The sequence below is a fragment of the Rhinatrema bivittatum genome, chromosome 19 (assembly GCF_901001135.1).
Source record: "Rhinatrema bivittatum chromosome 19, aRhiBiv1.1, whole genome shotgun sequence".
Classification (NCBI taxonomy): Eukaryota; Metazoa; Chordata; class Amphibia; order Gymnophiona; family Rhinatrematidae; genus Rhinatrema; species Rhinatrema bivittatum.
Window position 1 is genome coordinate 8,254,813 of NC_042633.1, and position 72,089 is coordinate 8,326,901.

The 72,089-nt window shown below is 45.4% G+C and overlaps 1 protein-coding gene across 1 annotated transcript; it reads left to right on the top strand.

Annotated features, from left to right (window-relative positions):
• Positions 1-12,926: 12,926 nt before the first annotated feature.
• LOC115081115 (extracellular calcium-sensing receptor-like) lies at positions 12,927-59,924 on the top strand. The gene is made up of 5 exons (XM_029585627.1): positions 12,927-13,070; positions 13,394-14,233; positions 37,940-38,167; positions 42,122-42,245; positions 59,002-59,924. The coding sequence occupies exons 1-5, from the start codon at positions 12,927-12,929 to the stop codon at positions 59,922-59,924; spliced, it is 2,259 nt and encodes a 752-aa protein (XP_029441487.1).
• Positions 59,925-72,089: the final 12,165 nt, after the last annotated feature.

Below are 72,089 nucleotides of genomic sequence, written 5' to 3' on the forward strand. Positions count from 1 at the left end.
TCTCAAGGTTTCTCTCCTCAGTACTAAACTGTTACACTTCTTTTGTGATTTTTGAGATCATTGCTCCACTGATATCAGGAGAGGAAATAGTACCAAAATTGGATAGGAAACCAATGAAACTCATTGGTGCCAGTTATTTCTCTCCCTGCTTCAGGTGTACTTGATGAAAGAATATTTTTTGAGAATTTTAGAAGTTCTCTAAATGAATTTAGGGATTTAAAAGGAGCTAGGAGTAATTTGGTCTGCGTGTTCTTCCATTCAACCTCATCACCAGGTTGCTTAGAAGCCATCTCCCCATCTCCAAGGAGACAGCTTCAGAATGGAGCCTGCACTGAGGAGTATGGAACTTATTTTACTGAGGAAAACGGAACAGGAGTCAGTTCGACAACATACTTTACTTTTGGAATCCAAAAAGTTCCCATTTTGCTCCCAGTACATCAAAAGGTTGCCCATTACCATTCACCACAAGTCTGAAGTAATACCAACTCCCCCACAACCCAAAAACGTGTTCGTTGGCATTGATGCGGATGCCCAAATTTAAAAATCCTCAATATTTTCATTCCAAATAAAAATGTAGTATTTATTTATTTAATAGCTTTTTTAAACCGGTGTTCGTGGGTACATCATCTCGGTTTACATATAAATGAGTGAAATACAAAAAACAGGGGTGAGGAGAGGAGAGCAGTGGGTGAAACCAAGTGAGAATACAAAGGGGGAAAGAGACGAAAAAAAAAGGACAGGAAATTAACTGTTGGAGGAACCGTACTTTGCAGGAAAAACAATGTAACTTGGAACAGAACTTACTAATGTACAATATAAGATGCAATAACATATTTAAGAGCTTAAATTGGGTACTGGAGAGAGCCTATTAAATGGGTACTAATGGCGAGGCGCCTTGTACAATTGAGCATAGTAAATGGCATAATTAAGGGGATAAAAAAGGGGTTACTAAGGCTCTAATATGAGAGAGGCAAAAGTTACAAAAGAGCAGGGTAAAAGCACAATTAAGAGGGATACCCAGCCCCTCCTCTGGTGTCCCCATGGTTTATTCAGTTTAATTTTACCCATTTTATGAGGTTTTTACCCCAAAAGCAAGCCAGGAAAATGCAGTGATTTTATAAGTATTTTATAGCACATTCTCCATGAAGTAGGGGCTTGCCCAGTGCCCTTAACTACTGTAAGGGATATTGCAGAATCAGCTGCAGCACTGACATTCGGCCTGGAATGGAGATGACCTATCCTTGAACTGCAAGAACAGATAGTGAGCAATCCTGTCCTGGCATAAATAAGTTTGCACCTGCCATACAGTAGGCTATAAATAAGTTTGCACTTCGCATGAACCCTTCGGCACCTGGCATACAGTAGGCTATAAATAAGCTTGCACCTGGCATAAAGATAAGATTACTTCGCACGCACATAAGCTTGCACCTGGCATACAGTAGACTATAAAAGAAAGGTAACTTTGGACGACAAAGAGAGAGAGAATTCCTTTGCAGAAGAGCAAAGTGATGTTTTGTCCTTTGTAGACGTACAAAGTGAAGACCCCTTCTTTTTTCGCCTGTGATGTGCTCTCTCCTTGCCAGGCTGATGATGAAAAGGGTGTAGTGAGTATTGGCCGAAATATTGTGCACGGATACAGATGTATATGCTTAAGCTTAGAACTGTATATGCTTAGAACTGTATATGCTTAGATACTTAGAATTGTTAAGATTGTATACCAATAAACATTATTTTACTTTTACCTTATCCTCGCCTAACTGATTCCTTACAACTACTATATACTTGTCCCTCGTGGTTGTTTTTATTTAATTTTACTTTCTTTCATTTTATTTATATTCCTTTATGTTCCAGTCCAGAGCCGCAGTAGCCTTCTGATGCCATTGATGATAGCAATCTATAGCTGTAATATATCTGTTGGAATTCTGCTAGGGAGTAGCAATCTGATGTAAATCTGTTAAGAAAGCTGGGAGTTAGATGGGAGAAGCAATCAGAATGAATGGCTCCTAAGGAGGAGGAGTCAGCTATCTCGTAGTGTCTCAGATTCTGTATATTCCGCTATGCTGGGAGTAGCAATCTGTTAGGGTTCTCCGTGAGGAGTTAGCAGTCTGTTATGAATCTGAGATAGTAGTGGTGAATACCTGGCCAGTGGCAGGTGAACACGCCTCCGGGAGGATATTCCGAGAGGGACCACTGGCTAGGCTTAAGTATGGAGACAGACACACATTAGTTCTTTTATTAAACAGGTTTTGGAAACCACCAGAGGTGGCAGTAGTTAGCTAATATGCCCGGCAGGGCTGTAGGCCCTCAGGCACTGGAACTGCGATCCAGGATGGCTGAGCTGTTGAGAAACTGAAGAAAGTGAGTAGGTAGAGTAGACAAGGTTCATGAACAGAACTAGATGATAAAACTCACATAAGGTCTCAATGAAGCTCAGGAGCTGGAAAGGTTTAGGCCCTCGAGGAGCGAGTACCTGGTTCCAGGGAAAGCTCTGAGAGAGCGATGATAACTCACAGTTGTTTGTAACAGCGATAGCTTCCAGGCAGTAGAGACTCTTCAGAGTGTCCAGGAACCTGGGCCCTCGAGGAGCGAGTACCGGTTCCTATCTGTAATCTGAAAGTAAAGAAAAGAGCGAGGCCCCCGAGGAGCGGATACCTCTGGTAAGTCCAAGGAGGCAGAGTAGCTTGGGAGTAAAGCTGAAGCAATCCCCTTGCTAACTCAGTTAGATAATGAATTAGAGACCTTTAAATATTGGAAGCAGATGACGTCATCTCAGGAGAACGCCCCTGAGGTTCACGCCCTTGCTGGTACTTCAATCAGAGCGCGCACGCACGCGCCCTAGCTCATCAGGCAACATGGCGGATCTGCAAAGTCGAGCTGATCCGGGGACGCCGGAGGGAGATGGGATGGAGACACCGCAGTAGCCATCCCTCCAGTTCCATCAGACCCGTAGGCATTCACCACAGAGGTAAAGAGGGCAGAGTGAGGGTGTCGAGCAGCGATGGACACAACAGTACCGCCCTTCAAAGGGCGATCTCCTCTTCGGGTACCACGCTTAGGTTTAGAAGAATGCGCGAGGTGGAACTGATGAAGCATCTCTTTATCCAAGATATTGGTCTGAGGCTCCCAAGAGATTAAATCGGGGCCGAAGCCGTCTGAAATCAGAAGGAATTCAAAAGTCTTGCCTCTGTTACGAACATCCAGAATCTCTTTGATATTAATTTCTAATTCATCTTCTGCAATGATGACAGATGGATCTTGAGATTTGGAAGAATCTTGCAGAGTGTTATTGATGATATCAGCAGCATGAAGTGGTGATGTTAGGGTACGTCCAAAATCCACTTCTTTTTTTTTTTTTTTAATTATTTATTTATTCAGTTTTAAACAATACAATCAAGAATAACTTGATATAAGAAATGCATGCTTATGAGTATGACCATTAATTAATTAATAACCAATGATTCATTCATCAAACCACATGAGTTTCCTAGTCCTCAACTAGAGGGATACCACATTGAAATAACAAAGGCAATTAAAAAGGGAAAACTTTTGGTAATAGAGACAATCTAATTAGGGATTATTAAGCACTCATATAGAGCGAGTACCAGTTCCTATCTGTAATCTGAAAGTAAAGAAAAGAGCGAGGCCCCCGAGGAGCGGGTACCTCTGGTAAGTCCGAGGAGGCAGATTAGCTTGGGAGTAAAGCTGAAGCAATCCCCTTTCTAACTCACTTAGATAATGAATTAGAGACCTTTAAATATTGGAAGCAGATGATGTCATCTCAGGGGGACGCCCCTGAGGTTCGCGCCCTTGCTGGTACTTCAATCAGAGCACGAGTGTGTTCGCGCCCTAGGTCATCAGGCAACATGGCGGATCTGCAACGTTGAGCCGGTCCGGGGACGCCAGAGGGAGACGGCATGGAGACGCCGTGGTAGCTAACCGTCCATCAGACCCTGAGGAAGTCACCACAGAGGTAAAGAAGGTGGAGTGAGGGCGTCGAGCAGCGACGGACCCATCAATAGCCTTCATCTCTACATCATGCAAGGGGCTTCTTAGTGTCACCAGGCATTTGAGAGAGCCTTGTTCCTCAAAACCATGGCCATGAAAGCTAATTTTCTTCACTGCCATGGCCGCTATCATCAAATGAAACGAATGCAGCAGACTGATGCAGTGCTGCCCACTCCAGCCCATCCCCCATATCACCTAATAATGGATTCCTTAGTACCATGGGAGCCTTTCCCTAGATCATGTGGCACTTTCTTCAATACATCTTTCAGGCCACTCAAGGCAGCATCTCCACCCAGGGCTCTCCTGCCTTTGGCTGCTTCCACCAACTTCAAGCAGCTCCTGGGAGTGGCTTTACAGACCTTGCTCCTGCAGCCTGGACCTACACCGAGGCCTTAAATCCAGCTCCAGCCAGCACAGTGCCATGCAGCCATCAACCCCTGAACTCTTCATTAGACCCCAGAACCAGCCCTTGACAATGCAGCATTCTGGTGCTGGAGCAACCTTATGCTACCTCCAGCCATGATATCCAACACTGGTCCAAAATTGCTCTTAGTTGTCTACCTGAACCACTAAACCCTCACGCTGGTCACCAAGTACAGTCACTGACTCTGCAGTTCTAGCTCGCAAGACCTCTGCCAAGCCCAGTACCCCTACCCCTCCCCCCATCCCCTCCCCCTGAATCCTACCTTCCAAAAAACTTCAACCATGGTGCTTTAGGGTGCCCCTCCCCCCCTCCACACACACATATATACACACACACACACTCACACTCCTAAAGAAGACTCGTTGGTGGTATGGAGCAGCCCCGAGCACCCCATAGCTCTGGGATGGTTGATACCTTTTTCAAAATGTTGCCATCAGGTCTTTGCTCTTATCATGTGCTGGGCCTTATGATGGCAACACCCATGGCCTGTTCCCTCAGTAACATTCAGGGCAGGGTGCAGTCAGCTTCCTTTTGCAGGGTATGTAGGGTAAGCAGAGTTTGACCTTTATGGGGATGAGGTAGAATGAATCATAAGGATGACATCACAATAATGGTGTTGATGACATCACAGTGACACAATAAGATGTCTGCAGATAACTTACTCCTTATCCTAGCCTACGGCATCACCTTAGACCTGGCCTTTAACATGAAATACTGAATAATAACTGGAGACAAAGACATTTCTCACACTGATCTGTTACTGCTGATATGAGCTTTACATTTCATTCCACAGTGAGGAAAATGGCAGATATCTTTTAACGTTTTATGCATAATTGCAGCCTGGTTAAAAAACAGCTCTTTTTTAGCATCTGTCCTATATAGCAGAGTAGTAAAGAGTAATTTCCCTTAAATATGCTTATTTCAAAGTCCATGGCTTTGTTTATCAATCGCATCCTCCTCCGTGGCTTGTGAAAACCACAGAACAATTAGCAATTATTCCATCATGGAAATTGGTCCTTGCAATGGGGGAATACCTGAAAAGTTATAAACCAGGAATCAACAGCACCAGCATCAGACCCCACGAGAGAGCTCCAGCTTCACTTCAAAGGAGGACGAGCAGAAGTGCGTAAGCTTTTCAAATCTTATTTATTGAAGAGGCATTAGAAACGCAGTCACAAATCTAAACAGACAGATTTGGGCAAAAAAGGTCCAAGAAAAAGGCCTCAATTCATTTGGTTTTCCACAAGTTTGAAACAGGGCAACGTCTTGAAGGGGAAAAAGATCCACCCAAGCACAGTGACCAGCGAACACGTGTGCAGATAGCAAAGGGGGGACTATTGTCCCTCGCATGGCTGGAATGTAAAAACCAGGCAAATGTCCCTGGGAGTCTCACACCTTTCTCCTGGCTCCATTTTACTGTGCATTTTATTTAGCACTTCCTAGATGATGCAGGACATTAACAGTGGCGGTAAAACCTGTGTCACATAAAACTGAATTTCATAAAAAATAAACATTAAAACATAATAGAAATAATAATTTATTTGAAAATAAATGATAAACAATAGCTGTACCTTTACCAAAAGTCGGTAATCTGCATCCATGGAGGTTGGAGACTAGAGTGGAGGGCAAAGTCCATGGCCACATTTTACCTGTGAACTTGACATTGGTTCTCAATGAGGAAGGACATTCATGTTCTTTCACACTGGAAAAAAGGACCTGGGGACATCTGCACTGGCGTTTTATGACTTATTTTCTGATCCTGCCCAAAACAAACCCCAAGGAACACCTCCCTTAAATGTAGCTTGCTGAAGAACACGTGCACGTGTAGATGGGTTGAGGGAGGGCAGTTTCAGAGAGGCAGTTTAACTGAGTAAGTTATCTTTCACCCATGTAAAGGGCTTTGAACCTTGTCCCTGCAATATTTACAGTTTTTTGATGCATGTTTTCTAAAAAGCAGTCTTAGGAATAGAGTTACTCATTTATTAGACTTTGTAAGTCATTTTTAAGAAATTTCACTCCTCTTTTTTAATCTTAGCCAAAAAAAACTTTATAAATCAGGCCTTCAGTGATGGAATCCTTCACAGAACCTATGACCACCCCTAACCCTAATCCTAGCCCTATCACAAAACCTAACCCTAACCCTTACACTGAGCCTTCACTTAACCCTGACTTTGATCCTAACCTTCACTCTAACCCTAATCATATCTATAATCCTCTTTCTAACTTTATCTCAAAATCTAACCTTAGCTCTAATCCTGACTATGACCCTGAACTTCACTCTAACCCTAACAATAGACATAACCATAAACCTGATGCTAACTCTAACCCTAGCCATACCCTTTCACATTCACATGGGATAACAAAGTTCTTTTTTTCCATTCCACCCAAGGCAAAATCTGCAAGAAAGACAGGTAGAGATCGGCACAGCTCGATGCAGGAAATTATGTTGACGGCACTGACTTATTTCCTGATACTGTCCATCTCTGTTTATAATGCCGCTAAAGTCAACTCTCAGCCAAGCACTGCAAAGGTAACAGGATACATAAAGCAGGGGGACATCATTATAGGGGCGGTCTTCTCTGTTCACAGCGCTAAAACCTACCTCCCCCCGATTCCCTTCACTGAGACTCCCAGCATCCAGCATTGCAGCACGTAAGTGACAGATTATTTTCCCCATGCTTCTTTTTCCACGCCATTATAATTTATTTCATGACAGCACCATCATACAATTGTTAATTGTGCATTAACTAAAAAAAAAAACTTTCAAAATGTAATTTAAATCTGCTACTTCTTAGTTTTAAGAAATATCCTCTAGAACAGACCTGGGCAAGGGGCAGCCCGCGGGCTGAATCCGGCCCGCCTACGGTCTGTGACCGGCCCACCCACTGCTGAGAGCAGACGGGGAATGAGGCACGCTGTCTTCCCTTGCAGAGGGAAGGCAGCAGTTCATTCTCCGCTCCCTCGCTCCCCAATTGGCCGGCCAATCGGGGAGCGAGGGAGCGGAGAATGAACTGGTTTTTTTTACAGCGTCCGGTGGGGGGGAGGGAGTGACTCAAGCGAAGGCACGCTGCCCGATTGGCCGGTGCTGGGCAAGGCTTGCCCAGCACCGGCCAATCAGACAGCGTGCCTTCGCTCGAGTTTCTTTCCTACATATGTCACAGTTCCGCCTTTCATGGTCTTTTTTCAGGGGTCCCCAACCACCGGTCCCCGGCTCGCGCTCCCTGTCTCTCCCGCTGCCGTTGCCGCTGGGCTGTCAGCACGTTCAAGCCCAGTGGTAACGGCAGCGGTGTTAGAAGTCAGTGGCGTAGCCACGGGTGGGCAGGTGCCCACCCAACTTAGACCCAGGCCCACCCAACTGGCACCGGAACTGCAAGGCTGTGGCGGGATCCCATCCCCGCGACAGCGAACAAAGAACCCACGCCTCGCGCGCCATCACACATGGGGAAGCGCTGCTGCGGCTGTATGGCCAACTGGTCTTCCTGTTGAGGGGGGGGGGAGCGGAAGCGCCGCGCGCAGCTTCCGCTTCCTCCCCCCCAATGCAGGAAGATCAGCTGGCCTCTCCTGCTGCCACCAGCCTCCTGCTATCTTCGGGCGTCAGGCCGTACTGCCCGCCGATCTTCCTGCTTGGGGGGAGGGAGGAAGCGGACGTTGTGCGCTGCGCTTCCGCTCCCCCCCCGACAGGAAGTTTGGCGGGCCATACCGCCTGACGCCCGAAGATAGCAGGAGTCCGGTGGCAGCAGGAGAGGCAGCTGATCTTCCTGCTTTGGGGGGAGGAAGCGGAAGATGTGCACGTGCTTGAATGTGTATGTGTGGATGAGAATGGGAGTGTGTGTTGGTGAAAACTGGAGCCTGGGTGTGTATGTGGGTGAGAATGGAAGCTTGAATATGCGGGTGAATGGGAGCTCGAATGTGTGTATGTGTGGTTGAGAATGGGAGCCTGCGTTTGTGTGTGGGTGAGAATGGGAGCTTGAATGTGTGTATGTGTGGGTGAGAATGGAAGCTTGAATATGTGGGTGAATGGGAGCTTGAATGTGTGTATGTGTGGGTGAGAATGGGAGCCTGGGTTTGTGGGTGGGTGAGAATGGGAGCTTGAATGTGTGTATATATGGGTGAGAATGAGAGCCTGGGTTTGTGTGGGTGGGTGAGAATGGAAGCTTGAATATGTGGATAAGAATGGGTGCTTGAATGTGTGTATGTGTGGGTGAGAATAGGACCTTAAATGTGTATATGTATGGATGAGAATGGGAGCTTGAATATGTGTGGGTGAGACTGGGAGCATGAGTTTGTGGGTGAGAATGGGAGTCTGGGTTTATATGTGTGGGTGAGAATGGGTGCCTGGATGTGCGTCTGTGTGTGCATAAGAATATAAGCCTGGGGAGGGGTGAGAAAGTGAGAACTTGTATGTGTGTCTGCAGAGAATGTGAGCTTGGGGGGGGGGGGGGGAGAGCATATGAGAGTGAGAGCTTGAGTGTGTGAGAGGGAGTCTGTGAGAGAAAGTGTGTGTGTGTGTGTGTGTGTGTGTGTGTGTGTGTGTGTGTGTGTGTAAGGGAAGAAGACAGTAATAGAAGAAAGACACTGAAAGGAATTAGGAAATGAGCTATAAGGGAAAAAATGGGAAAAAGAGACCAGGACCAACTGATTAGAAAAATACAAAGATCAGACAACAAAGGTAAAAATATATATCTACATTTTGAGATGTTAGCAATTTAAATATAAGCAACACAACCGCTCTCTCAAAATTTATGGACAGGTAGGAGCCGTGTATAAAATCGTAATAATAAGAAGGCTAAAGTACCACAAATCACCGTGAATTATGTTTGTATCATTAAGTAAACCTCATACTTAGGCGTAGATGTGAATGCTATGCTGCATAATTTGGCATTATTTATCAGTAAAAAAACAACTAGTAGACCTTCATGCCTACAGCCCACCCATGTTAACCTTGTGCCCACCCAAAAAATCAATTCTGGCTATGCCACTGATGTGAAGAGAGTGAGCATGAGAGTGAGAAACCTGGGTGTGTGTGAGACACAGCATGGGGGGGAGAAGCCTGTATATCTGAAAGAGAACTTGGGAGTGGGAAGCCTGTGTGTGTGTATGCAAGAGTGAGATCAGGTGACTGGTGTGTGTGTGTGTGTGTGTGTGTGTGTGTGTGTGTGAGAGAGAGAAATAAAGTGATTATGGGAATGAGAAGCCTGTGCATGTGAAGAGTGAGCATGGGAGTGAGAAACCTGGGTGTGTGTGAGACACATCATGGGAGGGAGAAGCCTGTATATCTGAAAGAGAACATGGGAGTGAGAGACTGCTGTGTGTGTGTGTGTGTGTGTGTGTGAGAGAGAGAGAAAGAAAGTGATTATGGGAATGAGAAGCCTGTGCATGTGGAGAGAACAAGCATGGGAGTGAGAGACTGGTGAGTGAGTGTGTGTGTGTGTGAGAGAGAGAGACAGAGAAAGTGATTATGAGAGTGAGAAGCCCATATATGTAAGTAGAACACGGGAGTGGGAAGCCTGTGTGTGTGTGTGTATGGCATGAGAGAAACTGTTCAGGAAGGTGACTGCTGTGTGTGTGCCAAAGACTAGGGATGTGAATCGTGTCCTCGATCGTCTTAACGATCGATTTCGGCTGGGAGGGGGAGGGAATCGTATTGTTGCCGTTTGGGGGGGTAAAATATCGTGAAAAATCGTGAAAAATCATGAAAAATCTAAAAATCTAAAAATCGCAAAACCGGCACATTAAAACCCCCTAAAACCCACCCCCGACCCTTTAAATTAAATCCCCCACCCTCCCGAACCCCCCCCAAATGACTTAAATAACCTGCGGGTCCAGCGGCGGTCCGGAACGGCAGCGGTCCGGAACGGGCTCCTGCTCCTGAATCTTGTTGTCTTCAGCCGGCGCCATTTTCCAAAATGGCGCCGAAAAATGGCGGCGGCCATAGACGAACATGATTGGACGGCAGGAGGTCCTTCCGGACCCCCCGCTGGACTTTTGGCAAGTCTCGTGGGGGTCAGGAGGCCCCCCACAAGCTGGCCAAAAGTTCCTGGAGGTCCAGCGGGGGTCAGGGAGCGATTTCCCGCCGCGAATCGTTTTCGTACGGAAAATGGCGCCGGCAGGAGATCGACTGCAGGAGGTCGTTCAGCGAGGGTTCCGGCGCCTCGCTGAACAACCTCCTGCAGTCGATCTCCTGCCGGCGCCATTTTCCGTACGAAAACGATTCGCGGCGGGAAATCGCTCCCTGACCCCCGCTGGACCTCCAGGAACTTTTGGCCAGCTTGTGGGGGGCCTCCTGACCCCCACGAGACTTGCCAAAAGTCCAGCGGGGGTCCGGAAGGACCTCCTGCCGTCCAATCATGTTCGTCTATGGCCGCCGCCATTTTTCGGCGCCATTTTGGAAAATGGCGCCAGCTGAAGACAACAAGATTCAGGAGCAGGAGCCCGTTCCGGACCGCTGCCGTTCCGGACCGCCGCTGGACCCGCAGGTTATTTAAGTCATTTGGGGGGGGTTCGGGAGGGTGGGGGATTTAATTTAAAGGGTCGGGGGTGGGTTTTAGGGGGTTTTAGTGTGCCGGCTCACGATTCTAACGATTTATAACGATAAATCGTTAGAATCTCTATTGTATTGTGTTCCATAACGGTTTAAGACGATATTAAAATTATCGGACGATAATTTTAATCGTCCTAAAACGATTCACATCCCTACCAAAGACTGTTTGGGAGATGATTGGTGTGTGAGAGACAGAAACTGGTCATGGGGGCATGACTGGTATGGTGTGTGTGTGAGAGACATGGGCACTAAGGAAGAGGACCATAAGTATAGAGCTTAGCTTCTACTGCTGCTTCTGGTGTGTGCCACGGCCTGCAGGGAAGGGGAGTGGGAGAGCTGCTGGAGGGGGTAAGTAAAGGTGGCTTTAAGTTTATTTTTCTTGACTGCTATTTTAATTGTGTGATGTCTGCTTTTTTGAAATATTTTATTGGTGTTTGGAGAATGTTTAATAGTTTTTATGAGTTTTTAATTGTTGGATGTTATTCTGTTCATAGCTGTTTTGAAACATTTATTCTGCTTATTAGTATAGTTTTACAATTATTTCTGTGTGGGGATCTATAGTGCTTGCTAGTTCTGTTTTCCTAATAAGAGGTGTATTGGTTTTTAGGACCTGATTTAATATTTGTAGTGTTGCCTTTTAGGGTTGCTCCTGTTTGAGTGTATTCCATAATACAGGTGTAACTGTGTGCGGATTAGTTTATGTGCATTACTACAGATCCTGGGAGTATGTTAGGTCGGTTCTGTGTCTGTTACCAAGATATTTTGCTAGCATGTAAGCGTTTGTATCGGTCTTATTTGTTGTGTTTTCTCAGAGGACATGCATTGGTGGTAAACTGCTGTCTTTTCATAAGTAGGGCTATTGAGAACTGAGTTAATTATATTAGTCCGGCCCTCTAAAACCATCCCAATTTCTCATGCGGCCCCATGGGAAAATTAAATTGCCCACCCCTGCTCTAGAACATAAAAAGTGCCATGCTGGGTCAGACCAAAAACCATCAAGTCCTGCATTGGTCTCCGACAGTGTTCAATCCGGATCGCTAGCAAATACCTGGCAGATCCCACTCCTATTTTATAAAGCGGGTGAATGCATGCACAAGTGCCAATGGGTGCACATCTCGCATCAGAGGGAAAAGGGTGGTGGTATGAGTGGGGCATGGGTGCTCTGGGGCAGGGCCAAGAGATGTGCGCATTTACCTATGTGGCTGGGTATGCCCCCAGGTTCAGTGCCTCCTAACTTTACTTCTGCTATGGAGGAGATGGAAATAAAAAAAAATACAGAATCTGTGAGGGGTTTGTGTGGTTTGGGGTAACTGGGAGGAGTGCATGCTAAAAACCAGGGGGATTGAGAGGAACAAGGAGAAAAATGGGCAAACTGGTGGACAAACTGGTGAGACTGGTCCACAGCTGGAAGTGCCTCTGTTATAAAATACCCTCATTTGCATGATCCAAAACTGACGTACACTGCTGTGAGCTCACAAGCTTCAAATTAGGAGCCCATATACACACACCTAGCCTATTATATAACAGGCGCACATATTATAAAACAGCCACATCTCTGGTCATGCATCAGTGCACGTGCATATGTGCGCCCATTTGAAAGTTAATGTCCCCGTGTATTCATTTAAGTGTATATGCATAATTTTGTCTGCAAAATAAGTTGATATTTCAACTGAATATATATGGGTAGCTTGTTTTTGAAAATCAGCTGAATTTGTGCATGGCCAGATGGGTGCTCTATTAGAAATTCACCATTACATGTACATTTGCCTGTCTTCCATTTATATCACACATTTCTGTTGTTTTTATAGACTACAATTAATTGTTTACCAGCGTATTTTTGCCATGTTATTTGCCTTGGAAGAAATTAACAGAAATGGCACCCTGGTGCCCAACATCACCCTGGGGTTCTGGATATATGACTCCTGTGATACTCCATCCCGGTCTCTGCAAGGCACAATGTGGCAACTCACTGGGTACAAAGATCCCATCCCAAATTACACCTGCAGGGGAACATCGCCATTAGCTGCGGTGCTTGGAGATGGAAAGTCTCGAACGTCCATAACTATGGCTCAGCTACTGGGGGTCTACAAATATGCACAGGTATGGAATATCCTTCTGCTCTGGTTATTTCTAAAGATAATTTCAATTTGATTTTTGGAACCCTTCGAAAGCCAGATTGAAGATGTGGCTGTACAGAAAGTCATTGTGGTTGCTATTAATCATTGTCAAGAAGTAGAATGGAAAGGGAGGTAAATTGCTTGATTACCTTTGGACAAAGGGACACTATTAGGGTGGGAAAACTTTTAGCATGTCTTGAGATAACCTTTAAGAAAAAGAGGGGAAAATGCATATTATTATCATTCTCATAACTGATGATCAAGTGTTAGAAAAACCAATTAATATTGTTGATGAAATTCTTCTAGATCAGCTATGCTGCTTCTGTAGCCACTCTTAGTGATAAAAGTCGATTTCCTTCTTTCCTCCGCACTACTCAAAGTGATGAGTACCAGTCTCTGGGCATTGCCCGGTTGATCACCTTCTTCGGTTGGACCTGGGTTGGAATCCTCGCTGAGGACAGTGACTATGGACAAATAGGGAGTCAGATGCTAAAAGAAGAACTGATCAAGGCTGGGGTCTGTGTAGCCTTCTATGAAAACATCCCCTTATTTTTCTCTCAAGTGAAGATACAGCACATTTTGGAGGTGGTAAAGAAAATGACAGCCAGAGTCATCGTGGTCTTTTCCACTGGCGTCAACCTTTATCCAGTGATGCTGGCAATTGCAAAGAGTGACATATCTGGGAAAGTCTGGATTGCTTCAGATTCCTGGTCTGACTCTCCAGTATATAACGTAAAGGAGTTCTCAAAAACTCTTAAAGGATCCATTGCATTCTCTGTTCCTACAGGCAAAATTCCAAGATTCAAAGACTACCTCTATGATCTTCATCCTTTCAGAACTACAGAAGGCATCTTTGTTAGGGAGTATTGGGAAAATGTTTTTGGCTGCAGGTGGGCTGACCCCAACATGGACCAGGATACTCTTCAAGAACTAAGCAGAAAAGGGAAACTCTGCACAGGGAAGGAAGACCCAAGGACACTTGATATTCCTTTCTTTGATATGACAAACCTAAGGATAACGCATAATGCTTATAACACTGTGTATGTGGTGGCTCATGCCCTGCATGCCATGCATTCCTGTAAACCTGGAGAAGGACCTTTCTTCAATGGATCATGCGGGGACATCAAACACTTTAAGCCTTGGCAGGTAAGTGCCAGTGTTTGTTTGAGATATGTGATTGTAAGTATACTTGACCCATACAGTTCACTCCATGACAATAACACATAGTATGAGATACACATTTTTTTTAATTTTAATTTTCAAACTTTTAACATGTTTATAACAAGCATATATCTTGCTAGGGTAATATAGTACAATCTTAAGCAATGCATAGGAAATAAATTTCAATTTTTCTGTCCTTGTTCCAAAATAGAGGAAATGTGGGAGAGGAGTAGAAATACTGAGCGGATCAGTCAAAAGAAAAAGATAATCATATTAATCAGGTCGCTGAGTATTTAAACATGACCTTTTCTCTATTTGCGAACCACAAGTATGCTATGTCTGGGTATGGGATTCCAAAAAAGTTCTTAAATGTTCTAACTCATAGAAGACTTAGCATTATTATAATTTATAGAACATTTACACGGATAGCGTAATACAAACTGCTCCTAATTTCAATATTTCTGATCTCAACATTAGAAAATCTTTTCTCTTTATTTGTGTAGATCTGGTCAAATCTGGATAAATCCAGATCTTATGGCCATAGAACAATGATTGCCTATTGCGAAAAACATTTTCAAGATATTATTATGTTCAGATATAAACACAAATGTCACTAAAACTGGCCTCCTCTGGGTAACTTCTGTCTTATTAGAAAGTTCCAATATTTCAGAAATATCCAATTGCGCGGGTTGATTTCTCTCTTCCTGATTTCTAGAAGCAAAATGTGGAAGATAATACATTTTTGTAATTCCAGGTAATGCCGGATCTGGAATTCCTAATACCTTTTGCATATATGTCTTAAAGAGTTCCATTGGAGAGATCATATTGTTCACAGGGAAATTTAACAACCTTAGATTGCAAATTCTCGAGGCATTCTCCAGATTTTCCAATCTTCTGTTTACTATCATTTCTGATTTTACCAGGTTCTGAGTTATCTTTTCTGTTTCAATAACCCTTTTATCTACATCTTTTAATTTTTGATTGTATGTTGATAATAAGGTGGTATTTATCATGACTTGATTTTTAGTCTCCCTTGTTATCTGTGATAGCAGAGCCAGAGAGGACTCAATAGATTTCAGTGCACCACACATGCCTTCCATAGTAGTAGGTGATGAATTAAATTTTATACATTCTGGTTCAAGAGCCTTTGGATTCACTTTTCCCCAGCTCATACTTGTGCCTGTTCCCCTACCTTGTTCAGATGTTCTGGGGGTAGCTGCCTCCCTCTCTTCGCAGGGATTTTGATCTTCCTCACTTTCCTTTCTCATTCTCATCTCGCCAGATTTTCGGGGTCGCATCTTCTCTCCTGGGGTCACCCGATACTGCTGCATGCCCAAGTTGATTTAAAACTCCAGGGAGGAAGACTCAGAACCAATGTCAGGAAGTACTTCTTCACGGAGAGGGTGGTGGATGCCTGGAATGCCCTTCCGGAGGAAGTGGTGAAGACCAAAACTGTGAAGGATTTCAAAGGGGTGAGGGATAAACATTGTGGATCCATAAAGTCTAGAGGATGTGAATGAAGAGAAGAGGCAAGGGGTGGCTTGCTTGCGGGAATGACGGCTACTACCTGGAGATTAATATCCTTATTCAATAAACATACACACAGTTAATGCGACTCCAATATTGCTCTATGCTTCAACGGCAAGAGGAAATGTGAAAAAAAGGATTTGCATCCACAAAAAAGCAGGGGAGTAGCTTGCTTGTTACGGCGGTTACTACCCAAATCAAATAAGCCTGATACCTCACTTTCAATGCACATCCAGCATAGTTCTCTCCTTCAACGGCAGGGAAAATGAAGAAAAGATTATTTTTATTCAGCATCAACCAACAAGCAATGAATGGCATAGAGTCCAACAGGATAAACATCCTGCATGAGACTAAATACAAAATTGAATCTTTATGGGTAGAAATCCCTTGTGTGTCAGGGAAGACTACAGTGATAGGGGTATACTACCGTCCACCTGGTCAAGAAGGTGAGATGGACAGTGAAATGCTAAGAGAAATTAGGGAAGCTAACCAAATTGGTAGTGCAGTAATAATGGGAGACTTCAATTACCCCAATATAGACTGGGTAAATGTATTATCGGGTCACGCTAGAGAGATAACGTTCCTGGATGGAATAAATGATAGCTTTATGGAGCAATTGGTTCAGGAACCGACGAGAGAGGGAGCAATTTTAGATCTAATTCTCAGTGGAGCACAAGATTTGGTGAGAGAGGTAATGGTGGTGAGGCCGCTTGGCAATAGTGATCATAATATGATCAAATTTGATTTAATGACTGGAAAAGGAACAGTGTGCAAATCCAAGGCTCTCGTGCTAAACTTTCAAAAGGGAAACTTTGATAAAATGAGAAAATTGTTAGAAAAAAACTGAAAGCAGCTACAAAAGTAGAAAATGTCCAAGAGGCGTGGTCATTGTTAAAAAATACCATTCTAGAAGCACAGTCCAGATGTATTCCACACATTAAGAAAGGTGGAAAGAAGGCAAAACGATTACCGGCATGGTTAAAAGGGGAGGTGAAAGAAGCTATTTTAGCCAAAAGATCTTCATTCAAAAATTGGAAGAAGGATCCAACAGAAGAAAATAGGATAAAGCATAAACATTGGCAAGTTAAATGTAAGACATTGATAAGACAGGCTAAGAGAGAATTTGAAAAGAAGTTGTCTGTAGAGGCAAAAACTCACAGTAAAAACTTTTTAAAATATATCCGAAGCAGAAAGCCTGTGAGGGAGTCAGTTGGACCGTTAGATGATCGAGGGGTTAAAGGGGCACTTAGAGAAGATAAGGCCATCGCGGAAAGATTAAATGATTTCTTTGCTTCGGTATTTACTGAAGAGGATGTTGGGGAGGTACCCGTAATGGAGAAGGTTTTCATGGGTAATGATTCAGATGGACTGAATCAAATCACGGTGAACCTAGAAGATGTGGTAGGCCTGATTGACAAACTGAAGAGTAGTAAATCACCTGGACTGGATGGTATACACCCCAGAGTTCTGAAGGAACTAAAAAAGGAAATTTCAGACCTATAAGTAAAAATTTGTAACTTATCATTAAAATCATCCATTGTACCTGAAGACTGGAGGATAGCAAATGTAACCCCAATATTTAAAAAGGGCTCCAGGGGCGATCCGGGAAACTACAGACCGATTAGCCTGACTTCAGTGCCAGGAAAAATAGTGGAAAGTGTCAGCATGGCTTTACCCAGGGCAAGTCTTGCCTCACAAATCTGCTTCACTTTTTTGAAGGAGTTAATAAACATGTGGATAAAGGTGAACCGGTAGATATTGTATACTTGGATTTTCAGAAGGCGTTTGACAAAGTTCCTCATGAGAGGCTTCTAGAAAAAGTAAAAAGTCATAGGATAGGTGGCGATGTCCTATCGTGGATTGCAAACTGGCTAAAAGACAGGAAACAAAGGGTAGGATTAAATGGGCAATTTTCTCAGTGGAAGGGAGTGGACAGTGGAGTGCCTCAGGGATCTGTATTGGGACCCTTACTGTTCAATATATTTATAAATGATCTGGAAAGAAATACGGCGAGTGAGATAATCAAATTTGCAGATGACACATAATTGTTCAGAGTAGTTAAATCACAAGCAGATTGTGATAAATTGTGAGAAGAACTTTTGAGACTGGAAAATTGGGCATCCAAATGGCAGATGAAATTTAATGTGGATAAGTGCAAGGTGATGCATATAGGGAAAAATAAACCATGCTATAATTACACAATGTTGGGTTCCATATTAGTTGCTACAACCCAAGAAAGAGATTTAGGCGTCATAGTGGATAACACATTGAAATTGTCGGTTCAGTGTGCTGCGGCAGTCAAAAAAGCAAACAGAATGTTGGGAATTATTAGAAAGGGAATGGTGAATAAAACGGAAAATGTTATAATGCCTCTGTATCGCTCCATGGTGAGACCGTACCTTGAATACTGTGTACAATTCTGGTCGCCGCTTCTCAAAAAAGATATAATTGCGATGGAGAAGGTACAGGGAAGGGCTACCAAAATGATAAGGGGAATGGAACAGCTCCCCTATAGGGAAAGACTAAAGAGGTTAGGACTTTTCAGCTTGGAGAAAAGACGGCTGAGGGGGGATATGATAGAGATGTTTAAAATTATGAGAGGTCTAGAATCGGTTATTTACTCTTTCGGATAATAGAAAGACTAGGGGGCACTCCATGAAGTTAGCATGGGGCACATTTAAAACTAATCAGAGAAAGTTCTTTTTTACTTAACGCACAATTAAACTCTGGAATTTGTTGCCAGAGGATGTGGTTAGTGCAGTTAGTGTAGCTGTGTTTAAAAAAGGATTGGATAAGTTCTTGGAGGAGATGTCCGTTACATGCTATTAAGTTCACTTAGGGGCGGATTTTAAGAGCCCTGCTCGCCTAAATCCGCCCAAATCCGGGCGGATTTAGGCGAGCAGGGCCCTGCGCGCCGGTGAGCCTATTTTACATAGGCCTACCGGCGCGCAGAGCCCCGGGACTCGCGTAAGTCCCGGGGTTTTCGGAGGGGGGCGTGTCGGGGGCGGGGCCGAGCGCCGAGCCGTTTTCGGGGCGTGTCGGCAGTGTTTTGGGGCGGGCCCGGGGGCGTGGTTACGGCCCGGGGCAGTCCGGGGGCGTGGCCGCGCCCTCCGTACCCGCCCCCAGGTCGCGTCCCGGCGCGCTAGCGGCCCGCTGGCGCGCAGGGATTTACGCCTCCCTCTGGGAGGCGTAAATCCCCCGACAAAGGTAAGGATGGGGTTTAGACAGGGCCGGGCGGGCGGGTTAGGTAGGGGAAGGGAGGGGAAGTTGAGGGGAGGGCAAAAGAAAGTTCCCTCCGAGGCCGCTCCGATTTCGGAGCGGCCTCGGAGGGAACAGAGGTAAGATGCGCGGCTCGGCGCGCGCTGGCTATACAGAATCCATAGCCTTGCGCGCGCCGATCCCGGATTTTAGCAGATACGCGCGGCTCCGTGCGTATCTACTAAAATCCAGCGTACTTTTGCTTGCGCCTGATGCGCCAGCAAAAGTGGGCCAAATCGCGCGGTTTGAAAATCTACCCCTTAGAGAATAGCCACTGCCATTAGCAATGGTTACATGGAATAGACTTAGTTTTTGGGAACTTGCCAGGTTCTTATGGCCTGGATTGTCCACTGTTGGAAACAGGATGCTGGGCTTGATGGACCCTTGGTCTGACCCAGTATGGCATTTTCTTATGTTATTATGTTCTTATCTACGTGAAAATGCTCCACTGATGGACCATTGGGTCCAGTTTTCACACAGAGGGGCGGATTTTAAGAGCCCTGCTCGCCTAAATCCGCCCAAATCCGGGCGGATTTAGGCGAGCAGGGCCCTGCGCGCCGGTGAGCCTATTTTACATAGGCCTACCGTCGCGCGCAGAGCCCCGGGACTCGCGTAAGTCCCGGGGTTCCCCGAGGGGGGCGGGCCCGGTCGTCGCGCCGTTTAGGGGGCGTGTCGGCAGCGTTTTGGAGCGGGTACGGAGGCGTGGTTACGGCCCGGGGCGGTCCGGGGGCGTGGCCACGCCCTCCGTACCTGCCCCCAGGTCACGTCCCGGCGCGCTAGCGGCCCGCTGGCGCGCGGGGATTTACGCCTCCCTCCGGGAGGCGTAAATCCCCCGACAAAGGTAAGGATGGGGTTTAGACAGGGCCGGGCGGGTGGGTTAGGTAGGGGAAGGGAGGGGAAGGTGAGGGGAGGGCAAAAGAAAGTTCCCTCCGAAGCCGCTCCGATTTCGGAGCGGCCTCGGAGGGAACGGAGGTAGGCTGCGCGGCTCGGCGCACGCCGGCTATACAGAATCCATAGCCTTGCGCGCGCCGATCCCGGATTTTAGCGGATACGCGGCTCCGCGCGTATCTACTAAAATCCAGCGTACTTTTGCTTGCGCCTGATGCGCCAGCAAAAGTAGGCGTATTCGCGCGGTCTGAAAATCTACCCCACTGTGTCTGATTTGTACTTTTTTGTTTTAGAAGTACCTACTTGTCCAAATCATAGAGGTAATTTTTTAGAATTTCTGATTCGCAAAGAACAGAAATGGATAGGGATGTGAATCGTTTTTTGACGATTTAAAATATCGTCCGTTATATTTTAAATCATCAAAAATCGTTAGGGCCACGATACAATACCAATTCCCCCGATTTATCGTTCCGGACCGCCGCTGAACGACCTCCTGCACTCGATCTCCTGCCGGCGCCATTTTCCGTACGAAAACGATTCGCGGCAAGAAATCGCTCCCGGAACCCCGCTGGACTCCCAGGAAACTTTTGGCCAGCTTGGGGGGGCCTCCTGACCCCCACAAGACTTGCCAAAAGTCCAGCGGGGGCCCGGAACGACCTCCTCCGTCGAATCGTTTTTGTCTATGGCCGCCGCCATATTGCGGCGGCCATTTTGAAAAATGGCGCCGGCTGAAGACAACACGATTCTATTGAGGGGGCCGTTCCGGACCGCCGCCGTTCTGGACCACCGCCGGATCCCCAGGTAATTTAAAGCATTGGGGGGGGGGTTCGGGAGGGTGGGGGATTTAATTTAAAGGGTCGGGTGGGTTTTAGGGGGGTTTAGTGTGCCGGCTCACGATTTTAACGATTTTTCACAATAGTTTACACACCCAAACGGCAACAATACGATTTCCTCCCCCTCCCAGCCGAAATCGATCGTTAAGACGATCGAGGACACGATTCACATCTCTAGAAATGGATATACATATTAATCACTGTCACACCACACGGACTCAACAAGCAACTAGAATGGACTTATTTTACCTGATTCTGATTGGCTATACATTGTTTGGATTCTGATTGGATGTTCCCCTGTGTGTGCTGATTGGTCTGTTGTTTTTGGCGCCTTTTTGGTTATTGTTAAAAACCTTTCCGTATAACTGTGCGCGCTCTCTGAAAAACTCCATTAAGTCATATTATGGTATGTAACATGTTTGATTTTGTAACTTTGAAGATATAAGATGTGTCGGTATTGTAGCCCATTCATTAACATAATCCGTTCTCATGTTTTGTTTTTAGACTTGTTTATAAAAATTTTCTGTCACTCCCGACGCAGCCTCGGCGAAACACAGGTCCGTGTCGGGGGTCCCCTTGGAAAAAGATTAATGATAACAGTGGAGTTGCCATATGCATATAAATAAAAGGATTTATTTGAACACTTAAATGGACTATGCAACACCTTTCTGCACGTTTTGTGGTTGAACTATAATCTTTTAGTGCAGTCTTTGCTCTTTGTGCTCTTTAGGTATTCATATTCATAATGGCCATCCCTGGTGTTGAACGCCGTATTCCATTTGTCGCCTTTCTTGATTCTGACGAGATTATATGTTCCTCGAATGTCCAACTTAGAGAAGACCTGGGCCCCCTGTAACTGGTCAAATATTTTGGTTATCAGAGGCAGTGGGTACCGATCCTTGACTGTAATGGCATTTAGGCCCCAGTAATCACTTCACAGCCAGAGAGAGCAGTCTTTTTTCCCCACGAAAAAGAAGCTGACCCCAGCCATAGAGTTGGAATGACAAATGAAGCCTTTCTGTAGGTTTTCCCGGATATAGTCGGACATAGCTTGCGTTTCCGGTGTGGACAGAGGGTACACCCTCCCACACGGAGTGGTAGAACCCGGAGTCAAGTTAATCGCGCAGTCAAATTCCCAGTGAGGTTGCAAGGTATTGGCCGCCTTTTTTGAAAAAACATCGGAGTATTCCACATATTGCGAAGGAAGTCCCTCACGAGCCTCGGAGCAGTTGCTTGTGGGGGTATCTGTGGGCCTTTCGAATGATGTCGAAGGAGATATGTTCTTGATGGCCAGGTTCAATGTGACATTGATCCATGGAGATCTTCCCTGGCAGAGGATCCCCATGGATCAAGGAAAATACAAGCAGGACTGGACAAGGCCTAGTAGGAATTGATAGCTAGTCCGCGATCTCTTGCATGAGGAAATTTCCGCTGGCCCCCGAATCTACCAGCGCTAACATAGGAATGTCACGGACTCGTATAATTAGAGTCACTGGCAAGGTCAGTGGAGGTACTGGTGAGGTCAGGCCTAGGGTCACTCCCCTGGAATTTGATGGCCGCACAGGGCACTGGGCCAGGAGTTGTCCGGAAGTCCCGCAATATAGGCAGAGACCAGCCCGTCGACGTCTTTGGAGTTCTTCGGGAGATAATGGCCTTTAGCCCAACTGCATGGGATCCTCAGTCGGAACCTCCACTGGAGACTGCGGGCGAGAGCCAGGCAAGGAAGGGCATGGCTGACTGGACCCGTTGGAGCGTCGTCTCGTACCAGCTATTTCAAGGGACCTTTCCCGGAGGTGGCAGTCGATCCTGCCTGCTAAATCAATCAGTGCGTCCAGGGACGCGGGCCACTAGCTCATCTTTAATTTTGGGTGAGAGGCCATCCAAAAAGATGGCACAAAGGCATGGTTCCTCCCAATGGAGCTCTGTGGAAAGTGTTCGGAACTCCAGTGTGTAGTACATTAAAGAGCGTCCACTCTGCCGGATATGTAAAAGCTCCGTACTCACTTAAGTCTGCCAACCGGGGGTCTCAAAGACGGCCCGGAAGCATACCAGGAACCCCGGGATGTCCAGCAGAAGTGGGTCCGAATGCTCCCATAGGGGCGATATCCAGGCCAGGGCCTTTCCCTCTAGTAATAACAGGATATAGGTCGTCTTGGTCAGATCATCAGGGAAGAGGGCAGATTGCAGTCAGAACTGCATGTTACATTGGTTGAGAAACCCACAACACTGATGTGGGTCAGCCGCTTAGCGGGGTGGAGCCGGTAGAGGAATTACTGGGCGAGGAACCGGGGCCACTGCCACAGAGCCAGCCGCAGGAGGAACGTGGATGGAAGTGGAGGCCACCGAGTCCAACCTGGCATTGAGGTGCTCCATCGATGATGCTAAGCATTCCAGGACCTTCTGCTGCTCAAGGATTTTTTGTGCGAGTCCCGGGATTGCCTGTAGTGTGGAAGCCTCTGCCAGATCCATGGCCTTGACTAGCTGTTATGGAAGTGGATCCTTGGGCCAACGGCATGGAACAACCAATGGGGAGGGGCCCCACAGGTGCCCACTGTCGGCAGGCAAGGCTGGAGAGACGTGAGACCCAACTAGGGCTTCACTAATACCAGCCCTTGTTCCCCTCAGGTTGAGCCCTTGTGTACCAGGACCGGCTGAACTTACGTGGGGTCTCAGGCAGTTGGCGAATCTCATGGTCAGGCAGGCAAGAGTCTTGGCAGGCAGCTTACCTCATAATTAGGTGGGCAAGGGTCTTGGCAGGCGGCAAGGATCTTCGTCCGAAGCAGGCAGAAAAACAGGAACTTGAAAACAGGCGTACGGAGAGTCAAAAGACTAACAGGAGCCAGGAGTAGCCAAGGCAATGCCTGCTCCTCAGGCCTTGCCTTAAGTAGTTGAAGGCCTGGGAGGAGGAGTCCTGACCCCTCCCGCGGTGACCCCAGTGCACGCCTGGGAGACTGGAGATCAGGAGGAAGCTTGAGCAGGGCCCGACAACATACCGGTCAGCACGTGGCATCGGCATGATGTCCCGGGAGAGAGGCAACGGCGGAGTGCATCGGCCATGGTTCCCGGCTGCAGCAAGACCTCCGGAGCCGACCATGCTGATAAGGGAGGGAGACCAGATGCGGGTCTCTGTGTCCGGCTCCCATAACACAATCTTCCAGTATTGAAAGGTCCTCCTACAATTTATCACAATCCGCATGTGATTTAACTACTCTGAATAATTTTGTATCATCTGCAAATCTGATTATCTCACTCATCATATTCCTTTCCAGATAATTTCAGTATATATTGAAAAGCATTGGTCCAACACTGTTTATCCTTTTCCACTTACAAAATTGTCCATTTAATCCTACTCTCTGTTTCCTGTCTTTTAACCAATTTGTAATCCACGAAAGAATATCACCTCCTATCACATGAACTTTTAATTTTCTTATAAACCTCTCATGAGGGAATTTGTCAAACACCTTCTGAAAATCCAAATACACTACATTTGCCGTTCACCTTTATCCACATGTTTATTAACCCCTTCAAAAAGGGGTTAATAAAGGCTAAAAGTCAGTGCTGACTGCTAACTGGTATTCAAAAAAGTAAAATTAGGTCTCTTACTTGCAATTTTTATTTCCTGAAGTCCATATGCTTGGATTTTTCTCCCCTATCAGCAGATGGAGACAGGGAAAGTTTCACAGAAACTGCCTCATAAGGCAATGTGCTACCTACAGCCTGTCTATTTTCTACCCAAAGCAACTCCTCTCTGGGAGCAGGAGTAAGCTACAAAACTACAAAAACATTGAAACATAGAGCCCCACCAAGGAAGGAGTTCCAAAAATACAGATAGCACTTTATGGAACAATATACTCAGAGGAGCAGAACAACAAGTGGGATGCTGTACTGGTCTGGTAAGACTACAGGAAAAAAACTAGTAGGTAAGAAACCTATTTTTTAGAGATGTGAATCGGAACTGATATCGGATCCGATTCTGGTTCCGATTCACATCTCTACTATTTTTACATTCATTATCATCCCTAACAGGCCAGTCCACACCTGGGATGTACCATAGCCACCCCAAACTTGGAAGGGACCCTGAAAGTCCTATTTTGACAAACAATCCTGTATACTGAGCTTGGACATCTAGATGTAATATCTGGAAAAGGAATGTTCTGAGGATCAATTAGCGACCTTAGAAATCTCTTGTTATGATACAAACTGCGACTCTGCCCATCACATGCCCTTTGGCCCCACCAGACCTCTCCAAAGTATGCCAATGAGTTAATTTCTTTAATCCAGCATGCAATTATAGCTTTATAAGACTTCTAACCTTTCTAATTCCCACTAAACAGCAGAAACAAATGATCTGATTACCTAAAATCGTTGGTTACCTTCAGAAAGCACAACCTTCAGAAGATTGCTCTGCAAAAAGGAGAGAATACTGTAGACTGACACCCTATGTAGCAGAATCTTTTTGTTTTTACACCTAATACTTTCCAAACTTTGACATAGGTCAAGGAAATCAAGTGCTTCCATGCATGAAGTAATATGGAGACTACATCCTCCAAGTTGCTCTTTTTCTGCAAACCTCTCCCCTCAAAAGCCAAGCCCCAAAACAAAATCAAGTCTTCTGGTCAATGATCTTGCCCTGATCAAACCTCAAATGCTTTTGAGCCAAATGAAGTCCTCAAACCACAGTCTACTAGGCCACTCTAGAGCTACAAGATTTACCAGACCCCGATGCCTCTGAATCCTTTGAACCACTCAGCCTATTAATAGCCATGAAGGAAAGACATACAGATGTTGTCCCTGGGGTCACTTTTGAACTAAGGTAGCCATACCTGCTAACTCTCTTTTTCGCTGAAAAAGCATTGACTGCAAATGCCTTCAGGTCCATCTGAGGAACCTCCCACTCAGACAGAATCCAAGCGATTGCCTTTCCCAACAATTCTCACTCTCTGGGATCCAGTGTGTCTACTCAAATAATGCACTTAAATATTTTCCACACCAGCAATGTACACTGCTGATAATGCTAAAAGATAACTATCTGCTCCCTGTAGCAACAGCTTCATGTTTTGTCACAAAACATGGACTCCTGGTTTCTGTCTTGCTGGTCACATAAGCTATTTCTGAAGCAATGTCCAAAAATATTCTCACTGCCTTTCCTTTCAGTAGCAGTAGATAAACTTGAGCAAGGATTTCCTGATTATCCTCATTTCTAAACATCAAGACTTCTCCTCCACACTCCAGAGATCTTGCACCATCCATCCCTGCCAATGTGTTCCCCAACCATTGAGACTTGTATTCATGGTAATCACCATCTACTCCAGAATTTCCAACTCTGTCCCCCTAGATAAGTTGCCTATGGAGAGCTGCCATAACAGACTGCATCTGGCCTCTGGAAAAAGGGGTAAATGGATTCCATACTCTTGAGAAGGAGGATTTCACCAGAGATGAGAGCTTGTTGCAATGGCCACATATGCACCTCTGCCCACCGGATCCAAATCCAGAGTCTCAAGCCCAGGTCTAGGCCCAAAACATTCCTTTCGAATGAATGCAATGAATAAGGTTCTTTTCATTCATGGAGGGGTGAAGGGGGGGCTCTAATTCATTTCAGGGCCCTTCAAATGAAACACATTTATTTTATTCATTGCATTTTTTAAATTCATTTGAAACAAATGCACATCCTTAGTTGTAATGGGTCCACTTCTCATAAAACTGGGACAATCACTCCCCTATTCTCAGAAGTGACGTATGGACACTTGGACCTTAATTGAACAGCATTTTCCTCCCCCTGAGCTCCCTCCAACACCATCATGTGCATCCTTGCAGCTCAAATAAAAGGACTGCAAATTACTGCAATTCTGTTTCTGTGAATAAGCAACAGCAAACGAAGAGACAGTCCCTAAACCTTGGCCAATGATACTTTCTTTCTCTGTCTCCATCTGCTGGTAGATGAGAATATCCTAAGATATCCCAAGTCTGTGGGCTTGTCTGGTAAGGATGATAAGGAATTATTATTATTATTATTATTTTCATTATTGCTTTGTGCAATTTGCAGCATACATAAAATGTTATAACAAATATATAGGGTCATTTGCATATGAAAGGTTTGCTGACCTGTAGGGGAGGAGGGTGATCTCTTGTTATTTTTAAATAATGGAAAGCTTATCTGAACAGTCAAGTCTTATAGTGTTTCTGAATCTCAAGTGGTCCTTGATGACCTCTCATGTCCTATTGGATGGTGTCCCACATTTTGGAGTCCAGCAGGAGAATGCCCTCTTATTAGTTTTGGTTATTTATTTGTTTATTTATTTAATTTAGTAGTTTTTTATATACCGATGAACGTTGGGAACATCTCATCGGTTCACATATAACAAAACTTAGCAACAAGTGCTTTACAGTGAAACAAGGAACTGTGGACTAAAGGATACGCATAACGTTTTCAACAATTACAGATAATAGTAAAGATAATGTGCCATAAGAGGCTTAACAAAGTCATTAATAACGAAAGAGTCATTATTTACAAAAAGTGTCCTTATTGCAACTGGGGAAGGGGTGCGAGAGGGTGTCATGGGAAGGAGGGGTATTTCTCGGAAAATGCTTGAATGAACAAGCAGGTTTTTAGGTCTTTTTAAAATTATTTTGGGCATGCTTCTTGTCATAGTGTAGGGGGGAGATTGTTCCAAATAGCGGGGGCAGCTAGTGATAATGCCCGAGCTTTAGTGGAGCTTAGCTTAGAGCCTTTGGGTGAGGGGATATGCAGTGTTGCTGGGTGTTGCTGTCTAGTAGGTCTGTTAGAGTTGTGGAACTGAAGGTGTTCATTAAACCAGTGCATATTTTGGCTGTAGAGGGCTTTGTGAATTAGTGTGAGCATTTTGTAGGTTATCCTTGCAGAGACTGGAAGCCAGTGCTGGTGTTGGAGTACAGGGGTGATGTGGTCATGTTTGTGGGTGTTGGTTAATATCCGGGCGGCAGCGTTTTGGAGAAGTTGAAGCGGTTGCAGTATGTTTTTGGGTAGTCCAAGGAGGAGGGCATAGCAGTAGTCGATTTTAGATAGTATGAAGGCCTGTAGGATAGTGCAGAAGTCATTGAGGTGTAAGAGGGGTTTCAGTTTTTTAAGTAAATTAAGTTTAAAGTAACAGGATTAGAGTATATTGTTAATGAATTTTTTGAGGGTAAAATAGTTATCAATGATAATGCCAAGGCTACGCACCTGTTGGTTGGAAGCGGTGGTGGAAGGGGGGGTATTTGATAGTGTGGGTGGGGGTATATTTTGAGGAGCAATGTAGAGAAGTTCTGTCTTAGCAGTGTTGAGTGCAAGGAAGTTATTTGTCAAGAGAGAGTTAATGATAGGTAAGGTGGAGTTCCAGGTTTCAATGGCTTTATGCAGAGTGTTATGTACAGGTATGAGAATTTGCACATCATCCGCATAGATGAAGTGCGGGAGGCCGAGTTTGGATAGAAGGTTACAGAGGGGCAGGAGATATATATTAAAGAGAGTGGAAGAGAGAGAGGAGCCTTGAGGGACGCCTTGTGTAAGGGGGATGGGTTTGGAGGTGTGGTTACCTACTTGGACACTGTACTGTCTGTCCTGTAGGTAGGATTGAAGCCATTGGAGAGCTGTATCTGTGATGCCAATGTCGGTAAAGCGTTCTCTTAGTATTTTGTGGTTGACTGTGTCGAAGGCTGAGGAGATATCAAGGAGAATCAGGATATGAGAGAGACCTTTGTCGAGGCTTTTAAGGATGTAGTCAGAAAGGGAGATAAGGTCTCAGTACTGTGATGTCGCCGGAAACCATATTGCAACTGTGACAGAATGTTATTTTTGTCTAAGTATTCAGTAAGTTGACGATTGACTGACTTTTCTAATATTTTGGTTATTAGGGGAAGGTTCGAAATAGGACGATAGTTGGAAAGGTCGGAGGGGTCAAGTGTGGGTTTTTTCAGAGTTGGTTTTAAAATGGCATGTTTGAGATTTTTGGGAGTGATGCCGAGTGTGATAGATCTGTTGATAATATTGGAAATTGGCTTGGCGATAGTGTCGGGGATGGAGAGTAGTGGTTTTGTGAGGAGGGTGTCAAATTGGTGTGAGCATGGTTTCATCTTCTTTATAATCGAGTTAACATCCATTGTGGAGGTGGTATCGAAGGAGGGTAGGCTAGTGTGGGAGTGGTCGAGTATGACATTGGTAGATACCTGAGTGGTGGGGAAACGGGACATAATGGGGCGGATTTTAAAAGCCCTGCTCGCGTAAATCCGCCCAGATTTACGCGAGCAGGGCCTTGCGCGCCAGTGCGCCTATGTTCCATAGGCCTGCCGGTGCGCGCAGAGCTCCGGGACTCGCGTAAGTCCCGGGGTTTTTCGAGGGGGCGTGTCGGGGGCGGTGCCGATCGGCGCGGCATTTTGGGGGCGGGATGTGGCGTTACGGGGGCGGGACCGGGGGCATGGTTTCGGCCCGGGGCGGTACGGGGGCGTGGCCGCGCCCTCCAGAACCTCCCCAGGTTGCGTCTCGGCGCGCAAGCGGCCCGCTGGCGCACGGGGATTTACTTCTCCCTCCGGGAGGCGTAAAACCCCCGACAAAGGTAGGGGGGGGGTTTAGACAGGGCCGGGGGGGGGGGGTGGGTTAGGTAGAGGAAGGGAGGGGAAGGTGAAGGGAGGGCGAAAGCAAATTCCCTCCGAGGCCGCTCCGATTTCGGTGCGACCTCTGAGGGAACGGAGGTAGGCTGCGCGGCTCGGCGCGTGCCAGCTACACGAAATCGGCAGCCTTGCGCGCGCCGATCCAGGATTTTAGCAGATACGCGCGACTACGCGCGTATCTACTAAAATCCAGCGTACTTTTGTTGGCGCCTGATGCGCCAACAAAAGTACGCGAAGGCGCGCTTTTTTAAAATGTACCCCAATGTTGATGATTTTCCTATGGAAGTATTTGGCCAGGTTGTCACATTTGTTTTGATTGTCTGTGTCTGAGGGTACGAAATTAGGGGTGGATTTAGTTAGACTGTTTACTATTTCAAAGAGGGTGTGAGGGTTAAATTGGAGGTTGTGGATTTTGCGTGAGTAGAAGTCTCTTTTGGTTTTTTCAATAGCTGTTCTGTAGGTGTGGAGGAAGGATCTGAAAGTGGTTAGTAGTGTGGGGGTGGGGTTTTTTCTCCAGTTTCTTTCTAATTTTCTAAGGTTGTGCTTCATAGCTTTTAAATCAGAAGTGCACCACGGTTATTTTTTGGATTTTGCCGTGTCAATCACACGAGATTGCATGGGGCAAAGTTTACTAGCGATGGAGTCGGTACAGTGGCTCCAGAAATTAAGCGCAGTTTCAGCATTAGTTAAGTCAAGTTTGTTTAGTTCAGTGGTGAGGGCAGCTACTAGATCTTCTTGGTTGCAGTTATGTCTAAAGTGAATGATTTTTTTATTGGATTGTGGTGGTGCAGGAGTGTTATTTATAGTGCAGGTGATGTCAATGCGGTAGTGATCAGACCAGGGGATGGGGGAGCATGTAGGAGGGTTGGATTGGATTCCGGTGTTAGTGAATATGAGGTCAAGGGTATGACCTGCTCGGTGAGTGGGGTTAGATATAAGGTGCTTGAATCCTAGCGCATCTAGTGCAGTTAGTATGGCCTCGCAGGATGGTGAATTGGGAGTGGCATCAACATGGAGGTTGAAGTCTCCTAGGATGATGGCGGGTGAATGACAGTTTATATGTTTAGATATATATTCGTTTATGATGGAGGGGTTCTTTTCGAGGAGCCCTGGGGGGGCGTAAGCTAGGCAGACTTGTAGGTTTGGAGCAGTGAAAATGCTGATTTCTAGCTTGGGAGGTGAGGGGATGGGTTTGTGGGAGAGTTTTATGGTCTTTTTGGCTGCTAGGAGAAGGCCGCCTCCTTTTTTGGGGGGTCTGGGGATGGAGAATATATCATAGGTGTCAATTGGAAGTTGATTGATGAGGGCGGTGTCAGTTTCCTTCAGCCATGATTCGGTAATGGCTAGTTTTTCTGGTTTGTCATCAGTAAGTATGTCCTAGATTAAGGAGTTTTTTTTTAATTGATTGGGCATTTAGGAGGAGGATTAAGAAGGTAGAAAGGCCTATTAATTTTGTGAGGGGAGTAGTCATGATGGGGAGGAGGTTTCTATAGTGCTTTATTGGGAGTTTGGGAAGAGGGAGATGGTGTGCGAAGGGATAGAGTTTGATGGCGGGGATGAGGGACGTGTGCATAGTAGATGCACTGTGGGGGTTTGGAGGGTAGGGGTGCTTGGAGGGCAGAGGTGCCGGGAGAGGGATCGAAAGAAAAAAAAAAAAAAGAGGCCTTGGCTGTGGATGGAATGATAAATGGAGAGTTTTGTCTGTGGTATATAGTGTCAGCTGGTCCCTATAAAGTTTGTGTGTTAGCGGCATGCCTGCTATGTCCGTACATTTTTAAAACAAATATACATGAGGAATTTCCCACCACGCTTCCGAAATGCTCCATGGAATGGCTCTTTAGTCTGCGGCCAAGAGAATGCATTTGACTAAAGTTTGTGCATGAGCTTAGGTAAATGAAAATCCACTTATGCAGAATCAGAAAATCCACCCCAAATAAGTGCTTTCAAAATGGACTCAATTATGTTTTCCAAAAACGTTTCCTTCTTTGTGTTGAACTGATGCACAGACTTTTAAGAAAATTCTAGGCTTCTCTGTTTCTTCGCATGTTGTGATAAACTTTCTTACATTAATAAAAAGTTTAGCTAAAGATGTTACTATACATCAGCTTTGGAGACACAAGTTCCTTCTCCAGACAATCTGATAAAAGGCATTGCAGTCTGCAAAGAACCCAGGTTCTCCAAGGACAAGCAGGATGGTAGTCCACACACATGGGTGACATCATAGGATGGAGCACGGCACGGAAAACTTTTGTCAAAGTTTCTGGAAAGTTTGACAGGCACACTGAGCATGCCGAGCATGCTGCCAACCATGTGTCCATGTGGGGTCCCTCTTCAGTCTCTTCTTTTTCGTGGAGGTGTCGCCTCTCGGTTTCAGAGCTCGCGCTTCTATTTTGAGAAAGTGTTTTTTTGCCTTCCACGCATCACATAGGGTCCCTCACCCTCCTCGGCCTGTGATTGGTAAGTTTCACAGGTCATTGTGGTCGATTGCCAACAGTGTCCCCTCCTGGAGCCTGCCAACCATCAACCACGTGTCATGCTTTTTTTCGAATGGCATAGACCGGCTTCTGCTGGTGCCCCCAGTGCCTCCCATACATGTCCATCACAGAACCCCACGAGGTCTGTGTCCATTACCTGGGGGCTTCCCATGATGTCTGTGTCTGTGATCTCTGTGCCCAGATGACCCCAAAGGGTCATTGGTCCCGCCTGAATAAAATGGAAAAACCTTTCGGGTCCAAGCATTCGGAGCCATCCTCGGTGTTGGGAACATCCACCCCACTTGGAAAGGAGCTCCCGGCTCCTACTCAACAGGTTCTCCTCCCCCCATCATGCCTGGTCCTGAGATCAGTGCAGGGGACCATCTGCTGTCCCTGTCATCTCGTTCCCGGTCTGGTTCCTTGACGTCGCTATTGGTATTGGGAAAGGACCACGGTGTTCATTGAGAAAGATCTAAGCAGCATAGGCATTGGTTCTCTTATTCCAACAAACCAGACTATGAGAAGACATCAACCTCGGTGTCTGCCACGAAGCAGTCGAGGGAGGAGGAGGCCATTCCCTCTGACCCAACTGATGCCTCCAAGCGGCCTCCACCGACACCTGTAGATGGATCGGTCCCCCTCACACAGGGGTATGTACCGATTTTGCCAGGTGCTCCTCAGGCCGTGCTCTCCTCGCCGGCCTTGGAGGAGGAGTTAGAGAGGCACGTGCGGTTGGTGGTCGGACAGGCTCTGCAGGGCCTTGAGCTTCTAGTTTCAGGGTACTGCCTCTGCTGCAAGAGCCTGCTCCACTGGTGCTTGCACCCTTGCTGGAGCGTCTCGACGTGCTAATCGGTATTTTACCAACATAGCTAGCTCTGGTGCCCCAAGCCCCTCCGTGGCCCATGGGCAAACCACTGCCACCAGCCCCCATACCAGTGAGCAACTCCTCTGAGGAGCAGGTCAGAGATGCATGGTGCCATCTCACCTGCCAGCTCTCCCAGGGTTATCGGGGTCGGTTCCACCAATTCCTTCAGTGCCCCTATTCCCACCATCGCCATTAGACCCCATGCCGCCCTCACAGCCTCGGGATCTCCCGATGCCCCCGGCAACCCTGCCGATGCCCTAGAGGCCCAGGCCATGCACGCCGATGGGCCTTCGACCCCCCTGCATCCCCAGAGGGTCGCAATGAGGGAGAACCTCCCTATGACCCCTGGGAGGGGGAGGCTTCCATAACCTCCTCCGAGGAATAAGAAGATTTGTCTTCTGAGCCCTCTCCACTGGAGGAGTGATGGCGATCTCCCCCCAAGGATTTTTCTTTTGCAGGGTTTGTCAAGGCCATGGCTGAGTCGGTGCCTTTCCAATTGTTAACAGAACAGGACTCAAGGCACAAAATACTTGAGATCCTGTAATTCATGGATGCCCTGAAGGAGGTGGTGGTGGTGACAGTCCATGACATTTTCAAGGAATTTGTGTCTCGCCTATGGGAGCATCTTAGTACCGCTGGTCAACAGAAAAACAGATGCGGTGTACCTAGTCCAGCCATCCACTGGGTGGTGGTGGAGTCAATCCTAAAAATGGCTAAGAGGATTTGTACCTATGTTTTGGCTCAGGCAGTCAAGCCCATTCCGCCCAGCCAACAGGGCAAGGGGTTCTACTTCAGGTACTTTCTAACCACCAACAAGACAGGTGGCTTCAGGCCCATTTTGGAACTGAGAGCTCTAAACCATTTTTTGGTCAAGAAGAAGTTCAAAATGGTTTCACTGGGTACCCTAATTCCCCTTCTCTGAGCAGGAGACTGGCTCTGCTCCCTTGATCTACAAGACGCTTACAGCCATATCCCCATTTTTCAGGCGAATCGGCAGTACCTAAGATTCCTGGTCAATGGACAGCACTATCATTATCATGTCCTCTCTTTTGGCTTCACATCTGCACCTTGGGTTTTCTCCAAGTGTCTGGCAATTGTCAGGCACATCTTATAAGGTGTGGAGTTCATGTTTTCTGCTACCTCAATGATTGGCTCATCAAGGGCAACTCCCAACAGGAGGCTCAGAGTGCCTTGCACCTGACAAGTGATACCTTGGAGACACTGGGATTCCTGATCAACTATCCCTAATCCCATCTCCAGCCATCCAGGTAGCTGATGAGGGCTTTCTTGCCTCGAGACAGGGTAGAGAACTTAGCTGCTCTTGCCTGGCATGTCTCTGGCTGCCCACATATCTCTGCTCATCAATTCCTCCAGCTGCTGGGCTACATGGTGGCAATGGTACATGTCACCCCATTTGCTCGGCTACACATGTGATGGGCACCGTAGACACTCTGCTTTCAGTGGTATCAGTCATTGCAGGATTTTCGTGTTCGCATCCTGGTCATGGTCAAGCTACTGCTATCCATCATGTGGTGGACAGTCCCCCCGGACTTGAATCAGGGTTGTCCATTTTGGAGTGCTCAGCCTCAGGCCATGCTCACCATGCTCACCACCGATGCTTCTCAGACAGGATGGGGAGTGCATGTGCCACGCCATCACACCCAAGAGCTCTGGTCAGTTCAGGAGTCACAGTTCCAGATCAACCTCTTGGACCTTCAAGTGATCCTCTATGCCCTGCGGGTGTTCTGAGACCTCATCGTGAACAAGATATTTCTGGTTGAGACCAACAATCAGGTGGCCATGTGGTACCTGAACAAACAGGGAGGGACAGGGTCATTCCCTCTCTGCCAGGAGGCAGTCCAGGTTTTGTCGTGGGCCATTGAGAATGGTATCACTCTCTGGGTGATGTACCTTACGGGTGTTGGCAACATTCTGACCGTCGCCTTGAGTCGGATGTTCTGGCCCCACGAATGGTCCCTCAGTCAAAAGGTGGCGAACCGCATTTTCCGCTGCTGGGGGACCCCAGAAATAGATCTGTTTGCCTCTGTGGAGAACAGGAAAGTGCACCGCTTCTGCTCCCTCGGCTGGCAAGGCAGGGGTTCAATAGCAGATGCCCTCTTGATCAACTGGGGAAGGGGCTGCTGTACACTTATCCACCCCTTCCGCTCATAGCCAGGACACTCCAGAAGGTGCGACAGGATCAGGGCTCCATGATTCTGATTGCTTCCTGCTAGACCCGCCAGGACTGGTTCCTGACTTTTCGGGACATGGCTTCGCGCCCCTAATATGACTTGGGATGGCTCTGGACCTCATCACCCAGGACCAGGGCAGGCTCCAACACCCCAACTTCTGGGCCATGGCCCTCATGGCCTGGATATTGACCGTATCATGGTACAGGCCCTCAGCCTGTCGGAGGGGGTATCTCGGATCCTTCTGGTGTCACGAAAGCTTTCTACTAGAAAATCCTGTAATCCAAAGTGGAAGTGGTTCTCTTCCTGGTGCGAGGGTCGTGGCCTAGATGCATTCTCTTGCTGCCCTTCGGCACTACTAGACTATTTGTTATTGCTCTCTGAGTCCGGTCTGCAGACCATGTAGGTGATGGTTTACCTCAGTGCCATAGGAGCTTACCATCAGGATTCGGATGGTTCTGCACTTTCTTCCCATCCACTAGTTGGCAGATGCATGAGGGGCTTACTATGACTAAAGCCCCCTACTTGCCCCCACCCCCCAGCAGTTTCCTGGGATCTCAACACAGTCCTCTTACAACTCATGAAACCTCAGTTTGAACCATTGCACTGTGTGACCTAAAGTACCTCTCCTGGAAGGTGATCTTCTTGGTTGTAATTACATCAGCTCACAGGATAGGTGAACTGCAAGCTCTGGTGTCAAACCCTCCTTATACGAAGTTTTGTCATGGCAAGATGGTCCTATGGACACACCCAAAGTGGTTTCAGAGTTCCATCTCAACCAGTCCATTGTGTTGCCTTTTTTTCTTGAGGCCTCATGCTCACCAAGGTGAGTATGCCCTGCAAGAGGGCGCTTCCCTTTTACTTGGAATGGACAGTGCCCCACCATACCTCCATTCAGCTTTTCATCTCCTTCCTGTTTTAATTTGGCTTGAAAAGTGAACCTTGAGTCGTAGCAAGAGTAGTCTCCACCCACAGGGAGGAGCCCTATGGGGACTTGCCACAATAAGCTGGATCCCAGCAGTAATGCACAGAGAGAGAAATAGGTATTTATTGTACTGCAATACAGAAAGCTGCCCGTGGAATGGACAGAAAAACATAGTCCAGAGGAGAATATGCCCAGCGATGATATCTGGTAGCAGCCCACAGAGTGGGGTGCACTGGAAATGACTCTCACCGAGAGCTTGCTAGAAAAGTAGGTCTGGTAGTGGCCTGCAGAGCGCACGGGCCACTAGGTGATTCCCGATTCAAAATGGCGAACGCAATCGCCCATGCTGTCCCAGGGACGCTAGGGAGGTCGGCGTTTAGAGGCGGAGTAGGCCATCTAGGCAAGAGAAATTGGAGCTTGGAAACAAGAGGTGAGCAACAGAGGGCACATCCGTCTGCGGCCGACTGGTGCAACACTTCGACAGAAACCAATTAGGAGTCATTGTCTCCAAGCAAACTCTATCCCACTGGCTAGCAGATTGCATCGTTTTCTGCTACGCACAGGTGGGGTTGCAACTTGATGGCCACATGAAAGCTTACTCTGTCTGGGCCATGTCGGTCTTGGTGGCTCACTTACATGCAGTTCCCATTCATGAGATTTGCAGAGCAGAGTCCTGGAGTTCCTGCCACACTTTCACCTCGCATTATTGCCTGGACAGGGATGGCCAACAAGACATTCATTTCAGACAGTCTGTCCTCCGTAATCTATTTCAGCCATGAAAACCCAACTCTCCCACCATGGGCCCTGTCTTTGGGTGCAGGCCTACTCCAATGGTGGCTTCAGTTCCAGTTGTTGTGCATGTTGGCACCTGTTCTCTGCTGCCTGACCTGCTGACCTGGAGCTACTTAATCACCCATGTGTGAGGACTACCGTCCTGCTTGTCCTTGGAGAAAGCAGAGTTGTTTACCCGTAACAGATGTTCTACAAGGATAGCAGGATGGTAGTCCTCACAAAACCCACCCACTACCCCACAGAGTTGTTTTTTCTCACAGTTTGTTATTTTATTTTATCACAAACTCTATGTTATAAAACTGAAGAGGGACCTTGCGTGGATGCGTGGTTGGCGGCATGCTGGGCAGCATGCTCAGTGTGCTTGTCAAAGTTTCCATGCCGGGCTCAATCCAATGTTGTCATCCATGTGTGAATACTAACATCCTGATGTTCTTGAGGAACACCTGTTACAGGTAAGCAACTCTGCTTTGTTCAGGACCTATGAGATGTATAGGACTCTATGCTACTAGATATCTACAAAGAAGCCACAGGAGAATCATGCTGTTCTGAGCTGTCTACAGAATTCTGCTGAAAACTGGAGCAATTTTAGTGGTCTGTGATGTGTTTCAATTATAGTGAGCAATCAATGAGAAACACCAGTACAAATCTCCTCATGAAGGTAAACTGCCAATGTATCACTTCATAGTGAGACCGCACCTTAAATACTGTGTACAATTCTGGTCGCCGCATCTCAGAAAAATATAATTGCGATGGAGAAGGTACAGAGAAGTGCAACCAAATTGATAAACTGGATGGAACAGCTCCCCTATGAGGAAAGGCTGAAGAGGTTAGGGCTGTTCAGCTTAGAGAAGAGACGGCTGAGGGGGGATATGATAGAGGTCTTTAAGATCATGAGAGGTCTTGAATGAGTAGATGTGAATCGGTTATTTACACTTTCAGATAATAGAAGGACTAGGAGGCATTCCATGAAGTTAGTAAATAGCACATTTAAGACTAATCAGAGAAAACTCTTTTTCACTCAACGCAGAATTAAGCTCTGGAATTTGTTGCCAGAGAATGTGGTTAGTGCAGTTACTGTAGCTGGATTCAAAAAAGGTTTGGATAAGTTCTTGGAGGAAAAGTCTATTAACTGCTATTAATCAAGTTTACTTAGGGAATAGCCACTGCTATTAATTGCATCAGTAGCATGGGATCTTCTTGGTGTTTGGATAATTGCCAGGTTCTTGTGGCCTGGTTTGGTCTCTGTTTGAAACAGGATGCTGGGCTTGATGGACCCTTGTATGGCAATTTCTTATGTTCTCATGTTTTTTCGATACAGCTTCTGCATTACATATGGAAGGTGCGTTTCCAGAACACCATGGGCCGGGAGATTTTCTTTGACCAAAAAGGCAACCTGCCAGCTTCCTATGACATTCTGAACTGGCACCTATCTTCAAGTGACTCCTTCACCTATGTAAACATTGGCTACTATGATTCTAGAGCAGCCAGTGGCCAGGACATCAAGATCAACACCAGTGCGATTGTGTGGCATGACGACTATACACAGGTTAGGTTACACTTCTCTATCTTCACAGAAAACAGATTGATAGGATGCTCAGAGGTAATGATGGGAGGAACCTTCTTTAATCTGAGTGAAATCCAATTGAGTTTTTGACTTGGATGGACTTGTTCAATCAAATTCAGGTTTGCATTGCTTTGAATCTGACTCTGATTTATTTTTCATTTACTAAAAGATGTCTGGGATCTTTAGCTCATAAATTGTCACCACTCCATATTCCAGGAGTTTGCCAGTCTTTATTTTGGGAAGGCTTCTATGAAAAGACATATTAAAAGTTAGTAGTAGTCAACATGTTAATAGTATACTTTGGTAACTAAAGAGAGGTATTACTACTAGAAGAAATGAAGTAATTATACCTCTGTACTGTTCAGATCTCTGGTGTAATCCCATGTTGATTATTGAATGAATTTTGGAAACTACACCAACAAAAGCTGGAGACAATTCAAGGAAGGATCAATAAAATGCCCAAAAAATGGTGCATGGCCTGTACTGTTTTATTTATTTATTTATTAAAATATTTATTGACTGCCATTCCAAAGATCATGGCAATTTACAATAATACATTCATAATATATCATAACTTCTATATAATACAATTATGAAATAAAAAAACATTAAAAAATAAAAGCCACTGTTAAGTACAACACACCATAAAATAATAAAAAAAAATGCACTACAATAATATACATAATACAATAAAATATAAACTGCAAGAAAAGCTATCTTGACCATTCTGGTAAATGTAATCTTTGCCTGTTTGATGTTATCCCACCATCTTACTTGTAACAATCAGTATTTAATTATAGTATCCTTAAAAGTTAGATTAAAAAGCCATGTTTTCAAACTCTTTTTAAAAATCTTACTGTCGGAAATGTTCCCACCCATGAGCCAGCAGAGTAGTCAGGAGAATCTCACAGGCAGAAGGCAATACAAAAATATCCCCATGAAGATTAAAGTCACCCATAACGATAGTTGAGGACAAGTCAAGTTTCAGATCAGAAAGCAATTAAATTAATGGCGTTGTATTATGCTGAAGCAATCCTGGAAGGCAATAAACTAAACAGATATTTACCCTATTAGATATGACCAACAACACCTCAAAAGGACAGGCAATTGACACATCAGTGTTTCTAAAATTCAAATCATTATGATATGTAATCATTAATCCTCCACTTCTTCTTCCAAGTATAGATAGGGATAAACAAGAATAATCAGGGGTCAAAATCTGATTGATAAGCACATTATCTGAATCTCTAAACCATGTTTTGGTAAGACATACACAAGAAAGCTTCTGATCTTTTAGATTATCGTTAAGTAAATAATTTTTTTAGTCAAAAACTGAGCGTTTATCAGAATTATCAATTACAGTAAATAGGAAGGAATAATAGTATGCTGCATAGGAATAATAGGTTTCAAAACCTCTTTGCATGTAAAAATCTTGACTTAAATTATACGGAGAGCTGTCTGTACCTTCCATTTCTACTAATAACTTTGATGTTTTCTGACACCATGATGAAATGAAAAACCATTAAACAGATATCTGCAAATCAATAAGGATCACATAGGGCTCACAAAGTACACGCGAAGGGGCGTATGAAGGGGTGTGCTGCTTTGTCATGCTCCTTCAGCATACAATACCCCAGCATGTGGCACCTCCAGTGTCGCTCTCCACCCTTATCTCAGAGGTCAGGTGATGATGTGGCAAAGTGGGTGGGTCCTCTAGTCCCACCAGGATGGGGAGGGAGGGTGCTCCTGGTGACAGCAGAACAGAGTCACTCACCAGGATCATGGACAGACTCCCAAGATGGACGTAGGGAGCTACACAGAGCTGGAATTCAGGCAGGTTAGCTGTGTCAGAAAGGTTCTGGTGTCGCTTTGTGTGTCATGCAGAGACAGTGATATGTCTCTGCATGACACACATCCCCCTCTACTGCTTAATTTATCCTTTTTGATCACGATCGGTTAATGTGTCCTTTTCGTAAGAAATAGTATTTTGTTCTAAGGTTATATTGTTATGTTTTTGTTACTTTATTTTATTCTTTGTACATTGTTTTATTGTTTTATTGTATCGCCCACCTGAGTTCTTTGTAAACCGGCATGATGTGCTGCACGAATGTTGGTAGATAAAAGTTAATAAATAAATAAATAAATAAATAAATATGTAGATTGTGTAGATTTCTGCATCAAATGAATGATTTCACACTTTTTAGCATCCATGTTTATTTTCAAAGCATTCTTCCTGTCTTTTAAATTTCCCATTCATTTTTTTCATCTCTTTCATCTCTTATGCACCATTCTTCCTAATTAAAAATAACTTACATGGCCTTGGAATTTTAGGTGAAACAATTCCATATAAATATTCAGTACGGAATTTAGGATGCATAATTGATGCTAAACGTTTGTCTAAGAATCATTTTCAAAAAGTTTTAAAATCAGGATACTCCAAGCTTAGATTATTGCGACATCTTAAGTTTGTTCTTGTAAGCATGATTTTCTCACAGTGTTCAAGCACTTGCACTATCAATAGTAGATAACTGCGATTCTTTGTTGTGAGACTGCCAGCAGCTTCTCTAAGGGCACTTTAGGTCCTTCAAAATTCTGCAATGTGGCTAATATTTATTTATTTATTTATTTATTTATGCAAAAGCTTCTATTCCACTCTCTCCAATAGTAAATTGCAGACAGTGGGAGCATATTTCTCCACACCTCCAAGACCTGCATTGGTTGTCAATGAAATATCTTATCGATTTCAAGATTATGATTTTAGTTTTTACAGCATTGAAATTTGACGGACCATCTTAGGGGGTCATTTATCAAAGGCTTATTGCACGCTATACAGCCGTATCTCATGCGATAAGCCTCTATTGCATACAAAAAGGGCCTTTTCGCATGCGATAGAATGCAAATTAGAGGGAGGGGAGGAGTTGGGGCGGGGAGGGGAGGAGTCAGAGCGGGGAGGGGGCGAAGTTGGTGGTGTCTTTGCTGCCGGCGATAATGTTACTAATATTATCATCGGCAGTAGCGCCGAATAGCCCCTTTCACGGTGGCGCTATTTGGTGCGAAAGCTGGCAGCCAGCGAACAGCCGTGGTGCTAAGGCTGTGGGCTTTCGCAGGCCCGCCCCCCCCCCCCCCTCACCCTCCTGCCCCCTGTTATTCAAAGAATGATGAATCCTGGCCTTATTTAGCAAATCTTTTGAAATGCTACATTCCTGCTCGTTCTTTGCAGTCCAGTGTTAGGAAGCTGCTGGTAATCCCATCAGCAAAGGAAGTATTTATTTATTTATTTATTTCAGTGCTTTTATATACCGAGGTTTAGCCTTCACCCCGGTTTGCAGTAGAACAACTTATTACATTGAAACCAGGACATGGAACAATGAGGTAGAGAATACATCGAACTGGTAACAGAGAAAAAACGTAGAACAAAAACTTAAATGCTTGAACAGGGTTCAATATAAAGTAAGTTTAAATATGTCAAGATCTAGAAGTTTGTCTGTGATGGGGCCTAAGCTATGGAACTTCTTGCCAGAGAAATTGCGTATAATTGACAAATTTTGTCTTTTTAGAAAATATTTAAAAGCTCATTTATTTAAGCAACTTTTTAACCTGGAATAAGTGTGTTCTCATTGATGTCTAGCATGATAAAAGGTTTGTTGTAGATTTTTATGTATTCGAATTATATATTTATTTATTTATATATTTGTTTCTTTAGGCATTTTATATACCGTCATCCAAGATAAGATCACAGCAGTTATTATCTGCTGTATTTTAAGATTGTTTGATTTTAAGATGTTGCAACCCACCTAGTACAATTGTTTTGCAATAGACGGGATATATATAGTAGTAAATAAATAAATAAAACATCTTTTATCTGAAAAAGAGTCCCTTGGTTCATTATTAATAGATAAATGTGCTCTGTTCCCCTTCACACTTCTCTCCATTAAGGCTCCCGTCTCTACCTGCAGTGAGAGCTGTGGTCCTGGGTTCCGGAAGGCCATTTTGGATGGGCAACCTGCCTGCTGCTTTGACTGCGTCCCCTGCTCTGGAGATGAGTTTAGTAACCAAACCGGTGAGTGCTATGAATTCCACCCTGTAATGAGCCATTTCTCATGGGTTTAAAGGGACTGAGGAAACTGGGGGGAGTGCAGGCTATTAAACCAGGGGGGTTTGGCGTGTGAATCTCCAGGAATGCGGGCATCAAAGTTTTCCAAAAAGGGCAGCACGTGGGCATGGTCTGGGTAGGGAATGAGTGTTTTGGAGCATGAATCAGACATAGTAAGGGCAAAGGCTATCGGCACAATTTTGGACCCTGGAGCACCAGGGACGTTTGGCAAGGTTTGGGGGGGTCAGGAGGATGGGGGTTTATTCGTTAGTGATACATTGTATTCGCGGGGGTTCGCCATACGTTTTGTGACCCCCACAAATACAACGAATATGGCATATATGTTGCGGATTGCCAATACGTGGCAAATGAATGCACACCCCTAGTGGGCGTGGTCTGGGTAGGGAATGGATGTTTTGGAGCATGGATCAGAGATCTTCACATAAATACTTACGTGGCTGGGCACACGCCCAGATCCCCTGCCTTGTAAGTTTACTTCTGCTATGGAGGAGGGGTAAATCTACCTTATAAATGGCCTGTGACCGACGGCCCGCAAATGCGCAGTAGAGCGCAGCTCTACTGCGCATGTGCGGGCAAGGATGTCGATCAGAAAAAAAAAATGGCGGTGGGGCCGCAGGAGCGGGAGGAGAAGCAGCGGCGCCGCGCGCGCGCGCGGTGCCGCTGCTTCTCCTCCCCAGATCTGCCGGCAGATCTCGGGGGGGGGGGGGGGTGTCACTCCCGCGCCCCCCCCACCGAGATCTGCCGGCAGATCTCGGGGGGGGGGGGGGGGGGTCACTGCCGCGCGAGCGGGAGTGACCCCCCCCCAGATCTGCCGGCAGATCTCGGGGGGGGGGTCACTGCCGCGCGCGCGGGAGTGACCCCCGCCAGATCTGCCGGCAGATCTCGGGGGGGGGGGGGGGGGGTCACTGCCGCGCGCGCGGGAGTGACCCCCCCCGAGATCTGCCGGCAGGAGCGGGAGGAGTTCATGGAGCCGGGTGAGGGTTGCGGGAAGTCGCGATTACGGCGCCGGGAGGAAATGGAGGTGGGTGAAGAGAGGGGGACTGAGTGAGTGGGAGGGAGAGGGGGACTGAGTGAGAGGGAGGGAGGGAGAGGGGGACTGAGTGAGTGGGAGGGAGGGAGAGGGGGGACTGAGTGGGAGGGAGTGAGGGAGAGGGGGGACTGAGTGAGAGGAGAGGGAGGGTGGAGAGGAGTGGGTGGGGGAGGGGGGTGGTGAAGAGTGAGGGGAGAGAGAATGAGGGGGAGGTGAGAGACAGAGGGATGTAGCCCATTTTAACGGGCTTTACGGCTTGTTATAATATAAAGAAAAATGGGCAGATCTGCGGGGTTTTAATGGTCGGGGTTAACTGGGGACAGTGAAGACTATTAAACTTGGAAGACTTACCCTTTAATTGGGTGAACTGGGGATAAACTGGTTTAACTAGCAATGGTGTCAGCGCATGCCATGTTAAAATCCCCTGATGTATACAGTAGTGGTTAAGGCATTTAGTGTAGCTGGGTTTAAAATGGTTTAGATAATTTCCTGGAAGAGAATCCCATAAACTGCTATTAATCATTAGGGATCAGCCACTATTTGTTACCAGCATTAGTAGCTTGTGATCTTTTTAATGTTTGGGAACTAGCCAGGAAATTGTGACTTGGATTGGCCACTTTTGGAAACAGGATACTGTCTTGATGGACACTTGGTCTGACCAGGTATGGCGTATCTTATGTTCTTATGTAACCGGAATTTGCACACACATGCGTGTGCCCCCCCCCCCCCCCCCACACACACACACACTTAAAATTTGGTGCACATGTGCATATGGCAAGACTATTTTATATCATGTGCATATGTTATAAAATGAGGATTAGACGCCACGGTCTTTTTCAAAACTTTATTGAAGTGGAGACTTATATATTCTTAATGCCCAATATATACGTCTCCACTTCAATAAAGTTTTGAAAAAGACCGTGGCGTCTAATTCTTGTTTTCTTCCTGACGGCTTTCTTAGACCACCTACCTTCGTGCTTTTTGGAACCTATGTTATAAAATGGCCATATCCCTGGGTGAAAGCTGATGCTCACACGCATATGTGCACTCACACGCTGGTTTGAAAGTTACCATCCATGTATTTATACACCTAAGTGGTGGTCACTGACAGTAGCTGAATATTTAAAACAAACTAATTAGCCATATACATTGGAACTTATCTGGCTAAGAGGCACTGAATATAGGCCTCGATATTGTAAAGAACTGTGTATGAGTGCACCCTTCTTGCCATGATACAGCCTCGTAGGTAGAATCCTGAGACTCTCGCCAGCAGTGGGTGAGCAAGTATTGGCACAGACCAGACTATGACTGAGTCCTAAAATCTATACAAAGACCAGGCTGCAGCTGAAACAAGGCAAGGATAAGACTGATGGCTTGAGGCAAGGCTTATGGCTTACAATAAGGCTTACGGCTTCAGGCAAGTCTGATGGCTTGAAACAAGGGTGAGGCTGAAGCGTAGATGAAGACTGCAGCAGAGCCACAGGCAAAGACTGAAACAAAGCTGAAGGCTGAGAAGATGGAACCAGGCTGGAGCTGAAGGCAGGAACCAATCAGAAGAACTTGAGCAAGACAGAAGACTAGAACCAGAAGGAGAAAGAACCAGGAGACCTTTTTGCTGAGGCAATGAAGCCAAGTCCAAGCAGGCTAAGTAGTTTTGAGTGTGTGTGACATCATCATCAGGATGGATACCCAACTCTCTCAACAACATGTGCAAAATCATGCACACCGATGCACATATACTCCCTAAGCATCTCTTTGCCGGGTCCTAGTAGCACACATGTCAGAGCATCCAATGGTGGCTCTCTGCTGCATGGTGAACATCTGCCACCGAGGAATTTGTGAAGGTGACGCCCTCCTCAAGTCCCCTTCTCAAACCTCTTCTCTTTGACTTCTCAGGAGATGAAGGTACTATTTTACTAATTGGGGGCTTGGGGGTCCAGACCCAGGATCCAGAGATTCTTTGGTTTCCAGACTGGACTGAAAAACCATTCAAAGCTGAAGACTTAACTGAAAAAAAGATTGAAAACATGGACAAATACTGAGACTGGTCCTGATCAACAGACAAAAGTTTTTTGGCAGGAGGACAACACAGTTCAGAATTCATGTGGGAATAGGATATACATTGAAGTAGCAAAACCTGCAGTCCAGACGAGGTGGTTTGAAGTGAAGAGGCCAGAGACAAAGATGAAATGATACAATGTTCTCGGCAGGATGGACCCCATTGGTAAATCTGTAAGAAATTCTAGTCAATAGATGGTTGATGAAGACTGAGCCAGGGTAGTCCAAGTACAAGAGGGCTGGATATTTTAGATAGTACATAAAACTTAATGTTTTCTTGGAGAGACCCAATCTGAATCATGATGGGCGAGGAAGCTGTCGTCACACAACCAGGTAAGGGTTCTCCGTTGATGGACGAAATGAGAAGAGGGTGGTTAAGCTGTAGTAGGGCAACCACATTGATGTAGCAATGATTCTCCAGAATCTACTAAAGCTTTAGGCTTGAACTAAATGTTTTCTATAGGTAAGACACACCAGAATCATTAGTAGTGGAGAAGAGGCAGGATGGTGCAAGGCTGCCTTCCCGATGAGACTTCTCTTTATAGAGTTTTGTAGTCTCAGGGGGCACTGATGGACAAAATGATCTTGTGCAGCACAGTAGAGACATATTTTGAGATCTTCACTTTTGTTTCTCATCAAGTGAAAGTTGGGTATTACATGGGTTCTTCGAAAGTAGCCATTTTCTGTGCTTCCAGGATGGATTGTGAAAGATTCAGAGGTCTGGGAACCACGAGCGATGTCCCTGAGAATTCGTATTTTCACGAGTCTGTTCCTGGAATCTCAGAAAGAAGAGATAAACAAAAGATGAGTATATTAACATACAAAATAATATCCACCAGAAAAAAAAACCAAGTGACTTAAAAAATTAAAGAAAATAATTATACATCTTGAAAGTAATAGTCTACTGATCTTGGGTACCCAATAAGAAACTCTATTGTAGCACACTGCAGCTACGTTTTCATATTTGTAATACAAACAGAGTGCCACCAAAATTGTATATTAAGATGAGCTGATGATTTCCAACATAATAAAACTTGTTGGATGGCAATAGAAATAAAGAAGTTAAACAATTTAGCCTGTTGAGAGGGAAATGGAGGATCCAGGGCTAAGGATTTAGCAACACTTGCTATGACCTAGAGAGATGTGAACCCTTGGACCGAGGGGGAGTTGGTACTACCTGAGGAGACAACTCCTCGGATTCCCCCGTTGGGTGGCGAGACGGAGTCGAAGTGGGAACTAGCCGGTTCTTCGCCGCTGGAAGCCCGCGGTCCCACCAGGAGGAGCCCGTAGGGACCCGGACCACTGGGATTTAGGTGGACCTTTAAGAGGTCGAAGAGGTGCGGAGTCGGTGCAAAGGCCAGCTGGGTCTTCGCCACTGGAAGCCTGCGGTCCCCCCGGGAGGAGCCCATAGGGACCCTGGCCACTTGGGCTTAGGTGGGCCCTTGAAGGTGGAAGATCCGTCAAATGAGTCCGAGATTGAGTACCAGAGAGTTGCCGTTCACCAGTCCGAAGTCACATGCCAAAGAATTACCGCTTGTCAGTCCGAAGTCACACGCCAAGAATCACCACTTGCCAGTCTGAAGTTGATGCCGAAGAATCAATCAAGAGGAAGCAGGAACCCAAGGCACCAGGTGACTTACCAAAGTGAGCAGACTCATTGCCAAGTCAAAGGATAAGAAGAGGAAGCCTCCTTAAATACCTCCCTAACCCTGACTTATCTGCTGCAGCTGAGCCTGGTTAAGGTGACGAGGTCCCTTTAAATGAGAGCAGGAGGCGCAGCCTCGTGCCTAAGGACAGGGCAGCCGGAGAACGTCCCTGGAATCATGCAGTGCGGCCCGATGCCGAGAAGAAAAGCCCGGGGGGCGCCCCCCCCCGCCGAAGACACCGTCAGAGCACGGCCCAGAGACCTGCCTCAGGGGGTTCCATTCACCCGCATGCCGACGCCAACGGCAGCCCGGGAGCAGGCAGGAGAGGTAGGTGGGGCTAGCCGCAGCCGGCCGCGGATAGGAGTTATAACAATAATACATTTATAAGATAAGGACATTTGTAAACTAAGCATCTGAGATATCTTGTCCCACACCTCACTCCAAAAGGAATAAATATGAGAACAATGAAACAACATATGAGAGAGAGTTGCTTTAGGCTCGCCACACAACCAGCATGAGTGCGACGAAGATAACTTCGCTCTGTATAAAGACCATGGAGTCCAAGTGGTGTGGTGCGCTAAAAAAAAGGGATTGTGTTAGTTGAGAGGAAAGAGAAGGCTGGATAACAACCGACCAAAACCTGGGCCATGGAAAATCTGTGGGTAGAGAGAGGTCTTGTGACCATGTTCACTCCAAGACAAGGCACCTTTTAAACTAAGTTTAAGATATTTATAAATGGCAGAAGCCATATGCCTGTAAGAAAGGAAAAGTTGGGCAAGAGAAAGCAATTGTGGAGGGCTAGCGAGGAGGTCCAAGTGTAACATATGAACACAATGCTGAAACTGCAGACAGCAATAGAACTGGGAAGCATGTAAACCATACATTGACATCAGTTGGGAGAATGAGTGCCAACTGGACCCAGATACTAGTTGGCTTAGAGACCAGATACCAACTTGAATCCAAGAAATCCAATTAGTAGGTTGTTTACTAATCAAAAAATGAGAGTTATGCCAAATCCGAGTCAAAGAGGAAGAGCCCCACGGTGTAGTTAAGTTCTCCAAAGTGGATTCTAGATAGTGAAACACAGAGCAAGAAGCATAAATGGTGGGGTAACTTCAGAAATGGAAAAATGACCAAAAGCCCAGGAGTCCAAAAAAGGGAGAGGATGTACAAAATCTACTTCAATATCATGCCAAATCTGTTTTGTAACATCGGGAACATGACCTGCCAATCAGGCAGTAGCTTGGCGTAAAATGAATGCTGAATGATACACTCTGAAATCAGGAAACTTTACACCACCAGTATCCCTAGGTAGTTTAAGTATGGATAGAGCACGCTGTGGAGCCTTATGCGTCCACAAAAATAAAGAGAGCATTCTAATCAAGCCTATATAAAATCTTATATAAAAAAAATAGTAAGCATATGAAGTAATAAATTAATTTTAGGCACTATGACCATTTTGATAATATCCAAACGGCCCCACCAAGAAAGATGTAAGTGAAACCATCTATTTGTAAGCTCAGATACCGTTGCACATATTTTATCTGCAGCTTTAGCAATAGTTTGAGCAAGTATAGGATAGAAATACTTACCAAGATTCTTTAAACCACTAGTAACCCATTGAAAAGTAGAAAAAGTAGAGGCCAAAGAAGTCACATGGATATTAAGAGGCATCATCTCAGATTTGCTCCAGTTAACATGGTAGCCAAAAATGAGGGAAGGAGGAAATATATCGAATAATGTGAGGTAATACTATCTCAGGTTGAGAAATATATAAAATTAAATCATCAGCATAAGCCGATAATTTATATTCCATGTTATTACAAGAAAGACCTAAAACATATGGGTTTTGTCATAAAGCAAGCAATAAAGGTTCCAATTAAAGGTTGAATAAATAGGGAGAAAGCGGGCAGTCTTGCCTCGTACCTCTGTGCAATATAAACGAGTCAGAAGATGCTCCATCAATTGACATAGATGAGGTAGGCAAGTAATAAAGAGAGTTAATATAGAAAATTAAAGAAGCACCACAACCAAACCAGCAAAGGACTTAAAACAAAAAATCCCATTCCACATGATCAAATGCTTTTTTAGCTCGAGGGATATGGCCACTAAAGGGGAAGACAAATTATTATAAATTTGAAGAATATCCACAAATAAGCGGGAGTTATCTGTAATAAAATTGACCTTTCATAAAACTAGATTGAGTTGGGTGTATAAGTTTATCCAGAACCTGTTCCAGGTGGGAGGATAATATTTTAGCTAATGTCTTATAATCAGTGTTAAGTAAAGAGATGAGTCGATAATTATCAGGAGATAGTGGATCCCGATTTAGTTTAGGGAAAAAAACACAATTTTAGCTTCATTAAAGCAAGAAGAAGTTGGATCCTGGGTTCACATATACAAAAATAAAGCATACAACTTAGGAACCAAGAGGGAAGAGAACGCCTTATAAAATTTGAGCGAAAAGCCATCGAAACCCAGAGCCTTACCCACTTGTAGAGCAAATAGAGCTTTCATCATTTCAGAGACAGTTAAAGGAGCATTCAAGTGGGCACTCTCTAGAGATGATAAAGTAGGATGAGTCAAATTAGAGAGGAACTTAGTAATTAAAATGGGATCATGCTGTGATTCAGAGGAATACAAATCTTTATAGAAATCATGAAATTGGCATAAAATCTCTTCCCTCTTATATTTCTTCAGCCCCTTTAAATAAGTCGCCAATAGTCACCCAGACTTGTTATTTTCTGCATAGTAGCAGCAGTTTTGAAGGAAAATGGATTTACCCGCAGAAGCACTTAAAAGTTTATTGTAGCGTTATTTGAGTTTATATAAGAAGCAAGACACTGCTATTCCAGGTAGATATATGCAGAGATTCCACATGGCTGATCTGAGCTTCTAAATCAAGTAATTCACTAGACCTGATTTGTTTAAGGTGCGCAGAATAACTGATAATCATACCCCTACAAGTGGCCTTAAAAACTTCCAAACCAATGGGTAAGGGAGTCTGAGGGATCTCATTAATAGCAAGAAAATCAGAAATGGTGGTCGATATTTGAGAAATAAAAGATGAATCCTCCCACAAACCGCATTAACACACCAGCTAGGGGAATGAGGTAATGGAAAGTTCCAGTGAAGGGAGAGAGAAAGCAAAGCATGATCTGAGAGCAAGATGGGAAACGTTTTTGTCATATAAGCCACATTTAAAAGATTTTTAGAAATTAAAAATAATCAATACAAGAGTAGGATTAATGAGGAAATGAAAAAAAGTGAAATCCTTATCAGTGGAATGTAAGAGCCGCCAAAGATCCACCAAACCATGGGGGTCATTTTCCATTGTTCATGCTGTAAAAAGTCCCTTTTTGCGTGTGATAGCTTGATAGGGGCAGAGTCTGGACCCGAAGAAGAGGAGTCGGGGCGGCATCGGGGTTGACGCGGTGGTAACTTTGCTGGAGGCGATAAGGTAAGACCCGTTATCACCGCCACTAGCGCGCCCAATAGCATCACCTTTCACGGTGGCGTTATTGGGTGCGAAAGCCAACAGCGATAACGCTGCAGTGGTGCGATCTCTGCCGGCTTTCGCAGACCCGCCCCCCCGTTACCGCGGGATTCACAAACCTGTGCGATATTAGAAAATCCAGGCCCATGTGTGTTCATAAGTAAGTGAATAAACGTAAAGGAAGAGGAATATCTACCAGGACAAGAGGATTATCGGTCCATAACCAAATCATTGCTCAGCAGAACTGGTACATCAGCATATTTATATAAGAGAGCAGAGACAACATGAAAAAAGCTGAAGCATCCAAATTAGAGACATATATATTAAATAACTAAACCATGGTATTCAAGATTTTAACCATTGCAGCCATCCATCTACTCTCTCTAGATCTGCCTCTTGATGAAGAATGGTGAGGGGGAGTGACTTGTGAACTAGGATGGTGACTCCATTACATTTACCAACTGCAGGGGCAAATAAAACCTGGCCAACCCAACCCGTTCAAAGTTTAAGGGATTCTTTGGAGGTCAAGTGTGTTTCCTGTAAATATACAATATCTGGATGAATGGGATGTAAATGAGTGAGAATCTTTTTCCACTTAATACAGAGATTTAGGCCATTCACATTGAAAGAAAAAATGTTAAGATCAGTAGCCATCATAAGTATATCAATGAGAGAAAAGAATCATCATAGGCAGAATAACATAAATAACCTTGGAGTATTTCTGAAGGTGGCAGAGATAATAACAAACATTAGAAAGCAGTAACATGTCATCTGAAGCAAGGAGAAACAAATAAAAACACACCACAAAAAATAGCAAAGCAAAGGCAGAGTAAAAAAGAGCCGCGCCAAACCCACATATGAACATAAGTGAAGGAGTCTCTGAGACAAGGAGTAGGCGATCCCTAAACTCCAGAAAACAATAAGGGGTAGATTTTCAAACCGCGCAAATTGGCGTACTTTTGCTGGCGCATCAGGCGCAAGCAAAAGTACGCGGGATTTTAGTAGATACGTGCGTAGCCGCGTGTATCCGTTAAAATCCTGGATCGGCGCGCGCAAGGCTATCGATTCCGTATAGCCGGCGCGCGCCGAGCCGCGCAGCCTACCCCCGTTCCCTCCCCTCACCTTCCCCTCCCTTCCCCTACCTAACTCACCCGCCCGGCCCTGTCTAAACCCCCCCCCTTACCTTTGTCGGGGGATTTACGCCTCCCGGAGGGAGACGTAAATCCCCGCGCCAGCGGGCCGCTTGCGCGCCAGGACGCAACCTGGGGGCGGGTACGGAGGGCACGGCCATGCCCCCGGACCGCCCCGGGCCGTAAACACGTCCCCCGGGCCTGCCCCCAAAACGCTGCGCCAACCGGGCCCGCCCCCGACACGCCCCCCTCAGAAAACCCCGGGACTTACGCAAGTCCTGGGGCCTATGTAAAATAGGCGCACCGACACGCAGGGCCCTGCTCGCCTAAATCCGCCCGGATTTAGTCGGATTTAGGCGAGCAGGGCTCTTAAAATCCGCCCCTAAGCATGGTATTGAAAGCGGAGATATCAGTAGTATGATGAAAAAAAACAGCAAAAGTATTGTAAGGAGAATGTGTAGTAGGCAATAGAACTGGAGAATTAAGAATGTTATAGACAGCTGCCAAAAAGGTAGATCACAGTCAACAAAGCTGGAAAATGATGAAGGTGAAGGAATCCATCCAGAAGGAAAAAGGCATCCAGATGAGAAAAAGAAAACAGGAAAACAGTATATTCAACCCACCATGGCAGAAGAAGCAGCTAAAGAGGCCAAATAAGAATGCAGGTCATCTGGCGAATCATAGATTTTGGTAGAATTATTATGTTTGACCCTCATCCTCGCCGGATAGGATAGGCCATATTTAGCACCAGCATCCCAAAGCTGAGGCCACAGTGCCAAGAAAGTTCTTTTACTCTGTGCCGTCGTTTTGGCCAAATCCGGCACAAAAAAAAAAAAAGCTTCAATGACACAAAATGAATCGACTGGTGCAATTTTGCAGCTTGTAAAATAGCCAAGGTGTGTTGGTATTGCAGTAGTTTCAGATCACCGGACGAAGAAATGGCGCTTTAGGTGTGGAGTGAGATGGAAGCCATGTGCCAGTTCTATCTCCAGGCCAAATGAGATCTCCCAGCAACATGCGCCGAATTGTGCGCACCAATGCGTACATGCGTTCTAAACATCTCTTCGCCGGGTCCCAGTATCACACGCGTCAGAGCATCCAATGGCAGCTCCCTGCTGCACGGTGAACATCTGCCGCTGAGGTTTCTGGGAAGGTGGCTGGATTCTAACAAATAAATCACAAAATCTCTTTAATTAAAATATTATGCATAAAAATAAATCTATATATTCATAAATCATAATCAGAAAACTATAAACATAAAGTTCAAGGCAAGCATGAACAATACATTTATTTTATTTATTTATTTTTATTTTAAAGTATTTCTATACTGTCTTTACAAACGAGGTTTAGTCAAAACGGTTTACATAATTGAATAAAATAAACATAAACAAAAGAAGTTAAAAAATTAAAAGAAAGTAGAAGTTATAAAAACATAAGGTTACAAAAATATAGTCAATACAAAATAATAATTATTTAACATAATAATTAGTTAATATAAACAAATCAGTATGTAATAACATTGTGCCAAATTATTTATGAGAATGGAAAAGGAGAAATGTATTATTTGGTGGGTGATATATGGAATGCAGTTTGAAATAGGTGTGTTTTTAAGGATTTTTTGAAATGTTTGGAATTGGATATGGATCTTAGGGAGTCTGGTAATGCGTTCCATAGTATGGGACCTATGACTGAGAATTCTCTTTTTCTGGTAATGTCAAGACGGGCCTGTCGGGGTGAAGGAATGTCTAGAAGGTTTTTGTTCAGTGATCTTAAATGCCTGGTTGGTTTGTATATTCGAAGAATAGAGCATAGAGTGACAGAGTTGGGTGTGTAGATAAGAGAGTGTATAATGGACAGGATTTTGAATTGTATTCTGTATTTAACTGGTAGCCAGTGTAAAGATTGAAGTATCGGACTGATATGATTTTTTATTGAAGAGTTTGTTAGGATACGCGCTGCTGCATTTTGGATCAGTTGAAGTGACTGAAGTGCGTTTTCAGGAAGACCTATATATAGAGAATTGCAGTAATCAAGCCCGGAAAAGATGAGTGATTGAAGAATAGTCCTGAAGTCGTGGAAGAAAAGTAGAGGGCGGAGCCGTTTTAAGAGTTGAAGCTTGTAGAATGAGTTCTTGGTGATCAAGGATATGTGTTGCTTTAGTGAGAGGTCTGAATTGATGGTATTACATAAGTTTTTTGCAGATTTGGAAATGGGGATAGTAGTTCCATTGAATATAAGGTGGGGTGGGGGGCCTATAGATGAGTCAGTAATTGATGAGAGGTGGGCTATTTCTGTTTTTTTGGGATTTAGTTTCAATCGATTATGGGAGAGCCAAGTGTCTATAGTTGTGAGATATAAAGATATAAGGATAGTGTATGGGTCCAGGAGGTGTTATATGGTACCATGAACTGTATGTCATCAGCGTAGATTTTAAATTGTATGTTTAATGAGGCTAGAATACGGCAAAGAGGTAACAGATAAATATTGAAGAGAATAGCAGATAGAGAGGAACCTTGTGGAACACCTGATGCAATAGAATATGGATCGGAAGAATAATTGTTTATATTGACTTGTTGGATATGGTCAGATAGAAATGAAATAAACCATTGTAGTACAGTGCCTGATATACCTATAGACTTAAGAACAGAAATAAGAATTTGGTGATCAACGGTATCAAAGGCCGCTGAAATATCTAAGAAAACATTAATGTGATCCGTGTAAGAGTCAAAAGCCCGAAATATAGTGTCAAAAGATGTTAGTAGAAGGGTTTCAGTAGAGTGACCTTTGCGGAATCCATGTTGATATGCATGTAATATGTCATTTTCTGACAGATAGTTTGATAGTTGAGATAGTACTGCTGATTAGGGATGTGAATCGTTTTTCAACGATTAAAATTATCGTCCGATAATGTTTATATCGTCTTAAATCGTTATAGAACACGATACAATAGAAATTCTAACGATTTATCGTTAAAAATCGTTAAATCGTGTTAGTGCGCACTAACTCGAGTTAGTGCGCACTAACTCCCCGTTAGTGCGCACTAACTCGATTTAGTGTGCACTAACTGAAAATGATACAAATAAACACTTTCCAGGTCACTGAAGGTCAGTTAGGAATGAATATGTGTTCCTATTGGCTGGCTGCCCTCTTATCTCTTGATATTACCAAGGTTACCACTGAGGTGATGGTTGGGGGGATGGGAAATGGAACTGGAAACTAACGAACACCAACAGAAAATGAAACAAAGTGTTCACACTTCCCAGGTCAGTAAAGGTCACTTAGGAATGAATATGTATGTATGTATTCCTATTGGCTGGCTGTGCTCTTATCTATTGATGTTACCAATATGGTTGGGGGGATGTGAAATGGAAACAGTTGGAAGCTTGACAAAAAAGTAATGTAATGATCAGCACTCACGTGACTAGAACTTGTTTGTTTATTATTTTTGTTAGCAGGCACCTGAAATGCTAGTGCATGTTGAATTTGCCAATCACTGTGCATTTTAGAAAGGTGGTCCTGGCTGGAACTGTACACAGTTCAAATATATGTAATTGATTGTTGGTAAGTGTATTTTTTAAGTAGCCACACTGGCACCAGTATGTTTACTTTTCCTCCTACTTAACTCACTAGCTCAGCTTTGTAAGAAGGGCTTCTCTGCTTGTGTGTTGTTTTTGTTTGGTGTGAGGAGAGCAGAAACATCAGATCTTTATTCAATCTACTACAGTCATCTCTTACAGTGCCCTATCCCTATTAATACCAGGAGTGTTGTGATCTTCCTGCACACAGTGCCCTAACCCTGATACCAGTCTGAGACAGCTCCCTCCCTGCATTACTAGTGAGAGGCTGGCTTCACAGACAGGGGGGAGCTGCCTGACCCTCACTCCTGACTTCCCCATGTCCCAGCTAGTGAATGGTGTGTGGGTGGGGGGGAGGATGGTGAAGTCTGAGACAGCTCCCTCCCTGCATTACTAGTGAGAGGCTGGCTTCACAGACAGGGGGGAGCTGCCTGACCCTCACTCCTGACTTCCCCCATGTCCCAGCTAGTGAATGGTGTGTGGGGTGAGGGGGGGGGGAGGATGGTGAAGTCTGAGACAGCTCCCTCCCTGCATTACTAGTGAGAGGCTGGCTTCGCAGACAGGGGGGAGCTGCCTGACCCTCACTCCTGACTTCCCCCATGTCCCAGCTAGTGAATGGTGTGTGGGTGAGGGGGGGGGGGGAGGATGGTGAAGTCTGAGACAGCTCCCTCCCTGCATTACTAGTGAGAGGCTGGCTTCACAGACAGGGGGGAGCTGCCTGACCCTCACTCCTGAGTTCCCCCATGTCCCAGCTAGTGAATGGTGTGTGGGTGAGGGGGGGGGGGGAGGATGGTGAAGTCTGAGACAGCTCCCTCCCTGCATTACTAGTGAGAGGCTGGCTTCACAGACAGGGGGGAGCTGCCTGACCCTCACTCCTGACTTCCCCCATGTCCCAGCTAGTGAATGGTGTGTGGGTGAGGGGGGGGGGGGGGAGGATGGTGAAGTCTGAGACAGCTCCCTCCCTGCATTACTAGTGAGAGGCTGGCTTTGCAGACAGGGGGGAGCTGCCTGACCCTCACTCCTGACTTCCCCCATGTCCCAGCTAGTGAATGGTGTGTGGGTGAGGGGGGGGGGGGGGAGGATGGTGAAGTCTGAGACAGCTCCCTCCCTGCATTACTAGTGAGAGGCTGGCTTCACAGACAGGGGGGAGCTGCCTGACCCTCACTCCTGACTTCCCCCATGTCCCAGCTAGTGAATGGTGTGTGGGTGAGGGGGGGGGGGAGGATGGTGAAGTCTGAGACAGCTCCCTCCCTGCATTACTAGTGAGAGGCTGGCTTCACAGACAGGGGGGAGCTGCCTGTCCCTCACTCCTGACTTCCCCCATGTCCCAGCTAGTGAATGGTGTGTGGGTGAGGGGGGGGGGGGTGGATGGTGAAGTCTGAGACAGCTCCCTCCCTGCATTACTAGTGAGAGGCTGGCTTCACAGACAGGGGGGAGCTGCCTGACCCTCACTCCTCCGGGGTATTGTGATCTTCCTGCACACAGTGCCCTATCCCTGATACCAGGGGTGTTGTGATCTTCCTGCATGCAGTGCCCTATCCCTATTAATACCAGGAGTGTTGTGATCTTCCTGCATGCAGTGCCCTATCCCTATTAATACCAGGAGTGTTGTGATCTTCCTGCATGCAGTGACCTATCCCTGATATCGGGATGTGTGCAAGAAGATCACAACACCCCCGGTATCAGGAATAGGGCACTGTGTGCAGGAAGATCACAACACCCCCAGTATCAGGAATAGGGCACTGTGTGCAGGAAGATCACAACACCCCTGGTATTAGGGATAGGGCACTGTGTGCAGGAAGATCACAACACTCCTGGTATTAATAGGGATAGGGCACTGTGTGCAGGAAGATCACAATACCCCTGGTATCAGGGTTAGGGCACAAGTTCTAGTCACATTGACTGATCACATTACTTGTTTTGTCAAGCTACCAACTGTTTCCATTTCCCATCCCCCATATACTATCAGTAGGAAACTTGGTAACATGAATAAATAAGAGGGCAGCCAATAGGAATACATATTCATTCCTAAACTGACCTTAACTGACCTGAAAAGTGTCAAATTGTATCATTTTCAGTTAGTGCGCACTAACTCCCAGTTAGTGCGCACTAACTCCCAGTTAGTGCGCACTAATCGGAAAAAACGATTTTTAACGATTTTTTAACTAAAAAATCGTGCCTAAGACGATTTTCTTGCCCTGCCACACAATTTCTATCGTTAAGACGATATGGAAAACGATTCACATCCCTACTGCTGATAACAATAATTAAATAATTACATATATCCAACACAACCTACCCACCCACAACCCACCACACTTATTATAATACCACTACAACCCAAACAGACATAAATACAAAAAAACCCAGTAACATGTAACAAATATTACATAAAATAAATACATAAAATCCAAACCCACCCAGTAAAAACCTATTTATTTATTTGTAGTTTTTTATACACCAATAACCGTTTTCACATCGTATCGGTTTACAAGGAACATAGAGCTAGAAAGGCAAATGCATGGCAGAATGTGTACATGGAACACAAAAGAATAAAATAAAATAAAATAAACTTCAATTACATAGTAATCAATAACATGGACTAGCTGGGAAACAGGAAAAATGAGAAACGGGAAACCGGTTAATAAGATAGCATGGAGAGAAGGGTATTGGCACATGGGATGCATTACATAAAGTTGGGAGGGAGGAGAAACAAAAGGGAAGGGAGACTCGACTACCTACTGTTTGGAAGTCAGAGGTTAGTGGAGGAATAGTTCTATATCCTGTGGAGGTGAAGAGGAAACAAATCAATCTTTCTCTTGCAGTACATAATAGACATGTGATTCAGCCAAACCTTTTGGTTCGGCCTTCGTCATCGGCTCGCCACAGGAAATTTCGTTTTCCTGCGGTTCGGGATGACTTTTTTCGGCCGCCCCAAATTTCAGGGTTAGTGCGTACTAATCCCGAAAAACAAATTTTCCTGAAATTTCGGGAAAATCCGCTTCGATTTTCTGGATGGCTGAACCAGGGCAAATGCACATCCCTAGTACATAAACACAGAATGGTTCAGTAGGAAATATACATTTAAAAGCCTCAATAGTTAATGTTCTTTCACAGCTCTTCAATGGCTTAGGGGCTACACTAACATTACTGTCTCCAGGATTAGATACTCTGCCTGTATCTAATGACTCAGCCCTTTTCTGGCACCAGTTTTGTAACTCTGGAGGAAAATCCACAAGATAAAGAAAACGAAGCAGAATTTGCAGGCCGCACTGGCTCTGAGGCTTACTCCCATCTGATTGGTTCAAGACAGGTCAGCAGGGATCCTAAACGCTAAGCATACTCAACCTCCCTCACTCTCAGCCTGACCATTAACCCTGTAGAGGCAGGTCTGCATTAAACCTGGCATAGTAACTGATTTCTGCAACTAAACTACAGTACCTGAGCTTTAGGATGGCATTGCAGGCACCACAGTAGCAGTTCACTATTCTCAAATCCAAAAAATACCCTCCCATTACAGAATCTCGCGGAATCAGGTATCTGATCATATTGTGAGTCACTGGTTAGGGGTTAAAGTCCTGGTAGAAAGTAATCGGAGCCCAGCAATTTACTATCCCTCTCATACTTAAAACTCAACAAGTTCTGGCAAAACGTAGTTGGCAAAGGATAATGCCTCTGTAAAGATAAATCATGTTCACTTTCGCATTTTATTCCTGTAATGATTTTCCCTGATCTAAGCCACACATGGAATCTCTTTTTTCCTACAGATGCCACAGATTGCATGAAATGCCCTGATGACCAATGGCCCACCAAGAGAAATGACGGATGCCAGGAGAAGTCCATTGAGTTTCTGTCCTACCAAGAACCCCTGGGCGTGACGCTGGCTGTTACCTCAGTGCTAGGAGCCCTGGTGCCAGCCGCTATACTTGCAGTTTTCATCTGGAAACACCACACTCCACTTGTGAAAGCGAATAATCGTGAACTGAGCTACCTCCTGCTATTGGCCCTTATCCTGTGTTTCGGCTGCTCATTAGTTTTCATTGGCCACCCCACAAACCCAGTCTGCATGGTGCGTCAGATTGCATTTGGTGTTGTATTCGCCATCTGCATCTCCTGCTTGTTGGCCAAGACCATCATAGTGACCATAGCCTTCAAGGCCACCAAGCCAAACAGCAATCTAAGGTCATGGGTAGGACCACAACTGCCCAGCACCTTGGTGTTAGCCTGCAGCCTGGTCCAAGTCCTCATCTGTGTCACTTGGTTGATCGTGGCTCCCCCGTTTTCCCAAATGAGCATGAAATCTCAGATGGGGAAGATAATCTTTGAATGCAATGAAGGGTCATTGATTGCATTCTGGTGCATGCTGGGATACATGGGACTTTTGGCTTCTATCAGCTTCATTGTTGCTTTTTTAGCTAGAAAGTTGCCTGACAGCTTTAATGAGGCTAAGTTCATCACCTTTAGTATGCTTATATTCATTGCTGTCTGGCTGTCTTTCATCCCTGCTTACCTAAGCACAAGAGGGAAGTACACAGTGGCTGTGGAAATATTTGCAATTTTGTCCTCCAGTGCTGGGTTGTTGGGTTGTATATTCTTCCCCAAATGTTATGTCATTCTAATCAGACCAGAGATGAACACCAAGGAATACCTAATGGGGAAAACCACAGGGAACCTGAAAAATGCAAAGTAATTTATTGTACCCCCTTTGATTCTACCAGTACTGCTACTACTTATTTATTTATTTATTTATTTATTTATTTAAAATTTTTATATACCGGCATTCATGTTGCAAACACATCATGCCGGTTTACATATAACAGGGGTGTACAGTGAACAATTCAATAACCTATTTGTGTAGAAGGAAGCAGTTACAAATAACAAGGTAAAAGAACTGGGAGGAGAGAAGAAAAGGGAGAGAATAACATTAGGTATAGGTATTTACATTAGTAATAACATTTTTACATGTGGAAGTGCTAATTAGAGATGTGAATCAGAACTGGAATCGGTTTGGTTCCGGTTCCGATTCAAATCGTGCATTTTGTGTCGTCCGGCCTGATCGGTTTATTTTTTATAGGCTGTGCCCGACCCTTTAAAGGTGCTCCCTTAGCCTCCACCCCCTCCCGACCCCCCAAAAACGTTTTAAAATTACCTGGTGGTCCAGTGGGCCCCTGTCACATGGTAGGAGGACTGGACGGCCAGGCCATCTTTAAAAATGGCGCCGGCCGTCCAGTTCTCCTACCATGTGACAGGGGCCGGCCAATGGCATGGCTACTCTGTCACATGGTAAGGGCAAAGGGCCATCGAAGCCATTTTTATTAGTGGCAGCCGACGGCCTGCGAGCGGGAGATCGCTCCTGGGGCCCAAAGGACCACCAGGTAATTTTAAAACATTTTTGGAGCGGTCGGGAGGGTGGTGGAGGCTAAGGGAGCAGTTTTGAAAAGTTGGGGTGGGTTTTTTGTTTATCGGCTGACAGCCTGAGAGCGAGAGAACGCTCCCAGGACCCCCACTGGACCACCAGGTAATTTTAAAACATTTTTGGGGCGGTCGGGAGGGTGGTGGAGGCTAAGGGAGCGGTTTTAAAGGGTCAGGGTGGGTTTTTAGGTTGTGTCCTATCTCCCGTTAGTGTGCACTAACCCGATTAATGATTTTTCAAGATAAATCGGTGGAATTTCTATTGTATCGCACTCTTTAACGATTAATGATGATTTAAAAAATATCGGACGATATTTTAAATCGTCAAAAAACGATTCACATCCCTAGTGCTAATCAATGTACACAGTGCTGTGCAAAAACACATAAGAGATAATCCTGCTCCATAGAGCTTACAATCTAATCAAGGCCAACATACAATGTAAAAGAAACATTGGGAATTTCATTTATTAAGAAAAGGGTTAAAATCAATAAAGCTGAAAGTGAAGTTATCAGGTTGTAAAGGTATAAAAGTGGCATAAAAAAGGAGAGTTTTTAGACTGGATTTGAATAAGGCCAAAGAGAGTACATGAGGCACCATCGATCAATAAATATTCCTTAGAACTTAGGTGTCCCCTCTAGGACCCAGGAATCACCCCTCAAACACAATGTTAGATGTTACAGTCCTCTCTTAGAGGATAACTTTGATACTGGAGTGTGGGCACATATGTACGTGCGTATGCCAGCTTACGCCCAGAGACCCATCTATTTTAGAACATATACGCGTATATGCCCGCATGGTATAAAGTAGGCTGTTCATGTGCATGCAAATGCTGCTTCTACTGTGAAAATTGGTAGAATTTTAGTAGATGAGCGCCGATGCAATTACCAGTTTCCCCTGTTCGTTCCCAGTTGGCCCAGGTAAAGGACAGGGCTTCTTAACCCCCCTAATTAAATAGCCTCCCTTTTACCCTGTTAGCACCAACCCTTAACACCTGCTGACAGCCTAGATTTTTTTATTTTATTACTTACACGTTATCCATAGCAGAAGTAACGATACATGGTAGGGGACCCTGGCACGTGCCTCTGCGTGTAAGTATTTATGCGCTGGTTTCATTCATAAATCCAGGAATGCCCATTCCCCACCAGACCATGCCCACGCCCCACTCCCTTTTTGAAAAAAAGGTTTTGTGTGTGTACCGGGAGATACGCGTACTTGGGCGCCTTTTAAAAACCATGCAACATGTGCCAGCCCAACCTCTGCGCATATCCCCCATCTTTGAAGCGTTTAGAGCTTTTAAAATTTGCCTTTTAATGTTAATTTACTCAGTGTCCAGAATTTCCTGACAATGGAAGATTACTCTTCTAGGTCCTGTGTGTTGTACCATCGTCTAAACCATAATTAATCAAATATTAAAGTCCATTGTAAAGTTGGTAGGCCTCACCATAGTGTAAAACAATCATCCTTACTCTTCCCTTGCTTTCTCAAACTGAACCCCTAGTGTTTTAAATGGCTGGGCTAAATAGTCTTCAGGCATCCAATCTAGATCTTCCAGTTGGGAGGGATTGAAGGGTGTGGATGGCCCTTTACTAGAGTGTTAAAATTTCAGGGATAGTGACATCTGGTGGCCAGACCAGCAGGGTCTGCCGAACAACCATTGAGGCAGTTTTTAAGCTTCTATTCCATAGCTGGTGGGAAGGATTCTAACACAATTTAGTTGTTTTAGTTAAAAGTCCCATTTTGTATAACTTTACCTCAGTTACTCCTTGTTCTTCTCTGTCCTTCACATCATACCTGGTTGATGCATTTCTGCTCCTTTCTTCCTATTAATCTCATTGAGATGACATGGACACAGCTGATTGATGCCAGAGGTCTTCTCCTCTTGTTCCTTACTCCTTCTTCCTTGGAATGAATATTGATTCATTCCTCCATGAAGACACTAATGGTTCTATGGTTCTCTCTCCGTGAAAGACATCACTTTCTCTAATGATAAAGAATTGAGTCGTGGGCCTTAGGGTACTCAGGCAAAGAACAAAAAAGAAAGTTCTCAAAAAAAAAAAGGGGAAACCAAATAAACGGCAGGAAAGAAGGAAAAATACCCCTCTTCAAAATAAAAGGTTTCCAAAATCATAATAAAAACAGGTACCCTGTCTTCTTTCTTTATCCTTGTCTCAATCAAAGAGACCCCAGGGACCTTCCCTAGAAAATAAAGCAAAGAGGGAAGAGCAAAAGGAACATGCAATTCCTGGGATGGTCAACTAAAGATTCCACAACTTAAGATGGTGGCAGGAGCTCATCATCTCAGACTTCCTCATGGGGGAACTAACACCAATACTATATCTTTTCCGCCTATAAAGTTGGACTATTCCCCTTAGTAGGAACCCACAGAGTTCTCTATACTCTCTCCTGGATTTTTTAAAATTTGGAATGCAATCATAAATTTTAGGGGTGTGCATTCGTATTGACCGCATATGTAAAACGCTACTTATATTTTTTTTTTAACTTAAAAAAGTGATGAGGCGAATACGAGCGGATTTCCAACTTATTCAACATAGCTATGTTGAATACGTCGAACCGCGATGCGCGCGCTTTCTTGCCGCCATTAGCTGCGAGCTCGGAGCCCCGGATTACCTCAAAATGGCGGCGCCCCTGCGGTAACCATGCCAACCTGTCTGACCCTTTCCTGTGAGTCGCAGCGACTCACAGGAAAGGGTCGGACAGGTCGGCATGGATACCGGAACGCAGCGAATCTGTGTTCACGTTTTCAGAGAAGCACTGAATGCAGCGAATCGCGCTGTCATTCAGTGCTTCTCTGAGGATTTCCTGACGAGCCAGCACTATAAAAGCAGCAGCAGCACGAGGGCTCACGGACATTTTAGCGATTCTGTGGGGAGGTGGGCTGGGTGGCAGGCTGAGACAGGCTGAGGCAGGCAAGAAAGCAGAACCAGATTTGATAGACAACACAGAACAGATTCTGTGTTAGGCTAACAAAAAAAACAACTGAACATTGTTATTGACAATATTGAGTGAGTCTGTTCATTTTATGCTGTGAAGTGCTAGGGCTGGGAGTACTCTGCCTCATATGTACTTAAAAGCAAGCTAGTTCTGTGTGTACTGCACACACACACACACATTCAGTGCATTGGCAGGCAGGCAGTGAGGCAGTGGGCATTGTAAACAGACTGAACATTGGCCTTCAGTGAGTCTGTTCAATTTGCTATTTTTAAACAGACTTAACAACATTGTCCTTGAGTGGGTCTGTGCTGGGAAGTGCCGGGGCTGGGAGTACTCTGCCTCATATCTACTTAAAAGCAAGCTAGTTCTGTGTGTACTGCACACACACACACACACATATTCAGTGCATTGCCAGGCAGGCAGTGAGGCAGTGGGCATTGTAACAGACTGAACATTGGCCTTCAGTGAGTCTGTTCAATTTGCTATTTTTAAACAGACTTAACAACATTGTCCTTGAGTGGGTCTGTGCTGGGAAGTGCTGGGGCTGGGAGTACTCTGCTTCATATCTACTTAAAAGCAAGCTAGTTCTGTGTGCACTGCACTCACACACACATTCAGTGCATTGCCAGGCAGGCAGTGAGGCAGTGGGCATTGTAAACAGACTGAACATTGGCCTTCAGTGAGTCTGTTCAATTTGCTATTTTTAAACAGACTTAACAACATTGTCCTTGAGTGGGTCTGTGCTGGGAAGTGCCGGGGCTGGGAGTACTCTGCCTCATATCTACTTAAAAGCAAGCTAGTTCTGTGTGTACTGCGCACACACACACACACATATTCAGTGCATTGCCAGGCAGGCAGTGAGGCAGTGGGCATTGTAAACAGACTGAACATTGGCCTTCAGTGAGTCTGTTCAATTTGCTATTTTTAAACAGACTTAACAACATTGTCCTTGAGTGGGTCTGTTCAATTTTGTTATTTTAAACAGACTGAGCATTCTTCTTGAGTGGGTCTGTTAATTTTCTTATTTTAAACAGACTGAGCATTCTTCTTGAGTGGGTCTGTTAATTTTGTTATTTTAAACAGACTGAGCATTCTTCTTGAGTGGGTCTGTTAATTTTCTTATTTTAAACAGACTGAGCATTCTTCTTCAGTGGGTCCATTCATTTTGTTATTTTAAACAGACTGAGCATTCTTCTTGAGTGGGTCTGTTAATTTTCTTATTTTAAACAGACTGAGCATTCTTCTTGAGTGGGTCTGTTCAATTTTGTTATTTTAAACAGACTGAGCATTGTCCTTCAGAGTGGGTCCGTTCATTTTCTTATTTTAAACAGACTGAGCATTGTCCTTCAGAGTGGGTCCGTTCATTTTCTTATTTTAAACAGACTGAGCATTCTTCTTGAGTGGGTCTGTTCAATTTTGTTATTTTAAACAGACTGAGCATTGTCCTTCAGAGTTGGTCCGTTCATTTTCTTATTTTAAACAGACTGAGCATTCTTCTTGAGTGGGTCCGTTCATTTTGTTATTTTAAACAGACTGAGCATTCTTCTTGAGTGGGTCTGTTAATTTTCTTATTTTAAACAGACTGAGCATTCTTCTTGAGTGGGTCCGTTCATTTTGTTATTTTAAACAGACTGAGCATTCTTCTTGAGTGGGTCTGTTCTATTTTGTTATTTTAAACAGACTGAGCATTGTGCTTGAGTGGGTCTGTTAATTTTGTTATTTTAAACAGACTGAGCATTGTCCTTCAGAGTGGGTCCGTTCATTTTGTTATTTTAAACAGACTGAGCATTGTCCTTCAGAGTGGGTCCCTTCATTTTCTTATTTTAAACAGACTGAGCATTCTTCTTGAGTGGGTCTGTTAATTTTCTTATTTTCAACAGACTGAGCATTGTCCTTCAGAGTGGGTCTGTTCATTTTGTTATTTTAAACATACTGAGCATTGTCCTTCAGAGTGGGTCCCTTCATTTTCTTATTTTAAACAGACTGAGCATTGTCCTTCAGAGTGGGTCCGTTCATTTTGTTATTTTAAACAGACTGAGCATTGTCCTTCAGAGTGGGTCCCTTCATTTTCTTATTTTAAACAGACTGAGCATTCTTCTTGAGTGGGTCTGTTAATTTTCTTATTTTAAACAGACTGAGCATTGTCCTTCAGAGTGGGTCCGTTCATTTTCTTATTTTAAACAGACTGAGCATTGTCCTTCAGAGTGGGTCTGTTAATTTTCTTATTTTAAACAGACTGAGCATTGTCCTTGAGTGGGTCTGTTCATTTTGTTATTTTAAACAGACTGTGCATTGTCCTTGAGTGGGTCTGTTCAATTTTGTTATTTTAAACAGACTGAGCATTGTCCTTCAGAGTGGGTCCGTTCATTTTGGTATTTTAAACAGACTGAGCATTATTATTGTGGGACAGTGGGCAGTGTTACCACTAGTACTCAGTGACATTAAATCCATAATGTCAGGGAAAGAGAGATGCAAGCGACTTATTGGGACTGGCAGCGGAGGCACCGCAAAAGACACCAGTGCAACACCACCAGTACAGTTAAAAGGCAACTGTCGCAATCAAAAGTCTTTCTAGCGCATGGCAGTTCCATGGCAAATAAAAAGAAATCGGACCATGAAACTTTGCAATCGCCACCACGTGTTTCTGGCCCTGTAGTTTTGGAGGAGAGTGAAGATGAGGCAGAGGTAAGCCAGACAAAATTTACACACCCAAGAGCAGCCAGGGGACAGAAGTCTCCAGTAAAACTTCGCGGTGACAAGGTAGTGCTGGCACTGTTAGCTTCTGATTCAGAAGAAGAATCTTCTTGGGTGGGATTCTCATCAGAAACGGAAGATGTAATACCTGAGGAATCTTCGGTAGAATTGTCAGTTAGTCCTGTTTTAGCCTCCACCTCCAGAATTCTGCGGCAGGGGAGACATTCCACTGATATCGAGGAGGCGGAAGAGCTGTCAGAAGGGAGACAGAGGGTGACTGTTGCCCCCGCTGGCATTGCTTCTCTGGGTGCAGTGTGTGCACCACCCACACCCACTAGTACCTCAACTCCAGTGCCACCATCCACCCCCAGGGTGGGAAAGAGAGGAGGATCACAAAAGAAATCTGCGATCTGGGCACATTTTAAAGTGACAGAAGACCCACATTATGCTCGGTGTAATTACTGTGCCAGGGATATTAGCAGAGGCAAGCAAATGGGACAGCTATCAAATTTTGGCATGGACCATCATATTAAGAGGCAACACCCAACAAGATTACTGCCATCTGGGGATGGTGGCAGTTTCAGTCGGGGGACCCCTTCCCCTTCCAACCAGGGTGCAGTGGTAGGAAAGCAGCAGAGTCAGCCCACGCCCTCATACCCTTCTAGCAGTCAGGCGGCAGGCCAGCAACCCACTGACATGTGGCAGAAGCGACAATGCACCATGGAGGAAATGGGGTGGAGTGCGGTAACGCTATCCCGGGGTTGGAGGCAGGCAGCCTCAAAAGTTGTAACAAGGAGCATTGGGGAAATGATTGCCCTTGATGACCAGCCCCTGCAGTTAGTGGAGAATGTGGGTTTCAAACATTTTTGAAGGTCGTACTTCCAAATTACAAAGTCCCCTCCAGAACCTCATTTAGTAGAAAGGTCATCCCCAGCCTGTACAAGCACTGTCTCAGTCGCTTGCAAGCACTGCTAGGTAAGGCAGACGGAAGAGTGCATTTCACCTGCGATATCTGGACCGCCATGAATGCTGCACACTCTTACCTCTCTCTGACAGCACACTGGTGGGACATGGCAGAGGCAGGGGCAGCCAGCAGCTCTATTACTGAACAAGCATCAGGGTGGAGGTGGGCTTTACTGCACACCCACCTGACGGACCATGCCCATACCGCTGCCAATATTCTAGCATGCATCAGAAAGATGCTGGCGAGCTGGCAAGTACACCAGCGAGACAGTAAAACGCAGGCAGGCTTTTTTGTCACAGACAACGGAGCAAACATGGTTAAGGCAATAAGCGATGGGCGGTTTAAGAACATCCGATGTTTTGCACACACTCTGCATCTGGTAGTGAAGTCAGCTCTGGGCTTGGAGTCCAAGGACAAGGAGACTGAATACCTGCGTAGGTTAATACACAAGTGCAGGAACATAGCAGCACAATTCCACAGAAGTGTCAGGGCGGGGCAGGTTCTCCAAGAAAAGCAGACTGATTTGGATATGCCTCAGAAGCGTCTCATTCAAGACGTTGCCACCCGGTGGAATTCCACCTTTATGATGCTGGAGAGGTTACTGGAGCTGCAGACACCCCTTCATGAACTTTCTGGTACAATAGACATAGGTGTGCAGAATCCCCTAGGGCATCACGATTGGTTAGTCATGAGTCAGCTGGTAAAAATCCTGCAGCCCTTCAAGGATGTCACGGAGGAGCAGAGTTCCAGAAGTTCCACCTTGGCTGACATCATCCCTATAGTGAAATTACTGGATGACCATTTGGAGGCCTTTAAACGGCAAGAGGGAATGACTGCTGAGGTGCTGCAGTGTGTGGAGGTTTTGCAGCAGCAGGTGAAAGACAGATTAAGGCCTTTAACAGAGGACAGCACATACATGCTCGCCTCTGTCTGTGATCCCCGTGTGAAAGGTAAACTCGCCCTACAGACCAATTGTCTGTCATTTGTGAAGGAGCTGTTGTTAGCAAAGGTCCGTGAACAGGAGCGCCATAGGCGGAGACAGATTAGGCTTGAAGCAGAGGTGGAAACAGCAGGCACGTCACAGAGTTGTGCTGCTGCTAGCCCTGGCAGGAGAAGCACCGTGTCAGTGGCAGATACTATTATTAGTACCTCCTCCTCCACGTCAGAACGCCCAAGGCATGTTGGCCATAAAGATTCATCAGTTGTGCAACGGGCGAGAGAGATTGAGTGACTCTCAGCCCTCCCAAGCACAGGAGGAGACAGCAGCACAGCTGTCAGTGACACGGTATCTCTCAGAGCCGATAGAGAACATGCAGACATATCCGCTGGCATATTGGGCACACAAGTCCACTGTCTGGCCACACCTAGCCAAAGTGGCTGAAGGATATCTGTCATGTCCACCAACCAGTGTGCCCAGTGAATGTGTCTTTTCAATGACAGGGGATATCATGAGCCGTCACTGCTCAAGGCTGGCACCAGACTTGATGGAAATGCTAGTGTTTTTGAAAGTAAACCTGCCATTGCTTGGCTTTCCAAATTTTCCTTGTGAATGGCAAGATGAATAAAAGCTATTGAAAGCCTTGCAGCAGCTCCAATTGCCTCCTATGCTCAAGATAATGTAAGCACTGCAGCACATGTTCTTGACATGAATCGCTGTGCCTGACCAGTGTCCGTCTACTGTGCAGCCCTTGTGTTCCTACAAGTGTTATACCTCCATTGCTGTGCCCGTTCATCCAGGCCTTGTTTTCCCACAGGTGTTTTAACTCCATGGCTGTGCCTGTTCATCCAGGCCTTGTGTCCCTAGCTGGGATTGACCTCTGTCCTCCAATGATGTGCCTGTTCCACCAGGCCTTGTGTTCCCACAAGTGTTTTAACCTAGTTGCTGTGCCTGTTCCTCCAGGCCTTGTGTTCCCACAAGTTTTTTAACCTAGTTGCTGTGCCTGTTCCTCCAGGCCTTGTGTTCCCACAAGTGTTTTAACCTACTTCATGTGCCTGTTCATCCAGGCCTTGTGTTCCCACAAGTGTTTTAACTCCATTGCTGTGCCGGCCTGTTCCTCCAGGCCTTGTGTTCCCACAAGTGTTTTTTTTTTTTATATTAATCATTTTTATTAAGACCAAATATAGTTAAACGTGTGTTTAACGAGGAATAAAACTCCTCTTTATGCGACTTGGGTCCATAAACTGATACAAGGGTGAGCAATTCCCCTCCCACCGAGATGACCAGCATAAGATAACACCCCTCCGGGTCTGGCACACACTGTTTAAGTTCAAAATGGAAATCTTTATGTATCAAGATACCCACCCCAGAATATTTATGGGTCGGCGTTGCTAAGCCGCGACGAGTAGGAGGGCCGCCGCGGTGGGCACGGAAGCCCGGGGCGAGGGCCCGGGTGGAGCCGCCGCGGGTGCAGATCTTGGTGGTAGTAGCAAATATTCAAACGAGAACTTTGAAGGCCGAAGTGGAGAAGGGTTCCATGTGAACAGAAGTTGAACATGGGTCAGTCGGTCCTAAGAGATAGGCGAGCGCCGTTCGGAAGGGACGGGCGATGGCCTCCGTCGCCCTCGGCCGATCGAAAGGGAGTCGGGTTCAGATCCCTGAACCCGGAGTGGCGGAGACGGGTGCCGCGAGGCGTCCAGTGCGGTAACGCGACCGATCCCGGAGAAGCCGGCGGGAGCCCCGGGGAGAGTTCTCTTTTCTTTGTGAAGGGCAGGGTGCCCTGGAATGGGTTCGCCCCGAGAGAGGGGCCCGAGCCTTGGAAAGCGTCGCGGTTCCGGCGGCGTCCGGTGAGCTCTCGATGGTCCTTGAAAATCCGGGGGAGAGGGTGTAAATCTCGCGCCGGGCCGTACCCATATCCGCAGCAATTCTCCAAGGTGAACAGCCTCTGGCATGTTAGAACAATGTAGGTAAGGGAAGTCGGCAAGTCAGATCCGTAACTTTGGGATAAGGATTGGCTGTAAGGGCTGGGTCGGTCGGGCTGGGGCGCGAAGCGGGGCTGGGCACGCGCCGCGGCTGGTCTCCAGGAGACCCCCATAGGAGCCCTGCAAACCAGTCTGGTCATCCCGAAGTTTTTGCAGACTGTCTGATTGAGCGTCAAGATGCGTCTCTGTCTCATGCACTCTGCGGCCTATCTCCGCTGTCTCCTCTCTAATCTCAGCAATCAAGGAGGTGACCTCCGCTTTATAATTCTTATTGTCTTGCCGCAGGGTAATAAACCATTCTCTCATCTCTGTACGAGAGGGGAGATCTGGCCCTTGCTCCTCCGCACCCGACTCTGCTCCCGACAGAAGGGTTGCCGCGTGTCCAGCCGTGCATGAAGGAAGACGTCACTTCCTCCCCCACAAGTGTTTTAACCTAGTTGATGTGCCTGTTCATGCAGGCCTTGTGTCCCTAGCTGGGATTGACCTCTGTCCTCGAATGATGTGCCTGTTCGTCCAGGCCTTGTGTTCCCACAAGTGTTTTAACTCAGTTGCTGTGCCTGTTCATCCAGGCCTTGTGTTCCTCTGGGGATAGGGAAATACCTACAGTACCTGATTGTAATCAAGTATGAAGTGTGTTCAAGTATCAAGTATGTTCAAGTTGAATGTTATTTTATAGTTTATTTGTTTATTTATTTATTTAGTGATTTTTTATGTACCGCGGCACGTTAAAAACATCACCTCGGTTTACAATAAAAAATAATTCAGCAACAGGCTTTACAGACAAATTGAAATAAAGTGGACATGATATATATCAAAATAACAACAACATAAAAAACAAATACTATAAACCAATGGTGACCATATTCCCTAGTTAATGGCAAGTCTAATAATAAATGTTGGTTCAGATACCAAAAAAGTACAAATTTGCAGTGAGAAGAATAAACTCAGCATGTATGTAGCAATGATTCAGGGAGAACAGGAAAAGTAATCGGCATTTCAGAAGAGTAGAGGATCATTGAGTGTAAGCTTGTTCGAACAGCCATGTTTTGAGGTTTTGCTTAAATTTATTATGGCAGGGTTCGAGACGCAGGTCTGTCTTATTATATGTAAAGTTTTATGTAAAGTCCGTTCCTTTTGGGCATCTCACTGTGTTATGTAAACCGGACTGATTTGTATATGATACCAGAACCTAGGTATTTAAAAATCAAAAATAAAGAAATAAATAAATAAGTGCTGGAAACGTTTTAAAATTAGAATAGACATAAATAAAAAAAAAATTACTATCCCTCTTCATCCAGGGCTTGTGTCCCTAGGTGGGATTGACCTCTGTCCTCGAATGATATGCCTGTTCATCCAGGCCTTGTGTTCCCCCAAGTGTTTTTTTAGTTTAGTTTAGTTTAGTTTATTGTATTTCTATACCGTCGCATCAGACGTACCGAATTGATAACAAGCCCTTATTAGCCGATCTCAGGTCTCTCTGAGGTATGTGCAGGCGTAGAGATGTATTCAGCCATTCCGTTCGCTCCCCGTGTACAACATTTTGAATTAAACAGGACACTTTATATTGTATGCGATATTGGATTGGAAGCCAATGAAACTTGATCAATGTGGGGGTAATATTGGTCGCATTTCCGTTTACCAGACAGAACACGTGCTGCTGCATTCTGCAAGACCTGCAATGGTCTAATATTTGAAACAGGTAAGCCAAGTAATAAAGAATTACAGTAATCTAAATTCGCAAAAATCAAGGTCTGTAAAACAGATCTAAAATCTTTAAAATTTAAGAATGGCTTTAACTTTCTTAAAGTTAATAGTTTAAAGTAACCATCTTTCAATTTGGCGGCAATATGCTTTTTAAAAGAGAATTCAGTGTCTATAATCATACCTAAGTCACGGGTATAAAAAACAGGACT

Excerpts from the sequence above, each read along its gene's own strand:
- LOC115081115 (XM_029585627.1), top strand. The coding sequence starts at position 12,927 with ATGTGGCAACTCACTGGGTACAAAGATCCCATCCCAAATTACACCTGC. Across the intron at positions 14,234-37,939 it reads AACACTTTAAGCCTTGGCAG|CTTCTGCATTACATATGGAA; the intron begins GTAAGTGCCAGT and ends TTTTCGATACAG. Across the intron at positions 38,168-42,121 it reads GGCATGACGACTATACACAG|GCTCCCGTCTCTACCTGCAG; the intron begins GTTAGGTTACAC and ends CTCTCCATTAAG.